This window comes from Selaginella moellendorffii, unplaced genomic scaffold, assembly GCF_000143415.4.
Source record: "Selaginella moellendorffii unplaced genomic scaffold, v1.0 SELMOscaffold_97, whole genome shotgun sequence".
NCBI classification, from domain to species: Eukaryota; Viridiplantae; Streptophyta; class Lycopodiopsida; order Selaginellales; family Selaginellaceae; genus Selaginella; species Selaginella moellendorffii.
In genome coordinates, this window is record NW_003314358.1 from 96,459 (window position 1) to 162,157 (window position 65,699).

The 65,699-nt window shown below is 46.4% G+C and overlaps 10 protein-coding genes and 3 long non-coding RNA genes across 22 annotated transcripts in view; 4 read left to right on the plus strand and 9 right to left on the minus strand.

Moving 5' to 3' along the window:
* Positions 1–19,760: 19,760 nt before the first annotated feature.
* LOC112342021 lies at positions 19,761–23,034 on the minus strand. 2 transcript variants are annotated; one of them, XR_002990804.1, is made up of 9 exons: positions 22,973–23,034; positions 22,749–22,887; positions 21,937–22,358; positions 21,688–21,873; positions 21,416–21,624; positions 20,816–21,343; positions 20,523–20,750; positions 20,326–20,470; positions 19,761–20,224 (listed from the first exon to the last, which is right to left on the minus strand). It is a non-coding gene; the product is annotated as an uncharacterized LOC112342021 (long non-coding RNA). The 2 variants fall into 2 exon arrangements; XR_002990803.1 differs by having other exon boundaries at positions 21,416–21,873.
* A 79-nt stretch (positions 23,035–23,113) lies between these two features.
* Positions 23,114–24,593, plus strand: LOC9650722 (pre-mRNA-splicing factor 38). Its single transcript, XM_002989333.2, has 6 exons — positions 23,114–23,261; positions 23,322–23,481; positions 23,546–23,667; positions 23,737–23,827; positions 23,893–24,013; positions 24,070–24,593. Exons 1-6 carry the CDS (start codon positions 23,132–23,134, stop codon positions 24,478–24,480), a joined length of 1,035 nt encoding a protein of 344 aa, XP_002989379.2. The 5' UTR covers positions 23,114–23,131; the 3' UTR covers positions 24,481–24,593.
* Positions 24,514–26,554, minus strand: LOC9650723 (probable polygalacturonase). 7 transcript variants are annotated; one of them, XM_002989380.2, is made up of 6 exons: positions 26,089–26,554; positions 25,797–25,917; positions 25,556–25,730; positions 25,436–25,506; positions 24,702–25,350; positions 24,514–24,634 (listed from the first exon to the last, which is right to left on the minus strand). In XM_002989380.2, the coding sequence occupies exons 1-6, from the start codon at positions 26,395–26,397 to the stop codon at positions 24,538–24,540; spliced, it is 1,422 nt and encodes a 473-aa protein (XP_002989426.2). In that variant the 5' UTR covers positions 26,398–26,554; the 3' UTR covers positions 24,514–24,537. The 7 variants fall into 7 exon arrangements, with proteins under 7 accessions (XP_002989426.2, XP_024518911.1, XP_024518912.1 ...); XM_024663143.1 differs by having other exon boundaries at positions 24,712–25,506; XM_024663144.1 differs by having other exon boundaries at positions 25,556–25,917.
* A 95-nt stretch (positions 26,555–26,649) lies between these two features.
* On the minus strand, positions 26,650–30,434 carry LOC9651100 (calmodulin-binding transcription activator 3). Its single transcript, XM_002989381.2, has 12 exons — positions 30,319–30,434; positions 30,053–30,178; positions 29,884–29,999; positions 29,738–29,826; positions 29,631–29,676; positions 29,227–29,578; positions 28,916–29,178; positions 28,612–28,860; positions 27,893–28,560; positions 27,250–27,838; positions 26,857–27,156; positions 26,650–26,765 (listed from the first exon to the last, which is right to left on the minus strand). The coding sequence occupies exons 1-12, from the start codon at positions 30,368–30,370 to the stop codon at positions 26,715–26,717; spliced, it is 2,901 nt and encodes a 966-aa protein (XP_002989427.2). The 5' UTR covers positions 30,371–30,434; the 3' UTR covers positions 26,650–26,714.
* A 5,354-nt stretch (positions 30,435–35,788) lies between these two features.
* LOC112342023 lies at positions 35,789–36,838 on the minus strand. The gene is made up of 5 exons (XR_002990806.1): positions 36,793–36,838; positions 36,644–36,740; positions 36,524–36,571; positions 36,177–36,457; positions 35,789–36,115 (listed from the first exon to the last, which is right to left on the minus strand). It is a non-coding gene; the product is annotated as an uncharacterized LOC112342023 (long non-coding RNA).
* Positions 36,839–37,874: 1,036 nt separating this feature from the next.
* Positions 37,875–39,856, plus strand: LOC9651103. The gene is made up of 8 exons (XR_002990805.1): positions 37,875–38,391; positions 38,456–38,479; positions 38,532–38,693; positions 38,760–38,857; positions 38,938–39,061; positions 39,115–39,292; positions 39,365–39,514; positions 39,576–39,856. It is a non-coding gene; the product is annotated as an uncharacterized LOC9651103 (long non-coding RNA).
* Positions 39,857–40,168: 312 nt separating this feature from the next.
* On the plus strand, positions 40,169–40,924 carry LOC9650724. The gene is made up of 4 exons (XM_024663170.1): positions 40,169–40,579; positions 40,642–40,708; positions 40,763–40,847; positions 40,882–40,924. Exons 1-4 carry the CDS (start codon positions 40,169–40,171, stop codon positions 40,922–40,924), a joined length of 606 nt encoding a protein of 201 aa, XP_024518938.1.
* A 2,196-nt stretch (positions 40,925–43,120) lies between these two features.
* LOC9650725 (boron transporter 1) lies at positions 43,121–47,591 on the minus strand. The gene is made up of 14 exons (XM_024663157.1): positions 47,454–47,591; positions 46,815–47,335; positions 46,243–46,713; positions 45,921–46,180; positions 45,776–45,858; positions 45,528–45,720; positions 45,338–45,476; positions 45,121–45,286; positions 44,895–45,061; positions 44,568–44,837; positions 44,377–44,514; positions 43,998–44,320; positions 43,648–43,918; positions 43,121–43,583 (listed from the first exon to the last, which is right to left on the minus strand). Exons 4-14 carry the CDS (start codon positions 46,022–46,024, stop codon positions 43,338–43,340), a joined length of 2,100 nt encoding a protein of 699 aa, XP_024518925.1. The 5' UTR covers positions 46,025–46,180; positions 46,243–46,713; positions 46,815–47,335; positions 47,454–47,591; the 3' UTR covers positions 43,121–43,337.
* A 1,239-nt stretch (positions 47,592–48,830) lies between these two features.
* On the plus strand, positions 48,831–50,862 carry LOC112342027 (pentatricopeptide repeat-containing protein At2g13600-like). Its single transcript, XM_024663171.1, has 4 exons — positions 48,831–48,907; positions 49,078–49,102; positions 49,227–50,794; positions 50,859–50,862. The coding sequence occupies exons 1-4, from the start codon at positions 48,831–48,833 to the stop codon at positions 50,860–50,862; spliced, it is 1,674 nt and encodes a 557-aa protein (XP_024518939.1).
* On the minus strand, positions 50,859–53,063 carry LOC9651104 (pentatricopeptide repeat-containing protein At4g02750). Its single transcript, XM_024663172.1, has one exon. The coding sequence runs from the start codon at positions 53,061–53,063 to the stop codon at positions 50,859–50,861; it is 2,205 nt and encodes a 734-aa protein (XP_024518940.1).
* Positions 53,064–55,106: 2,043 nt separating this feature from the next.
* Positions 55,107–56,786, minus strand: LOC112342028 (pentatricopeptide repeat-containing protein At4g02750-like). The gene has a single exon (XM_024663173.1). The coding sequence runs from the start codon at positions 56,784–56,786 to the stop codon at positions 55,107–55,109; it is 1,680 nt and encodes a 559-aa protein (XP_024518941.1).
* A 2,662-nt stretch (positions 56,787–59,448) lies between these two features.
* LOC112342029 lies at positions 59,449–62,328 on the minus strand. Its single transcript, XM_024663174.1, has 4 exons — positions 62,209–62,328; positions 61,461–61,614; positions 59,928–60,158; positions 59,449–59,858 (listed from the first exon to the last, which is right to left on the minus strand). The coding sequence occupies exons 1-4, from the start codon at positions 62,326–62,328 to the stop codon at positions 59,533–59,535; spliced, it is 831 nt and encodes a 276-aa protein (XP_024518942.1). The 3' UTR covers positions 59,449–59,532.
* Positions 62,329–62,505: 177 nt separating this feature from the next.
* LOC9650726 (ankyrin repeat protein SKIP35) overlaps positions 62,506–65,699 on the minus strand; it is a 3,214-nt gene continuing 20 nt past the window's right edge. The window contains exons 1-5 of one of the 3 annotated variants that reach the window (XM_024663205.1): positions 65,611–65,699; positions 65,451–65,550; positions 64,534–65,360; positions 63,850–64,294; positions 62,506–63,399 (exon numbers count right to left, since the gene is read on the minus strand). The exon at positions 65,611–65,699 is cut by the window's right edge and continues 20 nt beyond it. In XM_024663205.1, the coding sequence (XP_024518973.1) occupies positions 62,563–63,399; positions 63,850–64,294; positions 64,534–65,228 (1,977 nt within the window). In that variant the 5' untranslated portion in view covers positions 65,229–65,360; positions 65,451–65,550; positions 65,611–65,699 and the 3' untranslated portion in view covers positions 62,506–62,562. Of the gene's footprint in view, positions 63,400–63,849; positions 64,295–64,533; positions 65,361–65,450; positions 65,551–65,605 lie in introns of all 3 variants that reach the window. The other 2 variants (XM_002989387.2, XM_024663206.1) reach the window with 2 other exon arrangements.

The following is a 65,699-nucleotide window of genomic DNA, read 5'->3' on the forward strand; positions in this document are numbered from 1 at the left end:
TTGCCATGTTAGTCAAGGTTAGTTATGTTTGCCATGCACCCACTGCAAGCTCCAAATGGATTCTATCTAGGGGACTCAAAAAAAGAATGCAAACAATTTTTGCAGAAAACATGAGTAAGGAACATCCTTCGTGGGGCACAATACACTTCAGTTTAAATGCTTCTACCAGTCCCTTAGGATTATTCCTTGACTCTACTTGAGTCATCCAACTTTTTGGACTTTGCTAATCCAATAACCCATAAGATCCCACTTTTGAGGTGTTAGCTTGCTAGAATACAACCTATTGTATTCATGTTTTACTCATAAGAATCATCTTTGCAAGTGTTACTCCAACACTTAATTATTTTCTGTTTCTTATGAGCTACCTTTGCTTCTTATGACTATTCGTCTATATAATAAGAATACCAACTCATCCTTTAAGCATATCCCCAACTCCTTAGATTTGTTCTAGCATTTATAAAAGATATGCCCTACTACCATTTCAAAGACTTATATCCTCATTCATATTTGACCTTCTACGGTCTTTAATTTTGGTCTTAAATTCATGAATATCAACTTCAACTATATGAGGGTAGTTTTATGACTCCTTTATTGTTTTGGAGTCTCTATTTTCCTCGTGATCCCAACTATAGTTGTTTACCACAACTATCTTAGCCAGTTTGCTAAGTCAAACACTCATCTGGATCACATCCTCAACTCTCCAAAGAAACTCTTATATTGTTCCCAAGATCCCAAAGTCATTCTATTATTGGCTCTTTTCTATCAACCATCTCGCCTACAAGTTCACACATGAATTGTAGTGTAGAGCCATGTCTTCCCGACTTGCTACTCCTCAAGGATAAGCCCACTCCTAGGACCTTTCGATGCCAACACCAATGGTGATATACTTGAGCACTTATAAAAGTCAGACTAAGGAACAGCTCTGATACCAAATTGTAAGCGATTAATTTTTCCATTATACTTTAGTCACTTAACCATACTTCCAACCACTTGGAGGAGTCTCATTCACAACTTCTATAAGTCTAATTCAGGACTTAGGGCTTGCTAGCCCTGAGAATGGCATCCATGCCACTCAACCTTTGCACTTGGTCTAAGTGCTCCACGTGTCCAATCCCATAATCGACACCCCAAAGTACCACCGACATACCAGCCCATTAACCCTGTGATATCCCAATGGGGAAGGTTGTTCCCAATATCCCAATATCCCAAACAGCCCATTAAGTGAAATATCCCAATATCCCAATATCCCAATGGGTGAATGGGCTGGTAAAGCCAAACCTTCCTGGGCCAAATTGGCCTTTCTTGGCCAAACTAGCTCCACTGGAGTCCTCCCCCCTTACTATACTTTTGGAGCTCACCAAACCCCTCAGGGTCTGGGAGACGAACGCTTTGAGCTTTTACCCTCGGACTCGGACTCGGACTTGGACTTGGACTCGAGCTCGGACTCGGACTTGGACTCGAGCTCGAACTCGGACTCAGACTCGGTCTCAGTCTCAGTCTCGGTCTTGGCCTCGGCCTTGGTCTCATTCTCAGTCCCAATCTTGGTCTCAACCTTGGACTCCATCTCAGGTCCTTCTCGGACTCCATCTTGGTCCATCTCAGACTTCATCTCGGGTCCATCTCAGACTCCATCTTGTAAGGAACAAACTCCCCGAGGTGTCGTAGGTTAAAGGATCCCTGAAAGCATGACCAAAATGATTGAGATCGAGTCCAAAACCGACTCGGAGACCGAGTTCGAGATAGAGTCCGAAATCGAGTCCGAGGCCGACTCGGAGACCGAGTTCAAGACCGAGTTCGAGATGGAGTCTGAGATCCGAAATTGGGTCCAAGACCGAGTCCGAGGTCAAGTCCGAGGTCGGGTCCGAGATCGGGTCCGAGATCGAGTCCAAGATCAAGTCTGAGACCGAATCCGAAGTCGGATCCGAGATCGAGTCCGAAATCAAGCCAGAGACTGAGTCCGAGTACTAATACGGGTGAAGGGGTGAAAGCCCAAAGCGTGCATCTCCCGGGGGGGGGGGGGCTGCAGGGGGTTCCAAAAGTATAGTAGGGATAGTGAGGTCCAGGAACCAGTTTTGAAGGAACTCTCCAGTGGGGCTTCCAAACTGACTTGAGGTTGGGACTGAGACCGAAGGGCCTTGGGTGGGAGTGAGCATGGACATGGTTGGTGCCGGAGAGGCCATCCAAGGAAGTGCTCAAGAGCAGCTCCCACTCCCGAAAGGGAAACCGACTATGGTGCTCCTGGCTCATGTGGAGTGGTGCCCCACTTGAGTACCATGCGGCTCATTGGTCCTCGCCCTTCCTAGGGGCTTGGACCTTCCCTTTGGGATGGAAGTGGGGGGGTAGAGGTACCCATACCGGGCCGTTAGGCCATAGTGTTTCGCCCCGGCATCCCGAAGCAAGTGTTGCACCCAAGACTTGGGATTTAAAGGGTCCCATGATCAAGTCTTGTGGTACCAAGGGATGTTAGGAACCTGGAAGCTTGGTGTGCTTGGCTGCTTATGCTTGTGGGGAGTGTAGCCGAACCTTAAGTCTAGTCTAACCCGGGGAGGGGGATTGGGAGAGATTTGGGAATCCGTGGATGGATGGCTAACACTCCGTTGCTCGTGCAGTGAGTAGCTGAAACCAAGTAGGACCAAGTAGGAGCTGGTACCATAGGCGGGAACCTTGGCGAAGGAACTTAGCAAAAGCCAAGGCAGTGTTGGACGGATAGACGAGGTAAGATGGCAAATTGGAAAGGAAAAATTTGTGGTTTACAATTTGGTATCGGAGCTTTTTCCTCAGTTCTAGCAAAGGATAAAGGCAGATTGCTAGGAGATGGCAAAGGCAGGGCGGAAGCGAACTAAGGCGGGGACGGAACCTCCTCCAGAGTTGGAGCCTCCGGTCGAACAAGAGACTATAGATAAGGAATCTTTGCATGAGGAGGACTCCAGTGAGGAAACTTCCAAACAGGAGTTTGGTGGTGAGGTTCGGTCGTCCAAGGCTTGATTGGACGTTCTAGAAGGACAATTGGCATAGACCAATGCCCTGCTGGAGACTCTCGTGCGCAAGCTAAAGTGTGACGAGAAGTGGAAGAAAAGGCAAAAGACTGCGGATGCTAGCAGCGTAGAAGGTGTGGACCCTTCGGCAGGGACTAAGGCAAAACCAGACAAAGTCGAATAGACCGAAGTGGAATCAGTCCCACAAGCAGTGCCCAAGTACAAACCAAAGCCCCCACCGGTCTTCAAGGGAGTGAACGACTATAAGGTGGTGGAAGATTGATTTTATGATATGGAGGACTACTTTTGAGTGTTGCGGTTACTGAGCTCGGAGAAGGTCCCATATGCAAAACCATACTTGGCAGATAATGCCAAGTCTTGGTGGAAAACGACGGAGGCTAACGAAGGACCGGTGGCCACTTGGGACATGATGAAGGCGAGGATCCGCGCAACATACGTTCCTCCGAATGCCACTCTGCATCTAAGAGATGAGCTGAGTAGGCTGAAGCAGACTAGAACCATCCAAGAGTATGTGAATGGGTTCATGGCAAAGAGGATACTTGTCACGGACATGGGGGATATGGATGCGTTCCATGCCTTCATATCAAGTTTGCAAACCTGGGCTCGCGGTGAGGTGATGCGCTGGAACTCGACCCATTACAAGAAAGTGTTGGATGCGGCCATCAAGGTGCATTTCAACGATAACCTGCGAAAGGGGAACGCGATGGGGTCGGGATCCATATTTAGCAAAGGGGCCAAACCAAGGGAAATTGATAGCAAAGGGAAATTCAAGAAGAGTTTCTCTAAGAATGAGTCCTCGAGGTTCCAGAAGGGCAAATCCGGTGGCCAGCGAGCAAGTACATGGGGGAGTCCAGCAAAAAGAGACAAACCCACGGATAAGAAGGTCAAGTCGTTTAGCACCGTGAGAAACAACGTATGCTACAACTGCAGTGAAGCGGGACACTTTTCGAGGGAATGTCCCTACCCGAAGAAGGCCAGAGCCAATATAGCTATTAAGTCGGGTGAAGTCCAAACTGAAGTATGTGATCTAGTCCCTAGCTCAAAGTTACTCATTACACGAACAACTTTGGTAGAGAGTTGTTCGCGACATCTACTAGCCCTCTGAGGGAAGCTCGGGGGTAGCTTTGTTAAGATCCTTATTGACACGGGTGCTTCGGATAATTTTGTGGCTGCAGACATAGTCCGGCAAGCCGGACTAATGGTGTAGCAGCTGGGTGAACCAAGGACTATAGAGTTTGTTCAAGGTAGCCAAATCACCGATGAGGTACTTCGACAAGCGAGAGTCGAAGTAGGGACTTGGATAGTAGACATGAACTTCACCGTATTGGACATGGCGGGATTTGACGTGATCTTCAGGATGGATTGGTTCAATCGGTTCGTGGTAGCCCTACATGGACAAGGTAGGAACCTTGTGGTACTAGCGAATGCCCAAGGAAGAAGATCCAAGGTGGAGGCCTAGGATCTAAAGGTAGGGCAATGCAAGGCCAAAGATTCGTGCCTAAACCTGGTGTCCATGAGAGGACAATTCACTAAAGGGACCAAGGCTGCATTTTTGTGCTTACTCTCGGTGAGAAGTGACAAAAAGACTGGAACGGAAGAAGTACCTTTAGTGATCCAGTGGGTGTTGGACCAATTCCAAGATACCATGCCAGAGGAGCTACCGGCGGGATTACCCCCGCACGACCGATAGAACATAAGATTGAGCTGGTTGAAGGTGCTGAGGTGGTGGTTCATCCCCCCTATCGTTTGAACGAAAAAGAACTTGCGGAGCTCGAAGTGCCAATTAAAGGAGCTGGTGGACAAAGGGTATGTTCGGTTGAGCAAGTCGCCGTATGGGGTGCCGATGTTATTTGTGAAAAAGAAAGATGGATCTATGCACATGTGCATAGACTACTGGTTGCTCAACAAATATACAAAGAAAAACAAGTACCCTTTACCAAGGATTGAAGACCTGTTTGATAGGTTGGGAAAAGCAAAATACTTTTCGAGGATTGACCTAAGGTCAGGATACTACCAGATCAGGGTAGCAGAGGAAGATGTCGAGAAGACAACCTGTCGAACGAGGTATGGGAGCTTCGAGTTTCTGGTGATGCCCTTCAGGCTATGCAATGTGCCGGCAACGTTTTCGGCGTTGATGAACCATATCTTTGTACCCTATTTGGATCACTTTGTGGTCGTCTATATTGACGACATCTTGATCTATAGTGAAACGCTAGAGGAGCATGCCAAACACTTGATGAAAGTGTTTGAGAAATTAAGGGAACACCAACTGTATGCTAAAGAGAGCAAATGTGACTTTGCTCAACAAAAGGTAAAGTTTCTCGGGCATGTGGTGGGCAAGGACGGGCTCAAAGTGGACCTTGAGAAGGTCCAAGCAATCTAGGATTGGGGGCGACCATCAAATGTACACGAGTTAAGGGCATTCCTGGGGCTATGCAACTACTATCGAAAGTTTATCAAACACTATTCGAGAGTAACCCTACCCTTAACGGACCAAACGGGAAAAGGAAAAATGGTATGGACAGCGGAATGCGAGGTGGCATTCGTCCACCTCAAAGGGAAGTTGAGGAAGGCTCCCGTGCTGGTGTTACCAAACTTTGGTAAGGACTTTGAGGTAGAAACGGATGCTTCAAACTTTGTGTTGGGCGCAGTTTTGAAGCAAGACAACCATCCAGTAGCGTTCTTCTCGAAGAAGTTGGACAAGGCTCAATGGAAGTGGCCTGCCCATGAGAAGGAATTGTTTGCGGTGGTCAAGGCACTCAAGGAGTGGCGACACTACCTTGGGAGACACTTCAAGGTTTACACGGACAATGTGGCAACGAAACACTTCTTGTCACAGCCCGACCTAAGGGGAAAACAAGGTCGGTGGGCCAATGCTTTGGCCGAGTTTGATTGCGAGATTCTGTACAAGCCTGGGAAGAGCAACATCATGGCAGATGTGCTAAGTCGAAAAGCGAGCTTGAAGTTGGCGATATCTAGCGCGACAGCAACCTTTTGGGATGATGTGCGGACCGCATATAAGAATGATGGTCTAGCACAAGAAGTGTTGCTGAGGAATCTAGAGGCACAGAAAGCTCACCAAGAACCTCAGGCTACCAAGTGGGATCAGCCGGAAGTTGACTCAAAAATTAAAATGCATGTATTCCTGTAAATGAATTGATCTTGAGTTCCTTAAGTAGGTTCGCGGGGCCTTACGAGATTGAGGCTCGAATCGGTAAAGTGGCTTACCGTCTCCAACTTCCTCGAGAGATGGGGAAGATGCATCCCGTGTTCCACGTGAACTTACTCAAGCCGTATTTTGAGGATCCGTTTCGCAAGGACCAAGTAAGACCTTTACCTGAGGTTATCCAAGGGGAAGAGGAATACGAAGTCAAGGCCATCCTCAATGCGCGCAAAAGCAAGCGACAAGGACGCAAGGTGAGAGAGTACCATGTGAAGTGGAAAGGATTTCTACACTATGAAGCAACATGGGAACCGGAGAAGAACCTAGCGAACGCGCGAGATCTAGTGGAGGAATTTCTGCAAGGCAGAACTCTATGTACTTATGCAAAGTTCAATTAAAAGTATCAATTTGAGAAGTTGAGCAATGGCATATGTTAGGACCCGAAGGCACGCCGAAGGTAAATTAATTAGCATGGGTTAGCTAGGTCGACCAGGCATAGGGAACTACGCTCGACTCCCTGCGGGGATATCGAATCCATAAATGTATTCTACGGAGGTTGGGTTCGAGTCCCAACCCCCTAGTAAAGCAAGGCTGGGTTCAAGTCCCAACCCTATACTAGGGCATGGTGAGGTGAGGAGTATAGGGACACTTATATTCCGTTGTCATGGGCTCTTGGCCGGGGAGGCTAACTTAGGCACACTGCTAAGTGGGGGGATGCCCCCGGAGACATGGTCAACAAGTCATAGGATAAAAAAGAGATGTTCGATGTGGGCATCGAACTTTTTCTATGAGTGGTGGAGTTGTAAGGAACCAACTCCCCGAGGTGTTGTAGGCTAAAGGATCCCCAAAAACATGACCAAAATGATAAAGAGTTCATCGGATGGGACCGAGTCTGAGATCGAGTCCAAGACCGACTCGGAGACCGAGTTCGAGATAGAGTCCGAAATCGAGTCCGAGGCTGACTCGGAGACCGAGTTCGAGACGGAGTCCGAGATCCGAAATCGGGTCCGAGACCGAGTCTGAGGTCGAGTCCGAGGCCGGGTCCGAGATCGGGTCTGAGATCGAGTCCGAGATCGAGTCCAAGACCGAATCCGAAGTCAGAACCGAGATCGAGTCCGAGATCGAGCTAGAGACTGAGTCCGAGTACTAATATGGGTCAAGGGGTGAAAGCCCAAAGCGTGTGTCTCCCAGGGGGGGGGGGGGGCTGCAGGGGGTTCCAAAAGTATAGTAGGGATAGTGAGGTCTAGGAATCAGTTTTGAAGGAACTCTCCAGTGGGGCTTCCAAACTGACTTGAGGTTGGGACTGGGACCGAGGGGCCTTGGGTGGGAGTGAGCATGGATGTGGTTGGTGCCGGAGGGGCCATCCAAGGAAGTGCTCAAGAGCAACTCCCACTCCCGAAAGGGAAACCGACTACGGTGCTCCCGGCTCATGTGGAGTGGTGCCCCACTTGAGTACCATGCGGCTCATTGGTCCTCGCCCTTCCTAGGGGCTTGGACCTTCCCTTCGGGATGGAAGTGGTAGAGGTACCCATACCGGGTCGTTAGGCCACGGTGTTTCACCCCGGCATCCCGAAGCAAGTGTTGCACCCAAGACTTGGGATTTAGAGGGTCCCATGATCAAGTCTTATGGTACCAAGGGATGTTAGGAACCTAGAAGCTTGGTGTGCTTGGCTGCTTATGCTTGTGGGGAGTGTAGCCGAACCTTAAGTCTAGTCTAACCCGGGGAGGGGGATTGGGAGAGATTTGGGACTCCGTGGATGGATGGCTAACACTCCATTGCTCGTGCAGTGAGTAGCTGAAACCAAGTAGGACCAAGTAGGAGCTGGTACCATAGGCGGGAACCTTGGCGAGGGAACTTAGCAAAAGCCAAAGCAGTGTTGGACGGATAGACAAGGTAAGCTGGCAAATTAGAAAGGAAAAATTTATGGCTTACACATCTCAGACTCCATTTCTATCTATCTCAGACTCCATCTAGGACTCCATCTCGGGTCCATCTTGGACTCCATCTCGAACTCCATCTTGGTCCATCTCGGACTCTATCTCAGGTCTATTTCAGACTCCATCTCGGGTCCATGTGTTGATCCTCTTGTGTCCCTTTTCTAGAGACTCTCTTATTGCTCGTTTCATGCTCATTCCTTGAGCACTCCGTTGGGAGTTCCACTCCCACTCTCAACCTTTCAAGTCGGAGCTTTTAGTCCAATAATGTTACGCTTGTTTGGCTTTCGTTTCGGCCACTACCACATGGCACCCTTTCGGCTCCACTTTAGGGCTTAGGGATTTGTGTCTCACACTAGGGTCTGGGAGACAAATGCTTTGGGATTTCACCCTCAGACTCAGAGTCGAACTTGAATTCGGACTCAAACTTAGACTCGAACTCAAACTTAGACTTGGACTCAAACTTGGACTCAGTCTCGGTCTTGGTCTTGGTCTTGGCCTTGATCTTGGACCTGGTCTTGGTTTCCATCTTGGACTCAATTTCGTGCTCCATCTCAGACTCCATTTTGGACTCCCTTTCAGACTCCATCTCGGACTCCTTTTGGACTCCATTTTAGACTCTTTCTTGGACTCTATCTTAGGTCTATATTGGACTCCAACTTGGGCTCCATCTTAGACTCCTTCTTAGACTCCATCTCGGGTCCATCTTAGGTTTATTTTGGATTCCAACTCAGACTCCATCTCAGACTTCTTCTCGAACTCTATCTCAAGTCCATCTTAGGTCCATCTTAGACTCTTTCTCGGACCCTATCTCAAAATATATCTCAAGTCCATCTCGGACTCTAACTCAAACTCCTTCTTAGGCCCATCTTGGACTCAATCCTAACACTTCTATTTGTCATGTGTTGGTCTTCTTGTGTCTTGTTTCTAGAGGCTCACTTATTGATTGCTTTATGCTCATTCCTTGAGCACTTCTGCTTCAGCTACTACCACGTGGCACCCTCTCGACTACACTTTGGGGCTTAGGGATTTGTGTCTTATAAAGGATCCCATGATTAAGTCTTGTTGTATTAAGGGATGTTAGAAATCTAAAAGCTTTGTATATTTGACTACTTATGCGTATAGGGAGTGTAGCCGAACCTTAAGTCTAGTCTAACCCAAGGAGTAGTACTCAAATGGGGCACCACTCTACATAAGTTGGGAGCACCACAATTTGTTTCCCTTCTGGGAGTTAGAGTTACTCTTGAGTACTTCCTTGGGAGGCCTCCCTAGCCTTCCCCGAGTCCATGTTCACTCCCACCCAAGGCCACTAACCCTCAGTTTTAACCTCAACTCAATTTAGAAGCATTGTTGGAGAGGTCTAGAATGTTAGCCATCCATCCACAAATTCCCAAATTCTTTCGCAATCCCCCTTCCCCGGGTTAAACTAGATTTAAAGTTTGGCTATACTCTCTATAGGTATAAGCAACTAAGCACACCACTTCCAGGTTTTTAACATTGCTTGGTACAATAAAATTTGATAATTGGACCCTCTATATCCCAAGGAGCACAAATGAGCCACATGATACTCAAATGGGGCACCACTTCATATGAGTCAGGAGCACCATAATCAGTTTGCCTTTTAGAAGTGGGAGTTACTCTTGAACACTTATTTGGGAGGCTTCTTTAGCACCCCCCAAATCTATACTCACTCCCACCCAAGGCCACTAACCCCCACTCTCAATCTCAACTCATTTTGGAAGCACTATTGGAGAGTTTCGGGAGCACCATCAATTTTCCTTCCGGGAGTGGGAGTTGCTTTTGAGCACTTTCTTAGGAGGCCTCTTTAACACACTCTGAGACCATATTCACTCCCACTTAAGGCCACTAATCCCTAGTCCTAACATCAACTTGATTTGGAAGCACTGTTAATGTAATGCACTTTATCTCTCTCCCCTTCAACCAATTAAAAAATGGGCAATTTCTTGATGAGAAAGCCTTTAGTAGTTATTATCCTCATTTATCCCCTAAAGTCTAAGGATCCACGGTAATATTATATCTTAATTTCATACTATAATCACATATGTTACACTCACTAGTCTTTCAGAAATATCAATAAACTCTCCCCTTCAACCAACTAAAAAAGAGGCAATTGCTTGATGAAAAAACCTTTTGGCTATTTTATCCCCATTTATCCCCTAAAGTTCTAAGGATTTATGATGACAATATATCTAAATCTCATCCTATAATCATATATGTTACATTCATCACTCCTTCAAAGATATCAATGCCCTCATTGGTTATTGACTAACAACCCTTACTAAGCTAAGGGGAATTAACACCTTCATTTCTGGGTTGAATCTATTAGTCCTTCTATTGTGTAGACTAACTATTCCATATGAGTCCTATACCACAGTCCTTTGGTGGATACTTTCGTTTGTGAATACTCCATAAGAGGAAGGATGTACATATGGATACCAATGCATACAATTTTAAATTTACGGGTAGGAATAAATTTTACTCAAATGTATATTATGTTTTAAATAGATTTTAATAAATGGGAATCAAATTGTGCCATTTACTTTGATACCACATGTAACACACTCTATCTTTCTCCCCTTAAGCCAAAAAGTAATTAATTTATGAAAAAGCCCTTAATGGTTATTTTATCCCCATTTATTCCCTAAAATTCCAGGTATGCAAAGCATACATTTGTGAATACATTTGACAAATGCATTCATGAACACATTCAACTTGCACCACCAGCCCTAAAAAAATATAAAAGATAACATAAAAATTTAAAATTTTCTTTTTGTTTACGATTGTGAGTGTGAGCAATAGGGCACTAAAGGGATCATAGTTTAGCATTGTGAGCAATGCCAAACACTAGGAAAGATTGGGCATGGGACTATGTTGATTGTGGAAAGAGTTATGCCTGTGGCAAAGGAGTGTTACAATGGAAATGTAATTTTTATGATAAAAGCTATGAAGGAGGTCCCAAAAAGATTAAAGCTCATCTTGGAGCTATAAAATATGAGGGAATTGAAGCTTGTAAAGGTGTGGTGTTAACTAATATAAAATAGAGAGCTAAGTGTCGCGAATGCAACTTCAGGTATCGAAAGTTACCTATCAACTAGTCCTTTTGGATATCCTTTCCCTATTGCTACGACGGCAAAAGGTTAGTATTGTTGGACCCTTTATCAGTCCCTCTTGTGCTAGTGGAGTTAATTGGGCATTTCGAGTGTACTTAAACCGAATGAGCATAAGAATGGAATTTTTACGTGCTATTACCTAAGCATACTTAGCCCGGTAAAGAATTCCTATCTTGTTATATCTTGCACTAGCTAGTGACAAGAACCCTTGCATATTGATAGTAGTTCCTCAATATCACTAGATGATATTTTACCATGTCTACCAAACACCCTTGCTATCATACCTTTTGTGTTAGTCTCATTCTGGTCCTAAATGCTATTTATGGAAAGTTTCTAGATTTGCTCATTTAGCATATCTACGGAATGTAAAGATTGTCTTACACACAATGGTGTTCATCCTATGTCTAAATTCACAATCTAGAAACGTTCCATATTTAGTAAGTTTCAAACTTGTCCCAGAGACTAACTCTTGGTACTAAAGGAGACTTGGGGTGAAAGCCCAAAACATGGGTAGGGGTTGTAAGGGGTTCCAAATGTATAGTAGGGATAGTGGGTAGGTTGGGTATAGCTGATCAATCTGAGGCATAATCTAGCTCTTATTTGCGTGCCTATCCTTGTTCTACATCTGGCTTGAGTCTAAGCCCAAGTTCCATATCATACTAGCTAATGGAGTATCTATATCCTCACGTTAGGCCACCAATATGCTGAAATAGTGCTAGATTCCATTTGACTCTGTTTTGTATGTTGGGGGATGCTAGATGTTCTAAGATTGTTCCAAGTTGCTCTGTGCTCCTATCCTTTTGCTCCTTGGGTTGTACACTCAAGAGTCACTCCATGCTTTGGTTCCTTTGCTCCTTGGCTCCATTCTTAGGAGTTTGGCTTCATTCTTTCATTCAATCACTCAAGGCTTTGAAACTTGGGTTTTGCACCACTATCTTTAGACATGTGGCACATTGAGGGTTTAGGTTTCACTTCATGATTATCTTATGGTAAATCACCATAGGATAAAGGGTAAAAACTTCATGTGCACTACATAAAAAAACCTTCTCTATACTTGTAATTGTGGATGATAAGGCTCAACTAGTCTCACGGTGATCCTAGTTTTCTTGAGTTTGTATGTGCAAGCAATGCCGAATTTGTAATGTTTTCCCAAAGTGGGAAATTGCAACAAGCATCTACTTCTCATGGCATTTCTATTGGCATAAAAGGATCTACTTCCACTGTAAGGAAGCATTCTCAAAATGGGAGTTTAGAGGAGTTTCTTGTTAAAACTTGTTAGCAGTCTTTTAAAGTCTCTATTACTATGTTCTTTTTCACAAACAATATCTCATTCAATGTTATTTGATCTCTTTATTTCAAGAAAATGTTAAGTGATGGGATATTGGCTGGACAAAGTGGGCTTGTGAGGATGATGGGCTATGAGAAGTTGTGAATAACACAAATTCAAGTGCCAAGCACTAAATGTGGATAAAAGGCTTGCATTTGTGCATAAGTAGTGGAGTGAATATGGTTATACCATTGTCATTGATAGTTGGTCTGATCTCAAGCACCGGTCAATGATTAACTTTATGGTTTCCTTGGTTTAAGTTCTGTATTTATCAAAGCTCTTCATGCCAAAACAAATGAGAAAACTAGAAAATGGCTTTGGTACCAACTTCAGCCAGTGATTGTGGAAGTCGACATGGATAATGTTGTTCAAGTTGTCACTCATAATGCATTGAATTGCATAGCCATAAGAATTGAGATGAGGAAGGAGTTTCCTCAAATTTTACATGGTCAATGTGTTTGTTATGTGCTAGATACATGTTATGTTGAAATTACTCTGTTTCTTTAGGGTTTCTTTAGGTTTTATTTTCTCATAGCCATACGATCTCCACCAATTAATAGGGTACTTTCTTTTGTTATGGCTTTGTGCAAGAGGTTTTGCCATAGCTTTCCCTTATTTACCTTTAAACATGTTAAACTACTCACCAAGTTTACTTTCTAGCTCAAAATCTCCCTTAATGTACAAAGTCATGTATTCTTGCCAATTTGTGTGTGCCTCTCTATCGAAAGGAGTATTTAGAAAAGCTGGATTCAAAGCATATTTTGCACCATGCAAGATACTATACATCATATACTATTGACCTTCGCCTTCAATCTCTTTATTAATAATGAAGTTCATGATCATGTTTACTTTTGTAGCAATCTCTTTTAGTTTTGCTGCCTCCACAAATCCTTCCATCATTCTTTCCATTGCTTTGAAAATCAGGCCAGAAGTAGCTCCCTCCCTATTACGTAGCACCTTTAAGATCAGAGCTGTCATAATTAGAAGCTCCTGACATTCAGTCCAAAAAGTTCCCAACAGAATCAACATAGAAATGTCACTACCTTTACTATATGATGACCATTTTAAAGCTCCCACTCTTAACTTACAACCATCTGTCTCAAGCCTCCCATAACTTCAGCATCTAAAAGTTGGCTCATGACAATAAACATGTAGGCAAAATGAGTTTGAGTTTGTCACAATAGCTCCTTAGGGCTAAACTTTCAATAAATTGCAAGAAGCATTGGCTTTTTCACAATGAAAGTAACAATCTTCTCGCATGAAGACATGAGAGGAGCCACTTAGTGAAGCTTTCCAATATCCTTCAAGAGCAAAAACATATTACACACCAAACTCAAACCACAATCCACTCACACACCACTCAATCTTCTTCCTTTATCACCTCTTCATCATGGTCCTTTTCTTTCTCTTTTCTTCTTCTTCTTCCTCCTCTTCTTTTCTTTCCTCTTCCTTTTCTTCATTGTTATCCTATATTTAGCTTGTCAATCTCCAACATTTTTATCTCATCTTTCTCTAAGCAATTTAGAAGCTTTGTATTTGCCTTGATATGCATAAGCCTCTTTAGATTGGCAGAAAGAAGATGATTTCTTGCCTTGGATTGGATTGAGTTACAAGTACTCCAATTCCTCTCAGAAAAAACATTCAAGCATTCGGAGAAAATTATAAACATTTGTAAACACGTTTGACATTGTTCAGATTCATTATTTAGAATGTTTGGTGACAACCTTGGTGACAGTATATTCAAATCTCATCCCATGATCACATGCATTATAGCTAAAAAGTTCCTTTAAAACTAAGTCTTTAACTTTACTATCCTTACTATACTTTTGGAACCCCCTATAGGCCCCCCTCCCCCCTAGGAGAGGATGGCTTTGGGCTTTTAATTATAACTTATATTATTATTTAGACTCAATCTCATACTTGACCTTGGATCTCAAATTTGATCTCATATGATGAACTCTTTATTGTTCTAGTTGTGATTTTTGGGATCCTTATGACACCGCAAGGAGTCAATTCCTTAAAACTAATGTAAGCTCCTAAATTTAAACTTCCCGAGAGATCAACCAACCAAGTATTATTCAAACCCAAAAACATTTATATCCTTAGACCCTTAATCAATTGGAAAAGGGGGTGCATTCTTATTCATGAGCATTTTCCTTCTATATTTAAACCCCTATAAATCATTTTTTAATTAGTTCTCTTTAGTTACTTACACCTTTTATATTGAGTATAGATAATAACTTTAGTTTTAAAAGCTAATGAATCCTAATTGCACATTTGGATTTGTATGAACTCATAATGTAATGTGTTATATTATTTCTAATCTAGTTTAAATAGCTTAGTGAAGTAAGATGCCTTGCTTTGCTTTATACTTCTGAATTTTGAACTATGGGTAAAAGCACTACTTCATCTAATTCCTGTGCAAGGAAGTGATGGTAAAGAGAATTGGTCACCTTACTAATGTTACTTGCAGCCATGGATATATGCAAACATGTAGAGAGAAGTATTAGGTTTGTGTTCAGCAATTGAAGACGTGGAAAATAGAAGAGAAACATGAGTGGAATTTAAAACAAGTAGCAATGCAACAAATAGAGGTTGTCTTTAACCTAAAAGACTAAAAGTAAAAGAAGTAATAATCCCACAATTCTGCTTCTGCAAGAAGTTAGACACACTTATTTACAAATAATAATATTTTATATTGGTTTAATCTTAGCTTATTATATTGCTTAATAATAAAACTTAGTTAATTCTCTTACATTAAAACAATTTTTTTTACTAGATTAAACTAATAAATTCCTCAAAAACAGTATTTCTAAGTATTTAAATAAAAATACCAAATAAAGTTTTTAAATATTAGATATTTAATATGAATTATTATATATTTCTATTTTCGCTATTCTTGAGCATTAGTACAGTTTTAAACTCTTATACATATAATGGCCCAAATGCCATGGAAATTGATAGTATTGATTTAATTTTATATGCAATGGAATTAATGATTAATAATATCTCTTCAGAACCTTTACCTAAAGGTCAAGGTATGCAATTTGAATATACTATACAAGATAACACTCATGGTCTATTAACTATTACAAATCAACTATGGGTTTACGATTCCAAGGGAAAAAAATTTGATACATGTGCTTTAAGTCCAAATGATTATGAACAAGATCATGGTGATAATGTTAAATATCGTTTAAATTATATATTAAATTTATATCGTTATGATATAAGAAGATTACGTGCAAATTATTTTCGAGCTGTCATTGGTTTTTATTGTGTTGAATATCTTTTAAAGAATTTTCGACAAAATTTACTATATCAATATCAAAATATCAATAAATTAGATACATTGACTGATTGTGAAATAAAAATAACAACACTAATTAGTAATATGCCAGCTAATGCTCTTAGGCCTACCCAATTTTTAACATCACCAAATAAAAAAGCTTTATTATATTTGCATTTTAATTGTATTTTATCATTATATATACAAAATGTTTTAAAATGGTATAAAGGGTTTCAAAGTTATAAAAATTGTTTATTTGTTATAGAAGATGATGGTCATATAGTGTTATATTCTGAAAATAAATATATAGTTTGGTCTCCTAAAATTAATTTTGATGAATCTCATAGTTATTTTATAAGATTTCTTTCACTTCAAGATGACTGTAATTTAGTTCTTTATGAATCTCATCAAAAAGTTTTTTCAAGGCATCCAGTAATTAAACCAAAATGGGATTCACAAACATATTGCTAATATTGTTATTTTCATAGTATATATTAATTTAGTTTTTGAAAAATTATTATAGATTAATATCAATATATATTTTTATTTAATATTTATAATTAATTATAATTAATAATATTCTCTCTGTGAGGTCCAAGTATACGGTATCATAGCCGTACACTTGGACCTCACATTTCTATTATTTCTAAAATAGTCTATGTTATCTTTAAACTTTTCTTTTCAAGTAATTCCATTTGGAGTATAAGTATATTAAATTAACACATTTTATATGTAATTTTTTATAGTATTTTTTATATAATACGAAGTAAGCTAGAATAATATATATTTAATTTTAAAAGTATTTCTAAAATAAATATTTTAATGAATAATTACAAAAAATTGTATTGCAGCAACATTTGGTTTGCCTGATTGTCTACTATTGTATCTAAATTTTCTAGATATTATGTATCTAATTTTTTTTTATATAATTTTAGTTTTAATATTTTTTATCACATTTTGTCTATTATTATTTTCATCAATCTTAAACGTACTATATTTGGTATAGTTTTGAGTATAACTAAAACATGTGCTTTCTTTCTTTTGTGCTTGCTTCTTGCAATGTTGGTGTTGTAGTTTGCACATTTTTTCTCCATGGCCGTATATGGTCAAAACTTGAGTTGTTTCAAGAATATATATAGTGCATGAGCTCTTTCTGAATAATATATCTCATGCCTCTGCTCACTAAAAAGCATCTCTCAAGACAGATTTTGGCAATTGAGGCCTTTAGCCCCAGTCTGCATGATAGTTTCCTGCAAGTAGGCATGAATGAAAAACTTTTGTAAGTTCCACTTCTTGGGACCAAGAAACTCACATCTCGAATTTATTAGAATTTACATGAATGATTCAAGGAAAACAAAGAAGAAAGACTTATCATCTTATCCACAACAAAAATCTTTAGGATCTAATTGTGAATTCTAGCAGCAGGAGCAATAGCAACAGCAATTGTCCTTTGGCTTGGACTCGCCAATCATTTACTAATTGCTGACATGGCAAAGAAGCTATATGAAGATGCATTTCTCAACTCCTACTCAGTGTCTAAAACCATCTTAGATTTCCTACTGCAACATGAATTACATACTGTGTGTGAGAAGGCCAAGCCAGCTTTCTATTTCTTCCAGATTGGCCATGATCTTTAGTCTCTCTGAAACAATTGCCTTTCCAACAAGGCCTCTGATCTTCTCCTATTCATCAAGATGAGTTTTTCACATGCACTTATAAAACAAGTCACTTGCAGATTGAGCAATCAGCTTGTTGAAGATTGCACGGGCTTGTGTGACAGACATGTGGCCAAGAGTAATGACAACTCCAACATGATTAAGTTTCCTTGAACATCCACACCAGAGATTGAAATCCCAGGGAAAAAGTAGCTAGCAAGAAATTATCAACACAAGAAACAATATACAAGATCTATTGATGACACCAAATATCTCGGCCGTGTTCTGGACTTGCTCTTTACCAGGGTGATATCCTGGTCAGTGAACGCTCTTCAGGGTGTGGCCTATTGCCATTTTGCTTTCTAGGGGACACCAACTTGGTTTGGACAACCATGAGGGCTCAACTTCTTACTCGCAGGAGTACCTTGCAGTAGGCAGCATGGCTGATGTATTCTCTCCTAGTGCCACACACCCTTTTGGTTCCTCGTGTGAGTGTAGGTCACTCATCCGTATCCAACTGAAAAGTTGGTTTGTGGTATTTCGAATTCCGGATGCCCAAGTGAATCTAGCCATTTGCTGGGTGCAGAAGCAAGAGCTACCAGATGACAAACAAAAATTCTGAGGGCACGCAGCTTTAAGGATTGTGGGGAGCTCACGAAGAACAGGCGAGATAATTTTCGTAAGAAAGGAAGATCTTGTTTATTTGTTTCTCTTTCACTTCCATTCTCGTATGCTATGCAAGACTTTAGACCCATGCCACCAATCTCTGGACAAGACGGAAAAAGGCAGCGTCCGCGCGGCCGAGGTACCTAACAGAAATATCGACATGAGGAACTGCTTACATAGGGGTTTGCTAATGCCGATTACTTGGTGACAAGGAAAACGGGAAATGTCCCAACTAATGGCTATTACAACTTGTAAAGCTGCTGCTACAAAAGAAGCTCTTTGGCCTAGAAGGCTTCTTGAGGACCTAGGAGAGACATAACAAGCACCAACTCGACTTCTCAACAACAATACAACTTGTGTCCAGCTAGCCCACAATCCAGTTCTCCATGGGACACTTAAGCACATTGACGCTCGCTTCCACATGATCCGGGATCACATTGCAAGGAGACAAGTGTGAAGGCAGGGTAGCAAACATTCTCACCAAGCCCCTAGACAAATAAAAAATGCTAGGCATGGAACCAGGTCAGATTTGAGGAAGAGCTCTCGGCTGAGGGGGAGTGTTGGGACAGCTGAGTCCTTTGAGCAGTCAAGGGGAGGTGAGCAAAGTGATTAAGAGACGTGCATCGGTTATGATCAAGGAGGGGTTAAAGAGCCGTTCTTTCTCTAGATAAATACCCTCGTATCCAGTTTATGCATTCATAAGTTTCTCAAGTTTTGCGTCATATGTCACATGCTCAGTGTGACTTGTGGCATTTGCAACAGAGGAAAGGGGATGAGTATATCAATAGTGTTTGGCCAAGTTCTAAGTGACTATATGAAGGAGGTGGAGAAGGATAGGATTACTTCCTGGACTGTTTACGTAATCTCAACATGTACAAGCTTATAAAGTCTACCCAAGCTTCTGGAGGAATTGTTCACAGATGCTCAAGCACTTGAGGATGATAAGTCACGAGAGCAGTAGCCTAATCACCAAGAAGTGTCAGCACAGCACAATAGGAGTCCTTCCAATCCTGGACAGAGATCCCAGTAAGGTGGCAGACCTCCAGTGAGAATGAGGTAGTAGGCAGCTAGGAAAATTCGGAGACTGAGACGAGCCTCCCGTGTATGGATAGCATCTCAGATCGAAGTGTGAATGAGATTCCCAGCATAGGTCCCGGGTGCATGCGTCACGAAGAGACTTTGGTCGCCATCTTCCCTGAAGAACTGTCACTCAAGGGCGGAGAATCATATGGAGAATCACACTCACATTCTTTCGTAAGAAACTCTTTTCCCAGGAAAAAACTAAAAGCCCCTTCTCGATATCGAACCCAGGACTACTGGAATTTAAATTGGGGCATATTCTATGTCTACCGGGATCAATCGTTTCGGCAGTTGGACGAAGCTATGGCGACCAAGACATGGCCGATTCCGACGCTCCATGGCCGCTGCTACGCCACGATGCCCCCGCCATTGCCTGGTATCGATCCAATCAATCCATTTCTCCCCGCCCTGATCGATTTTCTCTCTCGCTTTTCGCGGGCAAAGCTCTTTGGCGGCGGAGATCGAGAGCAACACATGTCCCATTTGCTTCGAGCTCATGAAATCGCCCACGTACTCGCCCATCCTGCTCTACCCGTGCGGCCACACCTTCTGCGCAAAGGTTTGCACCAATCGGATCATCAATGGCGATCTTCTCGTTCTTCGTCTTGGGCAGTGCCTTGAGATCCACACGGTGACGAACCGCAAGAAGACGTGCCCGTATTGCCGGCAGAGGATCGTCTCGCAGGCGCTCAACCTGTCGCTGCAGAAGCTCATCAATAACTTCGTCGCGCTGCAGAAGAATCCCGCCCCGGCCCACCAAAGTTTTGATCCCGGTGCTCAATCGCAGTATGGCGAGAAGCTGCGGCAAGCTGAGACTCGCAGCAGGATCTTGCAGTGCGCTCTGGCCAACAGCGTCGAAGCCAAGGCCGTGAGACGATGCTTGCTCCAGGGCCTCCGTGCTCTTCCTTTTTGACTCTTCTTTCGCTTTCTTCTCCAGAAGCTCGCCAGAGACATTGCCGACGCGCAGAGAAAGGTGGTGCAGCTGGAAAGCCGAGAGCAAGAGACAAAAGTTCGTCTTGAGAAGGTACTTCGAATGGGAAAAATGAAAAAGATGAAAGGTAAAGATGAGAGTAGTGAAAATACCTCCAGGTGAATCTCGAGTATCACCGGGTGCTGTCTGAGATGCGAGAGAATCAAGACAATCTAGCGACACTCCAGAAATACCAAGACGAGGAGACTGCCAAAGTGAATCTCATCCAGGAAACGCTCAAGAACCTCCGCAAGGTACCTGGAAAGAAAAAAAGAGTGAGAAAACGGAGATCTTTCCATGAAGCAATTACCAGTAAATGATATCCCAACACTCTTTGCGTGTTTGACGATTTCCAGGAATGCGAAAAGCTTAAGCTGTTTATATCAGTGTGACCAGCACCGGCACCGCCAACGTATCAATAGAAATGTCGTGAAGAGAAGAAAAGAATTTTCATTTTTTGCCCCGCATGGCAGCTGCGATGTACAGATCCTTGTCTAAAGTTTTTCTCGATTCAATGCAAGCCTTGCCTTTCGTGTTGCTGATAAAACAAAGACCAAACGAAATAATCAAAACAGAGAAACTAAATCCAAGCTTTCTTAGTACCTGCCATTCAAACCGCGTGACTAGTGATTTCTCCAATGACAAAAGCCACAGTCCCATCCCTTTACCTATTAGGTGAAACTTCTCTATAACAATCAAGACAACGTTAGAACGACAAACTACAGGAAAGGATTCTTCTCTCAGTCTCTCGGTCCAGGAGTATCTCCTCATGGAAGACGCGGTAGCTCCACAAGCACAAGCTTCCCCGCCACTGCCACCACAGGTCTTGGTGTTAATCAAGGAAGAGTCTCTTCACCACGAGAACGAGAGAAGCCCGAAAGAGAGCGCTGAAAGTTCTTCCCCCGTTGTTGTAATTATCACTGTCCAAGAGCAGCAGCCGTCGTGTTCCTACGATTCCTCCAAGCCCCAAGAGATAGCCACAGCAGCAAGCTCGGCCCAGCAGCAGCACAATCACGAACTGGTGTGTAGAGTCTGCCAGTTGGGATCCCCGGAAGTTCGTGGCGAGCTCATGGAGCTGGCTTGCGTGTGCAAAGATGATCTAGCAGTTGCCCATCGTCGGTGCGCGGAGGCCTGGTTTCAAATCCGAGGGAACAGGTTCGTAAACCAAACACGTCTTGATTGAGCAGGAAAAGAAAAACGAACCTGGATGATGCAGGAGGTGTGAGATATGCGGGAAGATCGTCACCAACATCACGGTCAAACGGGGAATGTGGAGCCGCGTGACCCGTATAATTAACCCCGAGGTAGAGCCCAGCCGGCATCCACATTGCAACGTTTTGGTAACGCTCTTCACAATGGCGATCCTGCTACCGCTCTTTGTCCGGCTAGCTATCTATAGATGAAGAGGATTTCTGAAGAAGCAAATAGTCAGTTTCACGAAAACAAAAATGACGAAAGAGAAAGAAGCTCTTCACCTGGAATGCTGACGACTCCACACTGCAAGTATCAGGCAACAGAGAGAAAGGAGAGAGAACAAACTGGGACACTCGCGATGTTATTGAATAGAGAAGCCAGAGGTTCACGAAACATGTAGCTTGATACTATGTCTTCTCCTCGGTCGGTTTCTTTCCCGAAAGCTTATCATGTAACCAATCCCACGGCTGTAAAATACCAGAAGCGAAATATAAGAGAACTTTAAACGGCAAAAAGCAAGCGTTACGAACCTGAATAAGCCAGATTCCAGTCATAACAGTGGTAGCGCTCCATTGCACGGCAGACTTATACTCTTCACCCCTTGCCTTGGCTGTTGGACTAAGCCATTGAAGCGGATTCATGCGGAGGAATTTGGCGGGTTTTTGAGACATCTCCAACGCTGTAAAACAAGCACGAAACCAGGCAAGCACAAGCGTCGGAAGAAAACCAAGAGGTTTTTCACAGGCGCCACCCTTCGCTTACGTGGCAGGAGAAAAACTGCGTATCAAAACTAAACAGGAAAATAAAAACTCAGTCCCATGTTATTCAAGAAAAAAAATTGAAAACGAATGCTTATGGACGAGTTTTGTAGGTAGATGATAGAGTCTTAAGATCCAGCGGCTTGTCCCTCAGCAGGTTGCCTGGAAAATTTCTCCTTCAACCAGTCATACGGCTGCGAATGCGAGAAGCCAAGTTAGCGAGAAGTATTGAAACCAAAAACTCAATCACGAAAGCATGCAATGACTCTTTGATCATCAACAACTTAAGAAAAATAAGAGCAGACAAAAAAGAAAATGTAAAGATAAACCACAAGAATTCGCAATCTCGAAAGCATGCAATGCAGCACAAGAGGATTCTCTGAACAGCTTTAAGAAAAATAACGAAGAAGCGAGTAGAAAAAAGAAAATGTAGAGATACAACTACAATGCGAAACAAATGCTCCAAGAATTCGCAATCACGAAAGCATGCAATGCAGCACAAGAGGTAACCATTCTTTGATCATCAAGCAACTTAAGAAAAACAACGAGCACAAAAAAGAAAGAGAGAAATGTAAAGAACGTACCTGGATCAGCCAAAAGCCAGTGACAAGGAAAGTAGTCCCCCAGCTCATTACCGCTGCGAGCTCCGTTCTACTCATCTTCGCCGTTGGGGACAGCACAGCCGAAACCCGCGGCATCGTCGCAATGCTCCTCGCGAAAACCCTGGAAAACGCTCAAGCGCCTCAGACAAATCCTTCCTCTCATCCGATCTCGTCCAGATCGTCCGCGAAGAATCAAGAGAACGCACCTCTTCTCAACGGCGCCGGCGCCCTCGCCTCCCGAGCACAAAGGGCAAAATAAAAATATGCCCTCGAGATATTCCCTCCAGGTCATGTTTATCTAGCTACGTCACCAGTACACCTCAGCTTAATTTCACCCACGTCGGATTTTAGGGTTTATCGTCGCCATGGCGAACCGCACGGACCCGGCGGCCAAGAGCGTCCACGGCACCAATCCACAGAACCTGGTGGAGAAGATTTTGCGCGAGAAGATCCACCAGAGCTCGTTCTGGAAGGAGCAGTGCTTCGCGCTGACAGGTAAATTCGTAGCTAGAGCTGTGGATTTCGCGAGAACTAGAAATCTTTGGTTGCGCGCAGCCGAAACCCTGGTAGACAAGGCGATGGAGCTGGATCACATTGGAGGAACTTACGGCGGGAACAGGAAGGCGACGCCGTTCATGTGCCTCACTCTCAAGATGCTCCAAATCCAGCCCGAGAAGGAGATCGTCGTGGAGTTTATCAAGAACCAAGACTACAAGTGAGTTCTTCGCCCTCTTTCTATGTTCTTCGCGCTCTTGACGATCCTTTCGTTCGACGCCCAGGTATGTGAGAGTTTTGGGAGCGTTCTACTTGCGACTCGTGGGCAAAGCCACGGACGTGTATCAATACTTGGAGCCTCTCTACAATGACTATCGCAAGATCAGGCAGAGGAGCGCTGATGGAAGTAAGAGCAAACATTTCTTTTCTTTTGTTTGTTCTTCCTCCATGGATTGAACTGTGATCTTTGCTCCAGGTTTCTTCCTCTCCCATGTCGATGAGTTTATCGACCAGCTCTTAACCACGGACTACTGCTGCGATATCACTCTTCCTCGAGTTCCCAAGAGGTAGTGTCTCAACGATTCCTTTATTATTTTCATTCACGTAGTCATACAAGTTTGTCGATTCACAGATCGGTGCTCGAGCAGAACAATCAGCTGGAGCCGCGGAAGAGCGCTCTAGAGGACGACTTTGAGGAAGAAGAGGAGAAGGACGAGGAAGAAGGAGAACTCGAGCTTACAAACGAAGACAAGGTATTAACTTTCTACTCGTCTAGCACTCCAACTGACTATAACTTCGTCCTTTGCAGGCATTGGAAAACGATCGTGAAAGAGAAAGAGAAAGAGACCGTGATCACAGGGATAGGGAGTCCGAGGACCGGGATAGACACAGGGACCGCAGAGATCGAGATAGGGACCGGGACAGAGATTACAGGGACAGGGACCGAGAGCGAGAGCGGGACTTGTATAGAGATTACTACCGAAGGAGGGAGAGGGACGGAGATAGAGACCGGGACAGGGATAGAGATCGCAGACGTAGGAGCCGGAGTAGAAGCAGGGAACGCAGGGAGCGAAGGGACGACAGCTCAAGGCGAAAGGACGAACAGCGGCCACCCGAGAGCGATAAGAAGAAGAAGAAAGACACAAAACCGGAAGAGGACCCCGAGATCGTGGAGGCCAACAAGCTCCGAGCCAAGCTTGGATTGAAACCTCTTCGCTGAAAAGAATGGTATCTAGGAGGTAATGTACCTGTGTTTTTTTTTTTTTTTTCCGCTTTGCTATAACAAAGCGTGCGTGGCAATCGCGAGCAGGAACTCTAGTACGTTTCCCCGGAGAGCGACTTTGCCGCTAGAAGTTGTCAGCACCATGGGATCGCTGCGAGATCAAACGAAGCCCAACAGTTTAGAGAATTTCCGGAACCAAAGAAGTTGGAAGCTCTTACCAGAACGTACCTGGGAGCTGGAACGGGCGGGCATCGGGGGTGTTGTTCTCGGACAGTTGCGAGCATATCTTTGGTGTCACCGAGGACGAGTAGCCCTCCACGTCCGTGCACTTCCAGGCGGTCAGTCCGGTGGTAGCATCCAGCGCTATGTCCTCCAAGCAGATATCTCTGAAAGGCACCTCCGGGATTCCCAGAATTCGTCCGGGCCTGTCCAGTGTGTTGCCCGTGACTCCCCTGACCGTCACCTTTTCTACGACTGGGAAAGCGGTGGCGTTGAAACCGTTGTCCGGGTGCTCGCTGGAGAAGCCGGAGATGGTGATGGCGGTCTGGATGTCGAGCAAGGTGATGCTGGAGAGGACAACGTTTCGGATGTAGGCGCCCCTGCCGACGCCAGTCCGGATGGAAATTCCCGACTTGGTGCTCACTGCGACGAGGTCTTCCACCAGGACGTTCTCTATGCCACCCGAGGTCTCGCTTCCGATGGCTATGGCGGCCCCCCGCTTGGTCTGTCCGGTGACTCGACGGATATGGATGTTGGAGCTGGGCTGGCCGTAAGCGATGCCGTACTCGTCCCAGCCGCTCTTGATGGCGATCATGTCGTCTCCGTTGCTGATGTAGCAGTCCTGGATGCAAACGTTGGAGCTGGAATCTGGAAGAACTCTTGGAAGAGCCACCAAAGTTTTGAGAGAGATCCAGGGAAGAAAGTTTGAGAAACTTTGGAAGGATTTCTTTACCTGGATCGATGCCATCGGTGTTGGGCGAGTCCTGCGGCGCGAGGATTGTCACTCCCTGGATCAGGACGTTGCTGCAAAGAAAGAAACGCTCAAAAATATTGAGAATCCAGGAAAGCTTACGTGCAGTAGACTGGATGGAGCGTCCAGAACGGGGAATTCACAAGCGTAACGTTCGAGATGATGATGTTGGTCGAGCTGACGAACTCCACGAGATGGCCTCTGGTGTGATTGAGAAGCCCGAGCTTGGACCATCGCCACCATTTGGCTCCTTGGCCATCGATGGTTCCATTCTCGCCTAGAACAAAAGAAAGAACAAAGGAAAAAGCCGGTGTGGCCAGCGGAAAAGAGGAAAAGAGCGTACCCGTGATGACGACGTCTTCCAAATTCTCTCCGTGGACGAGGCTGATGTGCCTACCGCCGGGAAGCTCACGCCCTCTTCCATACGATGGCAATGGATCAATAATTGGCCACTGCGATGGATCCTGGCATGCAATCATCCAATCCACCGTTTCTTGGAAGAAATCGGGAAGAAATCTCAAGAAGGGAAGGAATTTCAAGAAAGGAGCGAGGAATGCTCGAGATCCAAGACAAGAATGCAAGAAAGAGAGGCCATAGCTGGGATTTCAAGAAAGAAAGATGTCGATCGGCCATACCTGAGAACCAAGAATCACCGCTCCTCGCTCCAGATAGAGCGTGAAATGGCTGGTGAGGTTGAAGCTGCCAGTGAGCCAGCGGCCTTCCGGGACGTAGAGCATGGCGCCGCCTTTGTCGGTCGCCGTGATGGAGCTGAGGTAGAACATCGCATTCTGGAACGCGAGCGTGTTGAGCGTCACGCCGTCGCCGATGGCCCCAAAATCCACGATCGATGCGCTGTGCGGCCGCGCGCCGATCGGAATTGCGCAAACAAGACAAGATTGCCATGCGATCCACAGCGACAGTAGCAAGAAATCCATGCGCCGCATTGCGATTTGCGATCACCAGATGATCGCCTCCTCCCTCCCTCCTCCACAAGCTCTTCCTCGAAAGGATTGATCCACACGCACGGTCTGGCTGCCTTTCGCCATCGCCCTTCCAAGAATCAGCCCAGTTTCACGCAAAGCTACCAGACTAGAAATCTAATGTCCCCAACAATCCACGTGGCAGGTTTCTGAAGCGCCACGTGTAAATCTCTAACCAAAGCACGACGTTTACCCTAATGACGATATTAAACTGGATTAATAGGCACTCCATTTGTTCTTTTGCATCTATTCTCTTTTGTATACAATGTACAATCCAAAATTCACACACTCGCTAATGGCTTTAGATTTTGGAAGTCATCGTCCTGTTTAGTCTGTGAAAAACAAAACAAAACAAAACAAAAAAAAAACGCTTGAAATCCATGAAGAAAAAGAGAAGAAAAGCTTGAAAGTTTTTTCTAGTACCTGGATTTGCTGAGAGACTGCTCGCATTCTCGCGTACTGTGCTCTCGCCTCTGGATCGTGAACCATGTCCTGGACGCGCTGGACTGCCGATTCGATTACGTGCTCCTTTTGTTTCCTTCCCTCTTGGAGAAACTCATCGTCGGCGGCTACTTCGTCTCCTTCCACCATCTTCTCCTCCGCCTGGAATCCCCGGAGACCGTGACGTCCTCTGTGCCAACGCAACACAACCTTCTCCAAAACTCCCACGGACCACAAGATCTTCCTGTATTGCCGACGAGCCTGGTATCCTCGTACAATAGCCTGCCACCAAAAACAAAGAAAACTTTCAGTTATGAGATCACGGAAAAGGAGATCGAAAAGCAGCGAGCAAGCGAGAAAGCAAGAAAAACTTACCTGGATCTTTATGATTCTCTGGCGCGTTTGCAAGAACTCGTGCCGGCCTTTCCACCCCCGAAACTTGGACTGGATCTTCGTGGCAGCCGAGTTTTGCTTCTTGATCTTGTGGCCACGGTAAGCTTTCTGGATCTTCTCTGCAGCCATGAGGTACTCTACGTTGTCGCTGTTGATGTCTTGCAGTCTAGCTTCTTCTTCCTCTTGCTTCCTACGGAAAGTAAACTCCCGGAACGCCGACTGGATGAGCGCAGCAGCTTGCGTAGCCCGCCGGACTGCCGAGAGCGACTGTTTCAGAAAAGTATCGTCGGTGACACATTGGACGTCTTCTCCGGAAAGCAGACGGCTCGCGGCGCTTTCTCCAGCCAGACTAGCATTTGTATAATGTATCTCGTTCAGGCTCCCGTCCTTTAGCGTCAGTACCGATAGATGGTGTTCCAGAGATGCTTCCGCCAAGTAGCCCGCAATTCCAGGATAGCCACGGCACGAGGCTACATCCGCCGCTGTTTGGCCATTTGGATATGCCGGAGTTGGATCGGTAAGAAGCTCTGGCACTGCTTTGGCTCCAATGAGCGCTAGAATAACATCCTCCCTGCCAAACAGAAGAACCAAGAACCATAAGATGCGAAATCGAAACTACGCTTACCTTCCAAAGTGCGCAGCCCAATGCAAGGCCGTCCAGCCATGCAAGTCCCGAAAGTTTACGAGGACACCCGCTGCTAGCAATGGAGGGATCGCCCAGTCGAAGCCAAGAGCTGAGACGATGTGTATCATTCCCTGTCCTTCTTTGTCACACACGGAAGGCCCCTTTCCATCTTGTCCGGCACGTCTTATAAGCCATTCTTGCAACTTGAGCCGAGAGAAGACGTCGAAAATGCTATCTTTGATCTCGTGAGTTGTCCTGGACTTGTCCTTTATAGCAGCTGCAATGTCATCCCACTGTTCCAAGCCCTTCTTGAAGGAGTTGCGAATTTTGTTGGCGATCGCCTCGTTTACTGCTTGTCTCGGAACCTCGTCGGAGCATAGCATGCGAACGAACTTCAACTGAAGCAGGAGATCCTCCGGCCTCAACTCCTTCTCAGTCGTAGAAGGAGCAGTCTGTGCCTTTCCACGGAACTCGAAGTCCCTGATTTCACTGCATGCTGTTCTATCGTTGCAGGTGATGTAGAATGGAACATTTCCAGCCGGGTGTGGAGGGCACATACAACGGAGGACATTGCTCCCAAGTATTTCTGCCCGCGCTTCAACTTCACCGAACATGCAGCACCAATTATGTTGATGAGGTGACACCAAAAACTGGCCAGTAACAAGAACCTGGAAAATTTACGAGAAAAATAAGAAAACGAGGAATACACAAATTCTCACCTTTGTTTCCGAGTAAGCGTCTGCCCAGTCCGGTGAAAAATCAACAATTTTAAATTTCTGAACCGACATCTGAATGCTCGGCATCGATTGTTCGTAGGAAGAGGAAAAGTCTGTGTCGAGTTCTCCTCCTTTGTCCTCGAAAGTGGATGACAACAATGCGTCGGAATCAGACACGGGATCAACCGCAATCTCGTTCATGACCCACCGTCCGAAACTATCAAGCGAAGATAAGTGATTTAGTTGGGCGGCCTGCAACACAATAAAAGTCAGAAGAGATGGCAGGAACTAAAGCCTGAAGCGTTACATGGTGAGAGTCTCCAACAAAACTCAAAGGGCTGTCGGATTTTGCTGCCATATCCTCTTTGGCCACCCTCGGTTCGGGAATAGCAGGTGGTTCTACCAGCGAGTCCAAGTACTTTTCACTAGTGTCGGGTCCCTTGCTTTGTTCAAACACCTCTTCCCAAGTTGCAAACTTGAGACTACTGTCCCTTGAGTTTTCAGGGTGTTGCTGAATGTCAACCAAGTTGTCCCAGCCAGCCATGTCATAATCTATGTTACCATCGTTGTCTGCAAAAACATGGATCAAATGTTTCCTGCGAGACAACAGTGGCGTACCTGAAATCCCAAGTAATTCATTGATATCAGTTTTGCTCAAAGGTTGTGCGTTCACGGTTTGTGACTGATCTTGTCGGTCCTTTGACTGTCTTAGAGTTCTAGTCACGGTTTGGTTTGTTTGCCGCTTCTGATTTTGATCACTGCTTGACAGCTGATCCATCAAGGAGACTGGCCTTCTCTGTCTGTCCATGTCAATGATTTGGACATCATCAGCCTCATCCCCAGAATTCGCACCATCCGCATCTAATGAGTTCGGAGAATTCCCTTCTGGACTCTGAGAGTTCGCAGCTTGTTTTGCGAGCTGCCGGTCGAGAGATTGGTCGTGCAGCCGAAAGACACTTGACCTGTTTCCCTGAATACAAACACCATCTTAGTCTCCAGTATCGAAGGCAGAGATGAAAAACCTGGAGCGCCTCGAGATAGTGAACGAGGACAATATGTTCGTGTGCTCTGCAGAAAAGATAACACTTTCATTCCTTCTTCTACATTAACAATTCTACGCGAGACATACCCTTCCAGTAGCCAGTAACTACGACGCTGGAAGTTCATGTTCTCTTCCCCGTGAGCATAGTAGCAATGCAAAGCATTGACGCTGCCTACCTGCGACAGGAACACAAAGAAAAATCAAGCACCAAAGACACACGTAGAAGCCACTACCTTTAGACGCTCATGCGCTTCCTTCACAGTTTTCCCATCTTTCTTCTTCCGCCAGTTGTGACCATCCTTTCGAAAGTACCGCAGCGCTTTGCGATCGAACAGGAACAGGCTTCCACCTGACAGACGGAAAACCTTGATGCTCACTGGAAAGAGTCAAGCACGAGCTTACTTGGAGGCTGATAAGGCGGAGCCGGGCTGGTCTTCAAGTTAATCTCAGTATAGCTTCGTAAAACCTCGCAAATTTCCGGAGGGCGCAGCCATCGCGACTGTGCATCGCGGACAATCTGCCTCAAATCTACAACCAGGGAGGAGGAGAATGAGCGATAGAGAAAGCCCCATGCGTTTCAGCTCGAGAGAAGCATTCCAATCGCAGGAATCACTGCCAATCGGAGAATGCGACACACAACAGCACAGCGCTCGATCGATTCGTCTTACCGAGCTGCGGCGGAGGCTGCTGGACAATTTGCGGGCGATCGCCTGCCGCCATAAACCCTAGCTCCTCGTCCTAGCGCAAGCGCAAAAAGGAGAGAGGGGAGAAATGTTTCTGTGCTCTACGGACAATAAGCGGGCGTACGGGCTTTTGATGGTCACTTTTCCATAGGCCCAGGTTTGACTAGAGTCGGAGATTTTCTAGTTTTAGCAGGCTTGATCGAATTTAGCTAGCCAACATTTGCAAATTTCTTGATCGATCATGGGCACATTGCTAAGTGATACCACTAATTGTTAGCCAGAATTCTAATAGGCCCATGGGAAAAGTCAACGGTCGTCATTAGCCCTAAAATTTCAAGCCTTGCATTGGTGTTCCATCAAGTTCCTCTTTCTCTTATCCAGCTTCCACAAGATTCCATCCAGGCTATGATTTTTTGGGATGCAGTTGGCTGCATTGGCTGCGCTGCCTGATCCACGACCTTTGCTCCTTGACATTCTCTGATCTTATAGCCAAATTTCTTCTCCTCCTCACTAGCTCGCGAGCAAGACTCAGATCGGGCCTCAATCGCCAAAGCCATGGATCATCACGATGTGAGATTGGCTGATCAAGAACGAGAAGCGTCGTCCCCCCAAGATGACATGTTTGTCTTGTTTCCAATCCAATGTAGCGTGAGGTGAGGAGGTCTCGGGTTTAGACATGGCAGGCTTCTAAAGAATCAGGATTCTTCCTCTGCTTTCGCCTTCTACTAGCACTGAGGTGAATTCTTGAAAGGGGCGTAATTCTCATTTCTCAGCAATGCTTTTCCTTTTCTTTTCTGGCTGCTCAAATGCATAAGTGAAGTGATCCTTGGCCTTCTTCCGCTTTATGATTTCCTGAACTCTCCTTTTGATTGACAGATTCCCTTGCCTTGCCGGCAATTATGATCAACTATGCCATCGGTTAAAGTTTGATTTGCACAGGGGAGTTTTGAAGCAGAAGAGGGCCAAAGGATCACCCAAGTTGCCAATCTGGATTTCTTGCGTTCTTCATTGCCAGTGTTAGGGATCGGGAGCGCTAGCAAGCTAAGCTATCCTGTGTTCTCCCATTTCCTCTTTCTTCCAGAAGATTCATCCAGGCCATATAAGCCCACATTGTCTCTCACTCGTGGCCCTTTCTTGCGTTGCGAGGAAAGGGCTGACGGTGAGCTCCATGGCAGTGGTGCCGCTGGGGTTTGCCACAAAATGATCGGGAGGATCTTTCGGCTCCCTCCCTTGTGCCTATTCGCCCGTGCTGCGGATCGGGAGCGCAAGCAAGGTCAGAAGACTGCCTGATCACCCTGAGACGATAGACACTTATCTCAATTCCCTTGATCATCACGCTTCTTGCAATTGCGCATGGCTAGAAGCGTAGAGTGTGGCGATCACTCGGTTTGCTGAGGTGACCTCGTTTTCTCGTGTGGCCTCAAGAATCGCTTCATTTTCAGATTCCTGGCCAAGCGTTTACAAGTACACATGGTTCTTCTTCTAAGAAAGGGGCGATCTTATTTCTCCGATGCTGAGCTTGATCCATCACTTCCTTGTCGTAGCAGCAAGACGAAACATCGTTCTTCTAGCAAGAGCTCGGTTGGAGCTGAGAAGCCATGCAAGTGGACATTTCACTGAGCCAGCGATGGTGGCGACGATTACAAGTTTTCACCTTCTTGCGATCTTTAGGCCCGTTTGGCATCTTGCCAATCCGACGGCCTCCATTAAACCAGAATATCTTGTTACCATGATCTTTACCATGTGACTGTCATCAATGTTATAAGCTCATTCTTTGCTCCACAAACTCCTGACTTGCGTTCCGGAAGATTGCGTACTTTACCGCGTAACTCGCCATTTTCAGGGCACTAGGACACCGGATCCATGCGTCCATCTCCTCCATGGCAAGCGAATTGGACAACACTTGTTGAGCAACACCTTGCCTGTGAAAAACAATCAAGAAACAATCATGTGAAAAACAATCACAAGAAACAATCAAGATGGACTAAAGATTTCTCTTTATACTCACAGTCCAAGTCTCGCGATCGTGAGCCACATCCAGGTAAAAAACCAACACAAAGGAAACTTTAACACTCGCTAAGGCAAGAACTGGAATATGGAAGGCTTACGTATCACCACCTCACCATTTTCAACTTGGACGATCTCCTACTCCCCACAGCATGCTGGATTTCTCCCTGGAAATTGGAGGGCCGGCATGGAAGTGGTGGTCGTTGACTGTGTTGCTAGAGCAACAGCGCCAGCAAGCTCAAAAAGACTGCTGCTTGATCCACAATCTGATCTGATTATAGTCAAATTTCCCACACTAGGCGCAGGCAATCGAGCCCCAATCGCCAAAAGCGCTTGAAGCTCATATGTGAGATTGGTTGATCAAGTCGAGAAGCGTCGAGTGTGGCGATCCCACGAGATGATCTCTTTTTCTTGTTTCCACTCCAATATTGCGTGGGAATCGCTGGTCTTTTCCAAGCAAGCATTCTTGAAGAAATAGAATAGATTTATTCTTTGGTGGTCACCTGCAGCTACTGAATAAAATGAAGCTCCAAGATCCATCCCACGCTGGTGAGCGAGCTGCGAGGACCAAGATCCACGCCGCCATCGCCGCCAAGAGACTCTCCACTGTAAATTTCACAAATCCAGTCAATCTCTATGAGCTCGACCTGTGACCAGAAGCTTGCCCTCGATCGCGTCCTCATTGCCTTGCTCGTAACTCGCCACTCAGTGTGCTGTACGCTTTTTGAGCACCACCTTGCAAATCAATGAATGCACATCGTAAAGCCTGGCTGAACTGGGAGTGTCTCACGCCGGAGTCGAGAAAACTCGGAGCTTCTCATGCCTCGTGTGGAAGTCCGGCGTCCTACCTCGAGCAAAACATTCGTTGTCTAAGATTTTCTCTGACAAGCCCGCTCTGCAGGACCAAAGCGAAAGACAAATTTCTCTTTACACAGTCCCGGATCCATGTCTTGCTGAAGTTCGTCTCTTTGGTTTTCGCTAACCAAGATCGATCAAGAGAAGGGAAAATGGGAAAAAAGAATTTTAGCCAGTATGCATTGCTTGTCACTAAGGTTTTTCAAAATATACAGAGAGCTTTCCTCCTCAAACAGTTCCAAGCTTTCCATAAGAAACTCGTGATCAATGTACTGTGGACAACAAACTAAGAGAGCCTGCTTGCCATCTTTATTTCTTGGCTGCTTCGAATTCATCTTAGAAGATCATCGCGAGCTTGTGTAAAGTGGTGACCAAGGACTTCACGACCTTCCAGAGAACTTTCAAGAACAAGGAGAGAAACAGACATGAAACATCACCTTTCTCGAAAACCTCGTTGAAAGAAAGTGGCATATTCTTATTTTGATCTTTCATCTTAACATCTGTTCTTGTTACCGTGGTAACAGGCATAGCCTATGTGAACAGTGGCCAACTGTCGTTTAACACGAAGGATCGCGACCTTAACCTTCATCATATCCAGGTAATAATATTTGATTTATAAAAGACATAAATTATTATAAAATAATTAATATAAAATTAATTATTAATTATTAAAATTTTTTTTATAAATTATTTGATAACACAAAACCTTTATTTAATAACAACTATTGCCCTTAATTGCAGTGTTTCAAAGGGCTTACCTTGCTTGAAGTCATAAGACTTGACTTCACTGCAATTTCAAAGTGGAAGAACATTGGTAATAGATTCATGACGAAAAAAATATTTTTTTATTGTGAAGAAGGTTTCTTTGAAGCATGCAGGAGTATGGCATTTTTGAACAGCCACAAGTTAAATTTTTAAGATTCAAAATTTAAAATTGCTAAGGTATTCAAATGCATTAAACATTTGGGAATCTTGTAAGTACTTTATAAATTGCCCTCTAAGCTCAAAAAAAAGGTAATAATATTTTATTTATAAAAGACATAAATTATTATAAAATAATTAATATAAAATCAATTATTAATTATTAAAATATTATTTTTCTATAAATTATTTGATAACACAAAACCTTTATTTAATAACAACTATCCCCCTAATATTAATGCATCATTAACTGCCAAAGATGGAGGCGTGGATGTGCCATCAGTTGACAATGATGGAAGCTCGGGAGCAAAAGATGGTGGTGTGGGAGGTAAAGAATCACATTCTATTGTGTTTAAGTTATAATAAATTTTCAAAAATTAAATAAAATAAATAAAATTTATTATTTTCTAACTTAATTACTTAAAGAAATGAAATACTTAAAGAAATGAAAACTTCACTATATTATCAACAATAACACTAAAACTCCATTACCAAACATTTTAAATAGACAATAAACTATAAAGGTTATAACATAAAACTATATCATAATACTTAATTAAAAATCTAATTAAAAATACTTGAACATTCCTATATATAAGAAATAAATAATTTACAAATTTTAAGAGTATTAAATTAAACTTTTCTCACAATCATCTTTAGCTTTTAAGTAGAATTTTTTGAGTAGAAGATTTGCAACATTATATTGTGTTTCACAACATGCAATGAAATGCTCAAACTTGATTCTGTCCCAATCACCCATGCTAATGCTAACCCTTTCAACAAAAGAGTGTCTCATCCTTAAAATGATGTTAGTGATATCCATAATAACTTGGAACACAGCCTCCTCATTCACTCATTACTTATTGGTACTAGAATGCTCTCATTTCCTATATTCTAATAGAAAGTGTTCACTACCTTTGGGATACCTAAGAAGTGTTCTATACTAACCATAATGATTGGTCCATAAGTAAGCATCAGCTTTTGATTATAAAAGCCTCTAGCACATATTGCCATCCAAAGAGAAAGTACAGTATATCTAGAAGGGAGTGAGTTCCACCATGCAAATTAACCAAAATGAAATGGTGGTGCAACTGATGCTAGAATTACCACCAATGTCTTTTGATGACTTGTAATGAACAACTTCAAATCAAAAGATACATTCTTTCTTACTTTTTTTGTCATGACATACATTTCAGTGTAACAAAATTTGGTCTAAAAAATCACCACTAGAAATGTCACCACCATTTACTGGTGGTGCTTGTATATTTCCCAAGAATATTTAACTGGGTGTTGAAGCAGCGATGACATCAACAGAAAAATGATGGACCTGAAAATATAGTAACACAGAAATACCACCATTATTACAAGCAGTTTGTGTGCCCAGTGTTTCCAACACTATAAACTTGGCAATGCCTCTGTGTCATACAATCTTACTACTCCACTCCACTCTCATTCAATAAGAATCTATTCAAAAGAAAGAGTGGAAGACACACTCAATTCCAAGTATGATACTTTATAGTTTGCTTCATGAGACAAATGGTTCATTACAACCATCCAAGCCATTTCCTCATTGTTTGTACTCAATTTTTTTCTTATGCTTGCCTGCAGAAAGAAAGAAGTTCCATCCTTTTCCTTCCAACAAAATTAAAGTTCATAGCTCTGACTGTCTATATATTGGCCTCCTCAAAGAACGATTGACTGATGGTAAAAACTGTAGCCTGTGCGATAATACAAGCTAAAAGACATGGAAGTTTGATCTCTTCTCAGGAAGAACACAGTGACTTGATCCTGGAGCCCGCATGGGAGGCAAAATTTGGAAGTATGGAGCGTATGGAGCTCATGCATTTTGCAAGATTCTGCAGGTGTGCCTTCTGGTCGTGACCCAGGGTCCTGGACTTTGCTGCTCAAACGTTGGCCTGCTCGGAAGCTCGACTTGGTCGGTGGTAATGCAGGTTCACAGTCTGAGAGGCGAGACGTCCATGTAATCCTCGAGCGCCAGCTTCAAAAGAAGAATTTAAGGACTTTAGTACTCGAGGCAAGAGCGAGATGGAAGGACTCACTTCACAGCGCGTTCGGGAACGGTAAGATCACCAAGCTGACCATAAAAGCCCAGCTGGGGAGCTGCTGGCTACACAAGCGTGGCAGCCAATGCGTTCTCGGCGAGCGACAGAGAACCATCGTTGTCTGCAGCTCTACAACTTGGACGAGCGCCTTGAGCCCCGTGGTCACGCCACAGCATCATGGAGCTTGTGCTTCACATCCCCGTTGTGAGCGTGAACATCCAGCGGAATGACTAAGGCTGCTTGTACCATCACTGGACTCTTGCCGCGGTTATGAGCTCCTGCAAGAACATCACGAAAACAATTACAACCCCTCTGATCGAATCACTGCTAAGGGGCTGGCGTACCTGCAGTTTTTGCTCAATGAACGAGTTTGAGGAGTTTACTAGCGTGTCCTGGGAGCAATACACACAAGAAGTAGCTCAAAACGCGAATACAAAACACCACAGAACTAGAGAGGGAAGAACCTTATATATGTTCGTCGTGTGCTAGCAATGCAAAGCATTCACGCTGCCTGCTTGCAACAAAAAGAGAAAAAGGTGATCCTGCGGTTTCCTTCACAGCCTGCCCAAGGAAGAGATTTGCACCATGGAACAAACAAATCGAAATATCTTACAAGTGGAGCTTGGAAGCGCCTCGCTTATCTCGAATCCGGCAGTGTATCGCCCTGGGCGCCAAACCCTAGTTTGACGGGCTTGACGGGCTCAACGGTCATGCGTCACCCGTCAGCCATTGACTATATAGTCAACTCTTCCTTTGCCCTTGACAAAAATGTACACGGCGAGGAGGAGGATGATGGCTCTCGACTTGCTCACGGTGGAAGAACAGCGGCAATTCCAATCCTACATCCACGCGCGACTTGTTCTCGAGATCGAGATCGCTGTCGCCAGGGCCGGAGCTGGAGTTCTCGGACACGTACACGCACAGGAGCTGGAACGAGAGCTGGCGGCGATGGAGGTGATAGAAGAACGAGCGCGAGAGGCGGTGCGGATGCGCGCGATGGAGGCGCGGGCGCGACTGGCAGCGGCGGCGATGGAGGTAGCGGCAGCCATCGAGGTGTGGGATCGAGACATGGAGGCGCGGAGGCGGCGACGCGACGAGCTGGCAGCCGAGACGATCGAGCTTGCGGCATTGGAAGCGTGGGAGCGAGACGCGGCACAAAGGCGCGAGCTGGCGGCCATGGAAGCGGCAGCCATCGAGGTGTGGGATCGAGACATGGAGGCGCGGAGGCGGCGGCGCGACGAGCTGGCGGCCGAGACGATCGAGCTTGCGGCATTGGAAGCGTGGGAGCGAGACGCGGGACAAAGGCGCGAGCAGGCGGCCATGGAAGCGGCGGCGCGGGCGGCAATGGAAGCGCCACTGAGCGAGATGGCGGCGGCGATGGAGCGCGAGCTGGGGCCGATGACGTGCGAGCTGGAGCCGATGGCGATGGAGCGCGAGCTGGATCAAGCGCTAGCGCTCGAGGTGGCGAACTTAAGCGGGCTGTCCAAAGCGATGGAAGCGCCTGTCGCAGGAGGAGGAGGGATGGAGCAGCACTGCAATTTGGATTGTTCCATGGAGCTTGGCAGTGTCGATGACTTTATCTCCAATGTCTAGCCTATTCCAAGATTCTTTCAATTCGTATTTGCTTTTCCGCTCATCCTTGCCGCTAGGGTTTGCGCCTTGGCGTCCTTGGCGATCGCAAAGATTTCTTCTTCTTCCTGCCAATGCAGGTCTCGATCGATCGGAGTGTCGCCGGCGCCAGCGATCAGAGATCGCGGAGCGCTGGAGGAGGTCGCGGAGCGCAGGAGGAGATCGGGAGGAGATCGCTGAGCGCCGAGCGCTGGAGGTGTGATATTTCGCCACTGCGGAGCAATCTGGGAAGGATCGCCATGGCTTGTTGGTTAGGGTCGTGGTTCTTGGAATTCCCGGCGGCACGGTCGTCCGGAACGCTTTCTTCCAGCGCCAGCAGCAGCAGCCTGGTCAGGATCGAATGGAAGTCGACGAATGTATTGCCCGAGGTAGGTACTGTGATCACAGGCGGTGGAACGTATTTGTCTTGCAGGAGCTCATAACGCTGTCTCACCGCTCACTCGCGGCTCACTCGCGGTCCCTGTCTGGAAACTCACGCTGGCTGCCGAGTTTAGCGTCTCGTTCGTGCTTCTGTGCCGTGCTATGGCGTGGGAGAAAGCCACCACGTCACGGAGCTTGGAGCCGGAAGAAGTGAGAAGTTGATGTAAGCTTTCAATCCATCCATTCCAGCTCGAGCGAGTGCTAAAGTTTCCTATGTTTTTTCGCAGGTGGATTACGATCGCGAGGGTACTGTGAGTATCTATAGCCATCCCATGAAAGCTTGATTGTTTCTTGGCCAAAAAGTTTTTCACAGGCAAGGTGGTATAGTGTTGTCCGATTCGCTTGCCCTGGAAACCTGTACTGGAAGATTTAACCATGCAGAGGGGGAGGCATGGAAACACTGCCCCTTTATCCCCTACGAGAGCGCGCTCTTCGCCGAGCTGTTGAAGCACCTGAACGCAGCTGGTACTTTTGTTTGTTAGGTCCTGGCGCTATCAGAGCTTTTTCTACCTTCGAATTTATCATCTACAGGCTTAATGCGTGGTTGTGGACTGGCATTTCTTACGCGAATGACGTTGCAGCTGGGACTCCAAGACGTCTAGGCAGTCCGAATGCTTGGTCACATCGTGGTATGGCAAGATCAAGGTTCTTTGTATCTCTTCCGTTCCCAGGAAATCATTTGTTTATACACGTTCATTCCTGATCGCAGTTCTCTTACTTTGATCGGAGTGTTGCTGCTCAACAGAAACTTGCACAAGCGCTCCTCTTGGAATGCCACCTTCAAACGGAGTCATCCTGCAGTCTCGAAGAGCCTAGCAACGATGAAACACCAGGTCAGTCCATGTTCGTCATTCTTGCGAGGCTAACTCAAAACGAATGTTTGCAGATTAACTGTAAAGGCGGCAAAGTCAGTCACCAATAACAACGAAAGCTGGGGCAGCATTACGGTAACTTACAATCAGCGTACAAGGAGATTGGAATCGCCACTTCGGTTTCAGCCAGCATCATCTCGGGTACATGGCCTTTCCAAACTGAAAAACGCTGAGAATGACATACAATTCCAGGTAAGAGACCAGGTATTGAATCAAGCAGAGACTGTAAGAGGTTGCTAGCTCTTTGCTCCTTCTCTTCCACAGGTAGCAAGTATGGACATTCTTTACAGGATCAAAAACACTGGTGTCAAATTTGCCGAAGTGTATCGAGGCTGCGTCGGTGCCATGCCAGTCATCAAGGGAATTAGAGAAGCTTCTGTTTGCCGGCAGTTCGCTCTTTAGCCGAAGATTCAAGTACGTGAAAGCCTTTTGCTCGTTTTCCGTTGTCCGTCCTCACAAACTTTCCTTGCCGCAGGGTTCTGGAGGACGTGCATGCCGCACTCTTCCAGTTCGTCTATCTCCTGGCCTGTGCTCGTGCCGAGCTTTCGACTTGGCGCTCTCTCCTGGGCAGCAGACGGCATTCTATGGAAGTAGTCCCACGCGCGCTGGACTGGGTGAAGGCGCGGATCCTTGTGTCAAGGACACTGTGTTCTTCCACTCCATCGGCTCAACTTCTTAGGCGTATCATGGTGTTTTCAGAAAAGAGATCCTCTCTCAAATAACGAAGGACCGGCTCGACAGTATGCTGATATCAAAGAATTCCATGAGATTCTATCTAGAAAACCTCTATGGCATAGGAGACATTCCCCCGCCTTGGGCATTTGCGGTGAGTATGACATTCCAACACAAGCTGTCCCTTATGGGTAAAGCCTTTGCATGGACGAGCTGGAAGTTCTCGTAGCAGCCAATGCCCATTACAGTTGTGGAGTAAACACTGCGCAGATTGACGCGGCATCGGCATATGCCCGCTCCGGGAATATGCTTGGGACAGTACGGAAAGGGCAAGGACAAGGGATATCCGTACATAGTGGCATATATAAAGCAGGTAGCAATAGGTAGGGAATAGAGATGGTGCGATGGGCAGCTGGGTGGAATCCGGCGGTGGGCGCTCGCCTCACCCATTTCTTCCGCAGCAATCTGGGAAGGCGCGTCATGTCTCTTGTCCGCCTCCTCTTCGATCGCCATGGCTTGGAGGTTGAGGAGGATGGGATCGTGGATCATCCCACAGAGTCGTGGTTCTTGGACGACGCGGGGTGGATCCATGGCGGCACGGTCTCGGAGCTCAAGTGTAGCATCTGGAGCGCGGTCATCTTCCACATATTGCACGCTCCGGTGCCCGATGCCGTCTTGCGTCTCTTCATCGCCAACGCTTATTTCTTCCAGCGCCAGCAGCAGGATCCTCCCACCGATGGGCGCCAGGATTTGCCACTTTGCTCCGAGTTCCTGTGCTGCAACTACGTCTTGTCCAAGCTGGACGAGGTGAGTGAGTGTTTTGGAACTTCATCTTGTTTGATTTCTTTTGCCTTCTACTATCCATCCAGTTGATGGCCGCGGATGCTACGACGACTGAGTGGGAGGATCAAGAGGAGACACTGGCGCGTCTAACACGTAAGTTTTGGAGAGTCGGATTCTTCTTTTCTTGAGAGTTAACCTTTTATCCAGGATCTGCGAGCGTGATGGCTCGTTTTTTTCATGGCAAAACACCCCAAGGCGACTTACTGGATCTTTTGGACGTGACCAAGATCTTGCTGGAGCTTGTCTACTGCTGGGTGCTGCTTCAGCTCGGGCGCAACCGGCAGTCCCTCGTTTGGCTCGCGCTACTAGAGGCCCAAGCTCTGGTCGGCACCGCCACCGCTGGTGGCCAAGGACAACAAGTGGAGAAGCTTTTCTTGTTTCTCCTGGACAACTTCGATTACGAGTCTCGGCCAGATCACGCTAGCTTAGCGAGGCTGAGACAAATCCACGACAGCTTGAGCAGCAGCCTGGTCAGGATCGAATGGAAGTCGACGAATGTATTGCCTGGTGCCCTCCAGATGCTCGAGGTACTGTGAGTCCATCAGAGGTGGTGTCCAAACTCTTTTTTTCTCTGTCCTTGCAGGAGCTCATAGCTGCGCATGATACGATTGGTGATGATCACGTATACGGTAATCATGGTCACTTCGCCCACTGGTTTCGAGACCACTCGCGGTCCTACAATCGCTCCCGCCGGTGGAAGCGAGCCTTCTACCCCGTCGACGCGAGCGAGCTCCTCGGCCGCCTCGTCCACACCTGGATGAGGACCAAGAGAGGTGCCACGGACCACGCGCGGCTCCAGTCCCTGAGTTGCTCCACGAGCAAGGATTTCGTGGAGCACGTCAAGCAGACACTGGAAAGTAACGTCGCGGAGGAGAAGCGCAATCTTCATCACGCGGCTGCCGCGGTTTTTGGCCCCGAGCTTAGCGTCTCGTTCTTGCTGCTGTGCCGTGCGGTGGCGTGGGACGAATCCACCACCTCACAGATGTTGGACGCGGAAGAGCTGGGGAGTATCAATGGTAAGCCGATCGTCCAAGTTGATGAGCGCTCAGTGGATACGGTGGTGAAGTTGATGGTTAACGTAAGTTTTGCATACGTTCCAGGTGTTGACTTTCAGAGCGAGTGCTAAAGTTTTCGTTGTTTTCTCGCAGGTGGTGCTCGGGGATTTCCTGGATGAGGCTCACGATCGCGAGACTTGGATCCGGGACTGTGAGTATCCATATCCATCCCAGGAAAGTTTGATTGAATTCTGGTCTTCTTTCACAGGCAAGGTGCTGCTCAAGAAGCGTTGTCCGCTTCGCTTGCCCTGGAAACCTGCGGCGAGCGTCCATTTTCTGGAAGATGTGACCATGGAGAGGTGGAGGGAGATGGACGCTTGGATCCGATCTCCTGGCACACTGAGTGAGCTGGGAATGGCGAGCTACGAGCAAGCTCTCCAGGCGATGAGGGACGCGATCTTCTGGGACGGAAGTGTTGTGGATAAAGCCAGCCAGGGGTTCGTGACGAGGATTTGCAAGCTGCTGGAAGCAAAGGAAGATCAGGTCTACGAGCTGATAGAGATCTACACTGATGAAAGGTTCCAGAAGGCTAACAGTGAGCCGGCGGCGGCGAGCAAGACGAGAGGCAGGGGATCCATGGCCGAGTTTGCGGTGGTCGCGAATGCTCACCCCGTGGTAATGGGTCTCCTGTCCACGCGGCAGCGCTGTCACATGTTTATGCGGTCGGGGTGCCCGTTGCAAGGGGGACAAGCCATCACCAAGGTGGATTGCATGATGATTGAGTACGCGAGGCTTCGCGCTGAGCAACGGTTTGACACTACTCACATTGGCTATGCTTGTTACCATGATAACAAGAAGAAATCTTGCATATTCTGCTGAAAGTGATTGATCACAATAAGAATGTGCCCCCTCCCCCTTCTCTAAACTTTATCAAAGAGCTCCCAATCCATCCAAGTCCATCAACTTACGGTGCAACCATTATGGACGCTGCTACGAGCTCATTCTATCCAGGAAAGGTGGCGTAAGAAACCTGGGCATATGCTGTGACTGTAGCATACTAACGCACGCTTTCCCTTTGGGGCATATTATCGAGTGGATCTCGTAACTGGGAGTTCTGGAGCATCATACTTGCTTAGTAGGCTGGCTATCAAACACATATTTGGTAATGCTCAAGATGTTGTGGAGTACACTCTGTGGAGCACCACCGGTAATATTCCCGCTCTGGGAATATGCGGACCAGTGGAGTGCCGGATTCGAGATTCTTGGCGCCGTGGAGGCTTTTGGTTTCTTCGTGTGTTCTTCATGGAGATCTTGGAGCAGAACAGCTCGGCATTGCGGTAAATCTCGAGCCTTTGTACTCATCCATCTTGACCACGCCGTACAGGTGGGTTCTCAATCCGTACATATTGTCTTAAACTGGAAACTTTATTCATTTGAAATATTTGCCGACTATTTTACAAAAAGCTTTGAATTTTCTATCAACACAGATTTACTCAATGCATGATCGATCTTGGTTAAAGAGACGAACTTTATCATATTTAGAGATCGTCAGTTGACAATCAAACGTTTCAGATCGAGCATCTGGAGGAGCTGGATCTCTCTTTTAACAACATTTCTGGGACATTTTTTCGGAAGGGTTGTGCTGCTGCTGCACGCCTTATTCGCAGCCAAGGCTAGAAATCTAAATTGCCAGAAGCGAAGCAGGATGCTGGTGATAACTTACAAGCTTAAGAGCCGGGAGAGGAGCTGTCTGGTATCATTCGTAATGGACTGTACTGGTGCTTGAATTCCACACGGCTTCTCGTGGTGACCGCATCCAGGACCTCTGCGTCGCTGGTACCTACACGCTTCGGCGAAGAGCGCGCTCTCACAGGCGATAAAGGTAGCGGTGATCCTCCTCCTTCCATCCGGAGTGGCGATCTCATCACATCCTGCCGTGGTGATCTCAAAACTTCCATCGTGGATTCGGCTTCCTGTACGTCGAAAAACGAAGAAAAAATGTAATTAGCACCAGGAAGATCACGAAGTCAAGCTTACTCTCATTGCGCTGTTGTATGGCATTGCGGGGGCCTCTTCGTACTCGGCGGCGTCCAGCTCTTGCAAGTGGTGTGCCTTGAAGAACTTTGGTAGAACGTATTGGCGAATCGGCACCAGGAGCATGATGAGCAAGGGGAACAGGACACCGGCAATTGGGATCCACGTAATCCCAAAGCAGGCCAGGAGATATACGAACTGGAACAGTGTGAAGATAATTATCGTCTTGAATGGGACTGTCTCCACGAACGCGGCATGCACGTCCTCCAGGACTCTGACAGGGAATGTTTGTGGATGTTAGAATCGCTACGAAAGGAAAAGAAACGAAAAAGAGAGAAAAGGGTTTTACGTACTTGAATCTGCGGCTGGGTGCGGTGAAGAGCAGCAAGATCCTCTCCCAGAACTGGTTTCCTGGCAAGCTCTCTATCGCCATGACGGCAAAGTAGCCCCATAAAACTGAAGTTGGGATTTTCTTGATCAGTGGCATGGCACCGACGCAGCCTCCAACAAGCAAAGACTGTAAAAGGTTGCTAACTCGTTGCTCTTTCACTTCCACGGGGAGCAAGTCATCGACGTCCTTTTCCGGGTCGAAAACGCTAGTGTCAACTGGCAGTCCTGACAATACCGAGTCTGCCGAAGTGTATTGAGAAGTTTCTTCTTTCAGTTCTTTCAATACCTAGAATTAAGAGCTTATGTCATTGGCAACGTTTTCAGTTTGAAAAGGCCACGTACCCGAGATGATGCTGGCTGAAACCGAAGTGGTGACTCCATCTCCTTGTACGCAGATTGTAAGTTACCGTAAAGCTGTCCCAGAGTTTCGTTGTTATTGATGCTCGACTTTGCCGTCTTTACTAGCTTATCGCGGTTAATCTGCAAGCATTCGCTTTGAGTTAGCCTCGCAAGAATGACGAACTTGGGCCGACCTGGTGTTTTAGCGTTGCTAGGCTCTTCGTGTGCATGGGAGACTGCGGAATGACTCCATTCGAAGGTGGTATTCCAAGCAGGCCACAGATAATAACCATTCCACCTAGCAGTAGCAGATCATAGTGGTAAGAAGAGGGCTTGCGCAAGTTGAATTCCTTCTGTTGAGCCAGCTGGGAAGCAACACTGTGATCAAAATAATAGAGCACTGCGATCATGGTTGCTGGAATGAACGCGCCTATGATGTATAAAATAGGAACATCCCGCATTTCCTGGGTACGGAGAATCAGATAAGTAAGCCAGAAAAGTCAAGCAAAACTACAACGAACCTTGATCACTGTCCAATTTGCCATAGCACGATGTGACCAAGGATTCGGACTGTATAGACGTCTTGGAATCCCAGCTGGAGTGTCATTCGCGGCGGCATAAGAAATGCCAGTCCACACGAGAACCATGAGCGGAAGTCCATAGTCAGCTATTAAACCACGCATCCAGCCTGTAAGATGGTAAATCCGAAATTAGAAATGCTGAAGGCTTCATTTTCTAAGAGCGTACCAGCACCATAGCGCCAGGACCTTGCCTTCCTGCTTTTCAATCCTGTAAGCAGCAGACCGAACGAAAGTACCAAGCCAAACATGCCATTTGAAAAGCGCCAGGGCGTGCTGAACTCTTGCAACGAAGGATCGTCTCGCTTGGGTATACGAAACTCCCCGACAATACCCTGTAACACCGAGTTGTTTTTTAGTAGAATACCTCGCTGAAACGTACTTGCCTTGATTGCTTGCTGCATGAAAAGGCCTGCAATGAGCATTCCAAAGAGTTCTCCGGCAATTCTCGTAAACCTGTTGATGATAGAACAAGCCCCCAAGATTGCTAAGAGAAACAGCAAAATTGCAACCCAAACGCAGACCCTGCCAACACGAACTGCATCAGTAAAGCTCAAAAATTCGATATACTCTTACCATCCCGTCCAGGCCAAGAAAAGCTTGGGGCCTAGATCGTCCCTGTTCTTTGCAAAGTCATACATAAACGTATACATAATGACTGTTGGTTCTGCAACTCCAAGGATGAGTAAAGGTTGGCCTCCAATGATCGAGTGTAGGAGCCCACAGAGAGAAGTGGATGCAAGAGTTTGCACGGCAGTTAAGATTCCATCTGAAAGCGTGGCGAAAAGAGGTGTCAAAAGATGTCATGAAATCCAAAAACTAACTTGTATCTCTATCGAGTTGCTCTCCAAAAGATATTACTGGAATGGCCGAAGCGAAAAAGATGTATGTCGTGGGAGCAAATATTCTGGAAAGCAAAAAATTGCGAAACGCTCACATCAATCAACTCAAGACTACAATGGAGCAAACCTGTAGCCAGCATTCCAGCCGCCAATCCAGTCCTGCCTGTAACATTTTATACGCCCCTTGACGTCGTTTAAAATTCCTCGGAAAGGAACGAATGTCTCTTCCATTTTGAAGCAAAAGGTGGTGATGATGGTATCGGGAAGTCAAGAAAATGAAGAAGAAGAGGAGGCTTATCAGATGCAGGCTACGGGCAAAACTGGATTGGTTCTGTTAGCGCCCCCATTCTCTTATTCGTATCTCGGAGAAAATTAAGTTAGAACTCGCTGCACGAAGATCAGGAAAAAAGTGAAAGAACCATTATGAATAAGGAATCAGAACCATGTACCTTGATATTGTGAAGTATATCTTTTGCCCCTTATTCCAAATCTCGACGCAGCGATGCACAGTGCTCCAAAAGGTGGAACTTCGTACATCTTGTTGGTGTCGTTGCAAGAAGCTCTGAAAGCTCGAGCAGCAGCATGGAGCAACAGTAGCAACCCGGTAGGGAGCAACGAAAAGAAGCTTTAGCGATCCATGACTTTGATGGACGATATTATACGCTCCAGAGAAAAATTAGTTCCCCTCTCCATGGTAAACACGTTGAAAAGAAATTGGGATCTGAGCAGCGACTTGGCACTTAGCGCATCATCACCCCCATGTTGATCTCTGGAGCAGCAATCGCGACGACTTTGCTGGTGTGCTTATTTTACGGGATCCGCGATGCCCAGTGAAGCTTCTCCGAGGCTTTTACTTCGCAGGAATTCATATAGTAATTCTGTGGAAGAGTAGCAACGACGCATGGAGCTCTGGCATGGAGCTGGAAGAACAAAAAAAAAAGAAAAGAAAAGAAAAACAGAGAGAAACACGGAGTGATCAAAAAACGAGAAAAAAGACGCGGATGGCAAATCAATAACATACCTGTGATTGATGATCGGTGATCTCTCTCTCTCTTCCTTCTGCCACGGTTTATTCGGAGTGAATGCCTCTCTGTGTTGTAAACAGCTGGCAATGAAAACCAAGTGCTACCAGACCGCTGGTCGAGCCTTTAACTCCCAAAAGCCACTCTTTGGTAGGGGTTTACATACTTACATGGCGGCTTCTTTCTTTCTTCTCGGGAGGACGAAGAACAAATATTATGGCCTCCTCCGGAGTTGATCCAAGCGGAACGCTCGCTAGTCGCTTTTAGCGAGGCATCCTGGAAAGAAAGAAGAAAACCACGGCTTAGCGAGAGATTGCCATTGCCGGACCGAGGACCGAGGACCCCCTCGATACAAATGCGATCTGCGGAGAGAAGCTCTAGCGCTCTAGCGAGGCATCGCGAATGGCATCGACGGTCGCAGAGCTTAGCGCGCGGCCATAATCATCGACGGAGGCATCCGATGGAGCAAGAAAGATCGATGAGAGCTAGCGCGCCATATCCCGTGACGCCAGTCTTGATCCTGCGGGGCAAGAAAGGGACCTAGATCAGGGCGCGATTCGCAATGCCGGGCGATATTTCGAGAATGCCAGCGCTGGACAAGAGATTTGGGAGGGAGTGCGCTGCGATCCAGCAAATACCTCGATCGATCGATCAAACACACTGCCGCTCGCCGCGCAGTCGATCAAGGAGAGAACAAGAAGAAGCAAGGAACACAGAGCGCTCAAGTAGGCGCTACAGGACAAGGTCACGCTAAGCAGTGCTCCTTAACCTCCGGTAAAAGCTAGAAACGGCCATAGAACCCTGAACCTCGCCAGAATATGCTTCAATCCGACAGAATATCCTGCGCACTTGACGGAGAAGAACATTCCGAGCATCGTGGGTTTTCATTAACTAACTGAAAGTGGAGGATAAAAGAATCTTACCATTTTGAGTGCTGTAAAAATCTAAGGTGATAAGACCGTGTAAATAACAGGAATGGGAACAATAGCTGGGATATTTGAATCTGTCTGTCTCATGCTTCTTGGTTGACACTGCTAGACCTTGTAAACAGTATATGAATGAATCATAGCTGAATGAACGATAGCCATGATCGAAGCATAATTTACGTCATATATATTGCAATTAAGATGAGAGTATTTACAATAGCAAAGTCAACTAACACTCTCATGAATGCTCATACCTGATACCAAAGCTTGTGTGTAAATCTTGGACGTGCTAGGCAGCAACTATGTCGTTAGTGCACGAGCCTATGATCCTCTATGATCCTCTTTGCCCCCCAACAACCTATCGTAGTAGCATGCGCGCCCTAATTTCCGCACCCCCTAATTCTCGTAGATGGTTCGCTGGGAGCTCTCTTTCTTAGAGATCCCATGGAGCAAAGCAAGTCCATATTCGTCCGGAAATAAAGAAAATAAGCTAGAAAACAAATACAATATTACATTTTCTAATAGTAAATAATTTACTAACAAAAAGAAATACGTATAGCCTAGATCCCTAGGACAGAAAAGCCGAGAAAAATGGTGGCGAGTTGCAAACAAAAGGACCCTTGCGCCTGTAAGGCTGAATTCCTGACGAGAGACGCAAGCCTAAACAAGGACTAGTCTCGGGAGGCCAACTGGCGGGTGGGGTTAGGGCACGCGCCACGTAAGCATGCACTTGGGAGCGTGGTCGTCATGTTTGCGCCATTCGTGTCTTTCCGCCTCGGGAAATAATGCGCGAAAACACAGTGGCTCTTGTCTTGGAAAGGGGGTGATTGCTCAATAATGGGTCTAGCACTTTAGATCCCCTTTTTTTCTTTCTTTCTTTCCAAATTCCCAAGCTCCAACCAAACTTTCGTCCTTGTCTTTGTGCATCTGAATCTGGGTGGCGGACTACGCGTTCTTTTGCAGTGTGGCCAGCCATGCAAGAACTAGAATATGTATAGGCGCTGGCTCGCAGGAATCGAACCCCCACCCCATTTTAAACGGGAAGATTTTGGCGCGAAAAAAGCCCTAAATTGGTCTTAGGTTGGGGCAATGGCGAGGCGCTGGCGATGGATATTTCGATCGATCCGGGAGGCGCTGGCTAAAATTTCGATCGCTCCTCAATCCAGGTAACTCGGTGGCCTTGATTGGGATGCGCATTTGAGCTGGCCTTCTCTGGCGAGCAAAATCACAGGCGCTACTACTGGAGATTCCAGAACAATAGACAAAGCTGCGCTGGACGTACGCCTTGTTTTTTATTTTCTTCTTCTCTGAGTCGTGAAGTGATGGAACTCGACAGCTTGAGGATTCCGCATTTATCCCAGGTAAGCTGAGCTTGCTTGAAATCTAGAACTAAGACTAATGATCCTAAAACTCTTCCAAATTGTCACAGGGGGGCATTTTTTTTTTCTCGAATGAATGGCTGCTCTAGTCCTGGACAGCCACCAGGTACAATCCTATGCAGCGCTTATCCGCCACTGTAGCGGCCACAGCGTCACGGAAGCCAGGAGAATCCACGGACTTATCTCCGCAGCTGGTTACGACCAGGACAGGTTCCTGAGAAATCTTCTGATAGAGATGTACGGGCGATGCAAGCTTCTCGAAGAGGCGCTGCTCGTGTTCCAAGGAATCCGGTCTCCGAACCAGTTCTCCTACAACTTGCTACTGGCGGCATTCGCCCACAACGGGGAATTGCTCCAGGTACAGAAACTCTTCGACGACTTGCCCGCTCGGGACGTGGTCTCGTGGAATCTGGTGCTCACAGCCTCGGTCCAGCGGCAGCATAACCAGGAAGTTTTCGGCTACTACAGGAAGATGAGGCTCGAAGGATTTCGCTGCGACGAGATCACGTTTGTGACGATCCTCGCGGCCTGTACGAGTGTGGCGTTTCTATCCCAGGGACAGCTTGTCCATGCTCAGATCATCGACGCCGGCCTGGAGCTTCACGTCTTGGTTGCAACAGCGCTGGTTCACATGTACGGGAGATGCTTAGAGGTGGATCGAGCGGTGCGAGTTTTCGAAGGCATGGCCGAGAAGGACTTGGTGTCCTGGACGACGATGGTGGCTGTGTTTGCCGACACTGGGAATGTCCAGGAAGCTTGGAAGACGTTTAACCGGATGCCACAGAGGAACGTAGTATCCTGGACGACAATGCTAGTTGCTTATGCGGAGAACGGACACTTGGAACGGGCAAAGTATCTCTTCGACAGGTTTCCTCAGCGGGACGTGATCGCATGGAACGCAATGGTGACGGCTTACGTTAATGGGGGTGTTCTAGACGGGGCAAGGTCGGTTTTTGATGAGATGGTGGAGAGAAGCAAGGCAACTTGGAACGTCATGCTCACGGGATATGCCCAGGGAGGGCATGCCTTGGAGGCCTGGGAGCTCTTCAGGAAGATGGACTTGGAAGGTTTCCAGCCGGACAAGATAAGCTTCGTGTGTGTGCTCGAGAGCTTGCCCGGGGATTCAGCAGAAGCAGGGATCGTTCACCGTGAAGCGCTGGAAACAGGTGACATTTCGGAGGTTTCAGTAGCGACTGCGCTCGTTCATATGTATGGCAAGTGCGGGAACCTGAGACGAGCGCGGGTGGTGTTTGAGGAGATGAAGAATCGCAGCCTCCTGTCGTGGAACGCCATGCTCACGGCGTATGCCCGCAACGGGCATGTCAGCAGCATGGTTGGATTCCTGAGCGAGATGAGCAACGGTGGCGTGGAGCTCAACGCTGTGACTTTTATCAGCGTTCTTGCGGGCTTTAGCCACAGAGGCCTGCTCAAAGACGGCCACCGCAACTTCATCTCGATCGTTGCCGACTATGGAATCATGCCGATACTGGATCACTACATCTGCATGGTCGATTTGCTCGGAAGAGCTGGACAGGTCGAGGAAGCCAAGGAGCTGATTGAAAACATGCCGTTTGATGCCGACTCCGCTACATGGACTGCTCTCTTGAGCGCTTCCAGGATTCACAAAAACGGATCAAACGACACTGCGGCTGCTGCTCCTGAGAAGCTCATCGAGTGCCATCCTCAAATCTCCGGGCCTTACGTGCTGCTGTCAAACATCTACGAGAGCCCGTCAAAGCTAGCAGCACGAGGCTAGAACATCGTCCGAGTTTGCAGCTTCGACGTTGGTGTTGGACAGCATCACGCATGCCGCGGCTCGAAACTCCGGGCTCATCTCCACGAGCCGCTCGGCTGCTCGCTGGCCGCATTCGGCACTGGCGTTCCTCCGGCAGGCCCCCAGCAAAGTCATCCACGCGATGTCGTCTGGCTCAAACGGCATGGTATTGATGAGCTCCTCCGCTTCCCGGAGCTTCCCACGCCTGCAAAGAGCGTCGACTACGCAGACAAAGTGATCCTTCTTTGGAGCGATCCCAAAGTCCTGCTGCATCGACAAGAAGAAGAACCAAGCCTCGGACGCGGCCGCAGCACTGGCGGTGTGGCTACACGCAGAGAGAACATTGACGAAAGTTATGCTGGTAACGTCCACTCCCTCGAGCTTCATGGCTTGGAACAGCTCCAGTGCCTCTCGGCCATGACCATTCGCAGCGTAAGCTCCGATCATCGAGTTCCAAGTCACTTCGTTCGGCCGGGGCATGGTATCAAACACACTCCGGGCCGTGGGAAGAGCTCCACATTCGCTATACATGGACAGGAGCGCGCTGGCCACCACAGTGTTGCAGCCGAGGCCGGTCTCTACAGCTTCGACGTGGATCCTCTTTCCTTCGGCAAGCAGTGACAGGCTTCCACACGCGTTCAAGGCCGTGGAGAAGGAGCTCTCGTCCGGAAGGAAGCCATCCAAGTCCATCAACTTGAACACCTCCACAGCTTCTCTCTGGCAGCCATTGTGGACGAAGCAAGTAGCCATCATGTTCCACACGACGGCGCTGCGAACCGGGAGGCTGTCAAACATCCGCTTGGTCTGCTCGATCTCGCCTCTCAAGCTGTGAGCCTGCATCACCACCGTGTACACGACCAAGTCGAGTTCCGGCATGGCTTCCAAGACGTCCCGCGACTCCTCGAGCAGTCCCTTTTGAGCGAAGCCGTAAGCCAGAGCTGCCCAAGAGAGAGCATCACAGCCGGGCATCCTCTCCAGCACCGCTCTCGCCAAGTCGAAGAGCTCGGCTCGAGCACAAACCGTGATCAGGCTCGTCCAGCACACGACGTCTCTCCTGGGCATTCGATCGAAGACCATCTTCGCGTCACCGGCCTGGTGCTCGTTCTGCGCGTAGGCCGCGAGCATCACAGTCCAGCAGACACTGTCGTGGCTGGGCATCTTCCAGAACGCATCCTTGACGCTCCGGCCATCGCTCTCCTCGCTCCCTGGAAACGTTTGCAGCAGCAAAGTCCAGGACACTAGATCACGACCAGACGGCATTCGATGGAAGTAGCCTCGCGCGCGCTCCAGATCGCCGGACTGAGTGAAAGCTCGGATCATCGTGTTCCAAGTCACCGTGTTCTTCCCCTCCATCGACTCAAACAGCTTCGCAGCGTCTTGATAATGTCCGTTTTGCGCATAGGCGTTTATCATGGTGTTCCGAGAGAATAGATCCTCGCAAGCCATTCTCTCAAACAAGAGCTTCGCACTGCGAATATCCCCGGACATGGCATATACCGCTACGGCAACATTCCAAGATACCACATCCTTGTCCGGCATCTCATCGAATATATTTTTTACCTGGGAAGTTTTACCGGCTCGACAATATGCTGACATTAAAGAGTTCCACGAGATTCTATCCAGGAGAGGGGTCTTGTAGAAAACTTCTATGGCGTAGGAAACATGCCCGGCCTGGGCATATGCCGTGATTATGGCATTCCAACACACAGAGTCTCTACTGGGCATATCATCGAAAAGAGACCTTGCATCTACCAGCTGGGAGTTCTGGCAGTATCCAAGGATCATCACAGTTGTGGAGTAAACACTGTGAAGCGCCATCTTGTGGAAGATTGACGCCGCGTCGACAATATGCCCACTATGGGCATTTGCTGAAACGAGAAATGACCACGAGTGGAGGTTTTTCTGGCGAATGTGGTCGAATGCGGCAGATGCCAAGGCGATGCTGCCGGTGCTTGCGTACATCTTGACGAGAAAGTTCCCAAGTATAGTGCCGGTGTCGAGATTCTTGGCTCGGATCTCCGCGTGGAGACGCTGGCCGTCGTGGAGGCATTTGGATCGGCAGCAGTCGCGGAGGAGCTGTGAGTAGTGGTGGTGGTCTTCCTTGCTGGACGACGCGAGAGCATCGTTTAGGCGGGCTAGGGATGAATTAGGCGATCTTGGAAAAACCATGCATGATGCAAGGGTTAGAACTTAAAGATATTAACTTTGTGGAAAAATGAATGATCTCGATCGCTCTATCCCAGCACGATCAAGATCAGCAGCACAAGAATGCGCTGGCTTGCAAGAAGGAAGGCAACTCCACGCACAGATTTCATCGCAGGGACCAGCTGTTGCTAAATCTGCTGATGGCAGGATCGATCTGGCTCAGTATATCTTTGAAAGAATGCCGCTGATTCTTGGCATATGCCCAGAACGGGTATTTTCTACGGGCAGAGATTCTCTCCACTCAGGGATGCCGTGTCATGGAATTTGATGATCCAGGCATGAAGGAGTTGAGCCCATTGCAGTGACTTTTAGCAGCGTTTTCATGCCTGCAAGCCTCTTGGACACACACTTCCATTTCGAGGCTCTCGATCGAGGTTGTGTCCAATTCGCTTGTTTTCCTGTGAGAAACCTTGTCTCGTGGAGCTCCATGGTTGCTGTGTGGGTATAGTAGTGAAAGTTTGGCCGTGTTCCAAGCAATGGACTTGGAAGGCATGGCACCAAACGATGAGTATCATATCTGCAGCATGTAGTCACGGGGACTCCTGGTATGTATAGGGATGGATTATTTAGAGTATCACTCCTTGCATTTAAGTGACTTGAGGATCATCCAACACTCAACATATTTGGTGATGCAAGCTTTGTCAAGAGCTTTATGGTATAGAGTACCCAGAAAGATTGGAGGGTGACCAGTCAATAAATGTGATCATGATTTTATCATATGTAACTGTGGAATTACATATAAACTCGTGTTTAAAACAACTGTTATACTCAACTATTTATATTGAACATATTTAGATATAAGGGTGATGTATTTAGTATCTCTAGCCACACATTAAATATTAAGAAGCTCAAAGGGATTGATAATTCGACAATGAATATTTATAAAGATAATATAGAAAATTAACTATAATTAAGGTTTGAGTATTTTCTGTTTAAAAACATTTTAAAAGATTTTATGCATACAAATAATTTTGTCTTCTAAATTTAAAAGGTAAATTAAACTATTTAATTTACCATTTAAATTTTTTTAAATGAAGTTAAAATTATAAGAATAAAATTTATTGAAATTATCAATATTATGAATTTTTGATAAATCACTATTAAATATTTTAAGAGAAATTAAATTTTTACAAAAAACTTTAATGAAAATAATATTTAGGATTAGTATTTATTTAAAGTAATTATGTCTATTTTATATGAAATTTTACATTTTATTGACTAATAATAAAACCAAATAATAATGGACAAATAAAACCATTATAATTAAAAGTATATCACCAGTGAAATAGTAGAATGTAGAATGTGTCCAGCATTGCAATTGTGATTGAGAAATAAAATTATTAACATTTGTAAATTATTTAATACTAGATTATTTATATTCACTAACAAAAGAATTAAAATGTTTAATAATATCATTTATAATATTTTATAATTATTACTCATAATAATATATTTTTTAAGTTAAAATTGAAAAACTATTATTATTCACTATTGCAATTTATGTAATCACTATTAGGGTTATTAATTGCTTCATTGTAATGACAGTGCAATATTGGAAAATATAAAAAATACTTTATATCACATTATAATTTTCAAAGAGGAAATACCATACCACATGTAAATTAAAGTTAATTGAAACCCATAACCAAGCTATAAAAGAGTTTTGAACAATATTATAATACAATATTAATTAAATATGTAGAAAAAATTATTATATTTTACTAGCATAATCAGATAAAAAATAAAATTTATAATACTTATAGTTACATATCACAATTGAAATCATTATTATCAATAAAGTTATGCATTTTTGAAATTGAAGAAAATAATCTTAATTTCTATATGAATGGCTACACTTTGTAAATGTTTTAAGAAATATAATAATAAATCATTTATTTATTTATTTTATAATAATTTATACTTTACAATGATGATGTTTCAAAAAAAATTTGTTTTTATAAGAAACTGTGTTTCAATTATGTTCTTGCAAAAACTCAGAACAGTGTCTCAAGAGTGCTGGATGATCCTCAAGTCACTTAAATCCAAGGAGTAGGACGCAGCTATTTCCTTGGCTTCCTCCACCTTTCCCGTCCTTCCAAGCAAATCTGCCAAGCATGCAAAATGATCCAGCCCTGGCTGAATCCCATAGTCCTGGAACATCCTCACGAAGTAGAGCCTGCCATCTTCCAGCAGTCCCCCGTGACTACACGCTGAGATGATACTCACAAAAGTTACCTCGTTCGGTGCCATGCCTTCCAAGTCCATTTCTTGGAACACGGCCAGACTCTCGCTGCTATACCCACACTGGGCATATCCCGCAACCATGGAGCTCCACGAGACAACGTTCCTCACAGGCATTTTCTTGAAAACACCCGCAACACTCTGGAACGCTCCACAGCTCCGGTACGCGTCCATGAGCGAATTGGACACAACAGTGTCAAGCTCGATCGAGAGCCCGGAAATGGAGCTGTGGATCTTCCTTGTGTCTGAGAGGCTTGCAGCGTCAGCGCAGGCATGAAAAACGCTGCTCAAAGTCACTGTATTGGGTTCCACTCCTTCATGCTGCATTCTCTGGAAGATTTGCAAAGCCGAATTACAATGCCCATTGCGAGCATATGTGGTTATCATTGCCGTCCAGGCAACTACATCTCTATTATCAATGCTATCAAAGACAATCCGTGCTTCCAACACTCCACTGTGTTTGCCATAGCAATCCACCAGCGCTGTTTTCACTTCCATGGCTTGAAATGCCTCGTTGCCTCCCTGGACGGCGCTCTCATGCACACTCCTTACCTCCTCCAAACTCGAGCACGCCTCGATCGCGCTCACGAAGGTGATGGCATCGGCGGAAGAAGTATCGCCTTCCAGATCCATGGCGCACAGCAGGAGAATCGCATGCTTGGATCTGCCACTGCGATTGCATGCCGAGACGATTGCGTTCCAGATCGTAGTGTTTCTATAGGGAGTGCCATGGAAGAGATTTAGAGCTAGTGGTAGATTGCCATTGTCGGCGAGTGCCGTGATCATCGTCGCGGCGGCCACCACATCCCTGGCATCGTCCCGGAGAGAATCGAAGATCTCTTGGGCTTGGCGAGGTCTGCCGAGCCGACCATACATCTTCATCAGCTCGTTCGCCACGTGTTGGCAGCCCACGTCGCTCCCACCGTCGCGGGCAACGGCGTGCATGAGATCCGCCATCGCCAAGCTCGAGCAGCAGCTTAGCACTGGTGCGATGGCGAATCTATCGGGTTTGATGCCGTCGAGATCCATCAGTACGAACAGTTGGAAGGCACGATCACCATTGCCGGCTCTTGCTTGCGCCTGGATCATCGAGTTCCATGACACGGCATCCCTTAACGGCATCTTGTCAAAGAGAACCTCTGCCTTTTCAAGATGCCCATTATGGGCATATGCGACGAACATGATGTTCCAAGAGAAAACGTTCCTCCGCGGCATTTTCTCAAAGATGTATTGAGCCAGATCCATCCTGCCATAGTCGCTGTACATCTTGATCAGGAGATTTAGCAGCAGCTGGTCCCTGCGAAGGATGTGGCACTGTGAAATCTGTGCGTGGAGTTGCCTTCCTTCTTGTAAGCCAGCGCATTCTTGAAGAGCTGCAATTAGGAGCTTCTTTTGCTGCTGCCAATCTTGATCGTGCTGGAAAATCCTGGCTGGGACGACGTGCATGATCTAAAGCGATCGAGATCATTATATCTTGGCTGTGTAAACTATCACCACTACAGTACTACCGACCATCTATAACTGCGATCCATCCATGCGATGCCAGCGGTCACGATAGGGAGGACGTCTACGTGCCAAATTCGCTGATTTACGCCTACGGCCGCCTCCACAGCGCCATCGTGGAGCAGGGAGTCTTCGATCGATGCAAAATCTCGTCTCTGACGATGATCTCGGTGTAGAACGCGATGCTGCTGGAGGCGCTGGCGATCCACCGCGCCATGGACGTGGAGGGCGACGAGATCACGGTGGTGAGCGCGCTGGATGCCTCGTCTACGATGTTCTCGCGGATGACCCAGTGAAACTGCCGTGGGCAAGAGGCGCTGGATCCACACGCTGTTGATCGAGTTGGGGCTGCTGCTCGATCGGTCAAACACCACAACCACCACCACCACCACCACCACCACCCTGTCGTCAACGTAAGGCCTGTGTTGTTGCATGATCGAGAGGACTGACTGCTCTTAAGGCGCTATGATGATGATGATGATGATGATCGTATCTTGCTTCCATCGTCTAATCCGCGAAGTTGTCCTCGGCAAAGATATATGAGATGGCAAGTGGATGTCCGCAGCATTGCCTCCGCATCTGCCTCTATTCGCCAGAAGAGCCTCCACTCGTGGTCATTCCTCGTTGCAGCAAATGCCCAGAGCGGGCATATTTCCGATACTGCGTCAAAGATGGCCCTTCACAGCGTCTACTTTATAACTGTCATGATCCTTGGCTACTGCCAAACTCTCAGCTTGTCCATTCACGGGCTCTTTCTGATCATATGCCCAGTAAAGACAGCGTGTGGTTGAATGCCATAATCTCAGCCTATGCCCGGGTCGGGCATGTTTGCTACAAGCAGCGTGTGGAGCACTGAGATGGTAAAAGTCCGGGACGACACACGCGACTCTGGGGCCGTCTCGATCGATCCGGGACAAGAGCTCCGCGAGTGGATCCTCCATTCGGAAGATGGCCTGGGAGAAGGCGGCCTGTGCGTCGAAGTTCTTCTCATCGAAGCCATTGGAAAGTCACACGTCCATAGAGATGAACTCGAAGCGAATGTCGTGGCCATTATTCACAGGATTGTCCTCGCTCTTCCAGGATTGCTGCAAGGTTTCGTGGATGCTATCAGCGTTGATGACTCCGAGGAGCGCAAGCTTGCGGGCGAGATAGATGATTGGAACGACATGTCCCTGTGCTAGAAGTGGGATAAGAACAACGTGAAGTTTCGAGAGAGAGCCCATGGATGATGATTAGACCAAGAAACAAAAAAGAAACTTTTCAAAGAGGAAGTTTTGAGGGATCGTTTGAGTTACCAGCACTTATGGGCTGAATTGGGCATTGTTGTTTCTTTTACGTCTTGCCTTTCATTATTTCTGATTTGCAATAGGAACCATATAGTCCAGTATTGGGGTAATGTTTAGTGGTGAGAATTCTACGTTGTGGCTTGAACGAAAACTGACTACTCTGAATCAACAATTGAATTTATTACTAGAGCTATAAAGATTTTATTTGATTTAAGATAGATTTGAGTTTATATAATTCCCTTTAAAAACCTTTAAGGTTTTTAAAACCTTTAAGCTCAATTTAGGTAGTCTTTTAGCAAAATTCAATTTGCTTGGTTGCTTCGTTTGTTGAAGATTGTGTAGATCAAATTCCTCGCACTCTGAGTGATGAGTGGAAGTCCTGTCAAAAACTATCAGTTTGCATTGAGGCACTAGCGTTAACGTCCCCTCGATCTTTACATCAAAGTATCTGATGGTCAACTCTCGCGTTTTAGGGTTGGGCTTGTCCTGGTCAAAGTATCCCAGTGGAAACCACCACTGGCAGGGATACTCTATGTTGCCCCACAACTGGAACTTGTAATACCGGAGGTTGGATCGAATAATTGCTTTCGTGACAAGAGTGTCTTTGGAAAGTTGGCCAACTTTAAAAGGTTTTTGATAGTCCACCTTTCGAGGATTGATGTATTTCAACTCAAACTCCTCCACGGGCATTTGGGCATTGTCTTTGCCATAGAAACTCACAATTGTAGACACCTCAAATCCAGAGAGAGGTTTGACAAGGATGAATCTCAGCTTGGTGAGCTTGAATCTTGCTTCTCGACCTGTTTTACCCAAAAACTTCCACTCTCCATCTTGGTCCTCTTTCCCAAATACTTCACACTCTAAATTGTTGGTGTTGGAAGACAATAAAATCTTCTCCACTTTCATTACCCTTGGGAGTTCTACAACTAATTCTTTGCTATGAGCCATGAGAATCCTATCAAACCCTAATTCTTGGAACTCTTATATAGAAGTTCCACAAAAGGTAGCTGCTTTGTGAGAGGTTCCAAAAAAGACGTCAATCTTTCTTTTTAATCCAAAATATAAAAAATTAACTCTTTTTGCAATTTAAACCCTTTATATTGATCCTTTGAGATATACACAATATTAACTCTGGCACCATCTTGAGAGTTTGTAAATATGCTTGCATGAAATGAAAGTCCAGAACTGAAGACAATAAAATGAAAGTTAGACAACTTACTTGGCAAAGCTCTTGAAATGCTTGCCTCTGCCGAAAATAGTCACTCATGCGTGTGAGATGATTTAAAGACTGTAACTATCATCTGGCATCTATCAAGTTACCCTTTTTGGCATAATATTGTATTTAATATCAAAGAGAAGCTTTGGTTTATGCAAATGCCCGTTCTGGGCATATGCTGTGAGCATCACATACAGCAAACGAGATTCTTAGGCAAGGCGCGATCGAAAACCATCTTAGCGGAATCCACGTCGCCCTCTTGGCCATAGGTGACGATCATGATCGTTGCCGCGACAGCGTTTTTTAGCAGCATCCCCGCGAAGAAATCAATTGCCCGAGCGAGATCCCCATTCAGGAACATGATCGTCCAGGAGAAAAGATTGGGCGATTGCGTAGTCGTTACATCTCGTGACTCCCCGACTTTCTGGAAGTCTCTGTCATGCATGAAAAGTGGAATGTCTTGCGATCTTAGCTGCATTCCAGGGATGTAAGAAATCAGCTTGTCAACTCCCTCTGGCAATCACAAGCTTGAGAACTTCCATGTTTTCTTAGCACACACTTCTAGATCGGTCGAAGCTTTACCTTTGACAGGAACCTCTCCCATCTCCAGGAGCTTTGGAACGTGGAATTCGATGGCAGCCCAAGCAGCATTTCCCGGCCAAAAGCCCAATCCTGCGTTCTTTGCAGCGTGTGGAGCACTGAGATGGTAAAAGTCGAGACGACACACGCGACTCTGGGGCCGTCTCGATCGATCCGGGACAAGAGCTCCGCGAGTGGATCCTCCATTCGGAAGATGGCCTGAGAAAAGGCGGCCTGCGCGTCGAAGTTCTTCTCATGGAAGCCATTGGGAACTCGCAAGTCGATAGAGATGGACTCGAGGCGAATCTCGTGCCCATTATTCACAGGATTGTCCTCGGCTCTTCCAGGATTGCTGCAAAGTTTCGTGGTCACAGTGACTCCGAGGAGTGCGATCTTGCGGGCGAGATAGATGATTAGAACTTCCCTGTGCTGGAAGTGGGATTGAAGTGTCGAGAGAGAGCCCATGAACAAAGAAGAAACTTTTCAAAAAGGAAGTTTTGATGGATCGTTTGAGATATCAGCAAGATTTATTTGATTTAAGATAGATTTGAGTTTATAAATGTTTTTAATTCCTTATGAGAACCTTTAAGGCTTTTAAAACCTTTAACCTCAAATGGGGTAGTTTTTTTAGCAAAATCCCATTTGTTTGGTTGTTTATCAAATTCCTTTTGTTAAAAATTATCAGCTTGCATTCTTTGACAAAATATTCTCAAGGAGTTTAAAAAGGATCAATATAAAAAAGTTTATCAGCCTTATGAAGAGTTAGTTTAAAGATTTTGGATTTGTAAAAACGATTGAAGTTTTTTTGGGATTTGTGAATTATTCACAATACAGGGTTATGAATTTAAAGAGACTCTGACTAAGTTATCACTCATTTTAAGTCATGATATAGTATTAAATTCACCCTAGATGCAACAACACTACCTAAATTGGATTGCAATGGAAATAAAAGTAAAATAATCTTTGACATGAATAATATTGTATACTGTCTCACTAATTTATCTTGGTCAAGAAGGTTAGGAAGGATCAATCAGCATATATGTAATACCCTTTATGATGTAAGGAGAATTGATGACTACAAAATCATAGATAATGGTTAGGCATATCACTTGATCTAGTAAAAAAACTTAAGCTCCCTACAGCTCACAATCACAAGTGTAATGAGGCCAAATGCAAATGATCAGCTGAAAGAAGGGTATGGAATTGAAAATTTATATAAGTTTTGGAAAGTTTTTAGTTCTTAGGGAAGATTGGCTTTATAAGAATGTGGCAATTATTAACTTTAGGAATCACATTGTTACTTTTAAGTGTAGTGAATTAAGTTGGTGGCACAGATTTCAATATCCACATGATATATAGGATCCATTATAAATAAATAATAAAAACAGAATAATATTTATCACGATGGAACACTAACACTCCTTTCAACTTCAACAGAGTGGATCTTACAGGCACTCACGAAGCATCCCAGTTGGAAACAAATAGCATTATACTTATGATCTCCTCAGCATCATCCAAGTGTGTATATCCACTTACAGGACGAGCGCCCTCTTGTATTCACCTGCCTGTAGCCAAAGGCAATGAAATTTTCGTCAAACTCGTGGGTGTGCTTATGTGCTCTATCAGGAGACACGCTCTTCAGTTCACTTTCACCATTTTGACCACTCGAGTGTCCAAGCGACTGGAATGGCTTCACGGTACGAAGTTTCGATTTAATCCCGTTTAAACAGAATAATATTTAGCACGATGGAATTGCGAGCAACACTAACCCTCCTTTCAACTTCAACAGTGTGGATCTTGCAGGCACTCACGAAGCATTCCCAGTTGGAAACAAATAGCATTATACTTATGATCTCCTCGGCATCATCCAAGAGCCCACAAAAACACCTATCAAGCAGCATAGTGATCTCACTTGGGACTTAGATCATAGTCAGAAACCATTGGAGCCAAAGCGTCTCTAGCAGGCATTACCAGCCCAAGGTGGCAGCAAGCCATCAAAAGGCCCATGAAACTCTTGAGATTCAAGACTTTAAAGAGCTGAATGGACACAGTAGATTCTGGGCAAACGATACAATAAGAATGGTCCTACTCATGATGTTTGGCTGTAAACAGCATCTAAACAATGCCAAGCATCGTCCAAGTGTCCATTTTGCCCGTACGCTCCGATCATGCAGTTCCTTTAGAACTTCTACAGTGTCAAACAAGCACTTTGCTTCGCATACATGCCCTCGTTCGGCATATGCAGTGATATAGAATCTCGTAGAACTCTTTGATGTCAGCATACTGAAATTTTGACGAGATGCCGGACAAAGATGTGGTATCCTGGAATGTCGCAGTAGCGGTATATGTGCTGTCTGGGCACCAAGCTTTTGTTTGAGAGAATGGCTTGCGCTTGAAACACCATGACGTGTGAGATTTCCCTGATATTGTGAAGACCGAGGCATGGGTCAGGCTTCCCAGGTAAGCTTCCCTCTGGATCTTGGGATAAATATCATAAGTTTAATTCCCAAACTACAGGTTAAATGAATGAAAATGCTAAGAAAATAAGTAGTGCCATATGGATTCGCTATTTTCTACGAGGTAATCTGCATTCTCATGTAAAAAGAATAAGTAATACATGTCAAGCTCAAGCTCCGAATCATCTCCGTACGAATGCCGGTGGCAGCCTCCTCTCAAGCGCTCTAATCAGTGCTCTTTTGCTCCACTTCGCCACCTCCTCCTCCCCTTCCAGACCGCCACCGCCACCGCCACCACTCACCGCCACCTTGAGCCGACTCACAGCCTCCACAAGCTGCCCCCGCAGTCTCTGCGACAGCAACACTCCGGCGCACGACACACACTCCTTGTAGAGCGGCAAATACGCCACCGTCGCCTGGAGCTGGAGCGGCAAGTCCTGGAGGCTGAGCGGCGACGACCCACGCTTGAGCGCGCGCATAAAGTTGACGTGGTGCCGGGCCCCAATTTGCCGCCCCGCGGCAAATGCTGCAAGCGACCACTCCTCAGCCAGGAAATCCCGCAGCTCGAGCGTCACCCCCTCCTCCTCGGCGGCGGTGGCGATGGCGTCGGCCACGCGGTACGTCTCGTCGGGATTGCCCAGGAAATCGGCGTGGAGGAGAAACGCGATGCCCTTGAGCGATCCCGCGCTGCGTTCTCCGGCGGCCTTGAGGATCTCCCCGCTCAGAGTGTCGAGGACGTGGGCTGGGACGTGGTCGAGGAGGTATGCCGCGGCGTCGATCCGGCTGCTGGAGGCGGCGGCCGTGAGAGCGAGGCAGAGCTCCATGTCTTTGCAGCCGCGGGTGACGAACCATTCTACCACCTCGAGGGATCCTCGCTCCGCGGCTCGCATCAAGGGGCCGAGGAAGGAGGTGGCGCTGCCTTCGTGGACGAGGCACTCCATGGTGCCGAGCTTGCAGTAGTGGGAGGCGAATCCCAGGGCCAAGTCCACGTCCAGCTCCACGCTATTTCGCTGGGCTATCTGTGGAAGAACAAGGAAGAAAACCATTGTTTGTCACTTGATCTCCACAAACAAGAGCTAAACAACACACACACACAGATGATCGAATCACGAAGAAAAGAGAGGAGAGCTAAGAACAAGACGATCGATCGAATACGAAGAGAAGAGAGAGAAGAGCTAAAGAACAAGATGATCGATCGATGAGAGAGAGAGAAGAAGAGCTAGAGAACAAGATGAATCACAGAGAGAGAGAGAGAGAGAGGAGCTTGACGATCGATCAGAGGAGAGAGAAGAGCTAAAGAACAAGATGATCGATCAATCAGAGAGAGAGAGAAGAAGAAGAAGAGCTAGAGAACAAGATGAATCACATAGAGAGAGAAGAGCTAGGATGACTATCGATCACGAAGAGGAGAGAGAAGAGCTAAAGAACAAGATGATCGATCAGAGAGAGCTAGAGAGAGAATGGTTTACCTGGAGGAGGATTCGCACGAGCTCCGTGCTCCCAAACCGGGCAGCCTCGAGGAAGCACTGGTTGACGTTATCGGCGCCACCCTCGAGCAGCAGCCCCAGCAGTCCTTGCATGGCGCTGGCGGCGATGCCAGTGGCCCAGCCCGGATCGATGGCGCTCGAGAAGAGCGTCAGTGGGAAGCACGCCGCGTCGAACGCCTCGGTGTAGTCCTTGCCGCTCAGGTTGCCACCCGCGAGGCCCAGGAAGTGCTTGAACGCCATGAGCTGGAGCCGCGACTCGTGCATCGAGTTCTGGATGATCTTGTTGTACTCGGCACCCTGCGTGGCTTTGCCCCGCGAGTGCGAGCCGATGCATCGCAGCGCCCACTCGGTGAATCTCTGCACCTTGGCCGCCGCCTCGGCCTTGAGTTCTTCGTCACCATTACACTCCTGGAGCCTGTCTCGCAATCTACGCACGAAACGAACGTTAAATCACAGGCTAAATGCTAAGAAACTGTCGAGAAGAAGAACACCACCTTGGAGAAGAAAGGAAACTATCAAAAACTATCGAGACCTTGGAGAAGCTCTCGGGAAAAGAAACTATCGAAAAACTATCGAGAAGAAGAACGAGAAGCTCTCGGGAAGAGGAAACTATCGAAAACAATCGAGAAGAAGAACACCACGCTGGAGAAGAGCACGACAGCTTACCTTTGTGCCATAACTGTGACCGTGTCGGCCAAGCTCATCGTCCGGCTCCTACACGCCGAGACGCACGACGCCAGGAACGACGTTCTCAAAGTTGCCCGAGTGTAGTCATTCGCGCCGGCCCGGATGATCTTCTCGATCAGCCGAGTAGCCCCCGAGAGCTCCTCCTGCGTGCTTAGAAACCACACCGAGTCGAGCGCGATGCAAAGCCCATCGTTGAGCCGCTGCGTGTCGGCGCGCTGGATGTAACTCTCGGCCAGATCCCAGCTGTGAGCGCTCACCGCCTGCTGGAAGCTCCGGCCGAGCTCCACGCGCTCGCGCTTGTGGACTCTCCGTCCTCTATCCTGTTCTTCCACAGCCTCTTCTTCTACCTGTTCGTCCTCGTCCTGGTAGAGCTGCGCGCTACACCGGCTGCAAGTCCCTCGATCCTGTCCAGAGCTGCTGCTAGCACTAGAGATCTTCCGCTTCTCGGGGCTTCTCACGAGAGGAAGAACGTCTCCCGCATTCTCTCCTTGCGGGTTTCCTCCGCCATGAAAGACGTGGGAGTGAGAAGCTTGGTGGTGGTGATAGACTTGATGGTGGTGGTGGTGGTGATCGTGGCCAAGTTGGTCGCTGGAACCGGGCTCCAAATCCATGGAGACCACCTCCACCGATTCCAATTCCTCCTGGCTACACCCATCCGAGCCTGCCCTCTTCATCTCCAAGGATGGATTCTTTCACCTTCCACTCTCTGGAAAACTGATACCCTAGCTACTCCTCGATTCGTCCTGTCTACAAACTCACATAGTTCCAGCCGAGTGTGATCTTCGCGAATTCCATGACCCCGAGCTCTGGATTTGGAGACAAAAAGAGAGTGCTCATCAGGAACCAAGAGAAAGTATTTAAGAGAAAAAGAAGGAATGGAAATCGAAGAACACTACCTTTGTAGATAGATCGCTCCTCCAGCCCTCCAGGGAGAGAGTGAGAATGGAGCCCTTTTGTTCGATGGAGAGAGATACGCGACTGTAGCGCGAGCGCTACCTAGGCATTTTGGATTTTCTCAGTTATGGGGATTGAGCTACTTGGACAGCCATACCGTACCGGTACGGCGGGCATAGAATATGTGGGACATATGCCCAGAATGGGCATATGCGCCACCTTTTGGGAGGCTCGCAACTATGGTGTTCTAT

Coding starts and splice junctions, on each gene's coding strand:
- LOC9650725 (XM_024663157.1), bottom strand. CDS start 46,024: ATGGAAGAGACATTCGTTCCTTTCCGAGGAATTTTAAACGACGTCAAG. Junction 45,287..45,337: donor TCATGCAGCAAGCAATCAAG/GCAAGTACGTTT, acceptor TCGGTGTTACAG/GGTATTGTCGGGGAGTTTCG. Junction 44,321..44,376: donor TTCAGCCAGCATCATCTCGG/GTACGTGGCCTT, acceptor TCTTAATTCTAG/GTATTGAAAGAACTGAAAGA.
- LOC9651100 (XM_002989381.2), bottom strand. CDS start 30,370: ATGGCGGCAGGCGATCGCCCGCAAATTGTCCAGCAGCCTCCGCCGCAG. Junction 29,677..29,737: donor AGTTACTGGCTACTGGAAGG/GTATGTCTCGCG, acceptor TCTTTTCTGCAG/AGCACACGAACATATTGTCC. Junction 29,179..29,226: donor TGAATTACTTGGGATTTCAG/GTACGCCACTGT, acceptor ATGTTTTTGCAG/ACAACGATGGTAACATAGAT.
- LOC112342029 (XM_024663174.1), bottom strand. CDS start 62,328: ATGGTGTTTCAAGCGCAAGCCATTCTCTCAAACAAAAGCTTGGTGCCC. Junction 60,159..61,460: donor TACAAGAGGGCGCTCGTCCT/GTAAGTGGATAT, acceptor TTCGACGCGCAG/GCCGCCTTTTCTCAGGCCAT. Junction 59,859..59,927: donor GGGAGAGGTTCCTGTCAAAG/GTAAAGCTTCGA, acceptor TGTGATTGCCAG/AGGGAGTTGACAAGCTGATT.
- LOC9650724 (XM_024663170.1), top strand. CDS start 40,169: ATGGTGCGATGGGCAGCTGGGTGGAATCCGGCGGTGGGCGCTCGCCTC. Junction 40,709..40,762: donor GACACTGGCGCGTCTAACAC/GTAAGTTTTGGA, acceptor CCTTTTATCCAG/GATCTGCGAGCGTGATGGCT. Junction 40,848..40,881: donor TTGGACGTGACCAAGATCTT/GCTGGAGCTTGT, acceptor GTGCTGCTTCAG/CTCGGGCGCAACCGGCAGTC.
- LOC9651104 (XM_024663172.1), bottom strand. CDS start 53,063: ATGGTTTTTCCAAGATCGCCTAATTCATCCCTAGCCCGCCTAAACGAT.
- LOC112342027 (XM_024663171.1), top strand. CDS start 48,831: ATGGCGAGGCGCTGGCGATGGATATTTCGATCGATCCGGGAGGCGCTG. Junction 48,908..49,077: donor TCGATCGCTCCTCAATCCAG/GTAACTCGGTGG, acceptor GGAACTCGACAG/CTTGAGGATTCCGCATTTAT. Junction 49,103..49,226: donor GGATTCCGCATTTATCCCAG/GTAAGCTGAGCT, acceptor GACAGCCACCAG/GTACAATCCTATGCAGCGCT.
- LOC9650722 (XM_002989333.2), top strand. CDS start 23,132: ATGGCGAACCGCACGGACCCGGCGGCCAAGAGCGTCCACGGCACCAAT. Junction 23,262..23,321: donor GCAGTGCTTCGCGCTGACAG/GTAAATTCGTAG, acceptor GGTTGCGCGCAG/CCGAAACCCTGGTAGACAAG. Junction 23,482..23,545: donor ATCAAGAACCAAGACTACAA/GTGAGTTCTTCG, acceptor TTCGACGCCCAG/GTATGTGAGAGTTTTGGGAG.
- LOC112342028 (XM_024663173.1), bottom strand. CDS start 56,786: ATGCACGTCGTCCCAGCCAGGATTTTCCAGCACGATCAAGATTGGCAG.
- LOC9650723 (XM_024663140.1), bottom strand. CDS start 26,397: ATGCGGCGCATGGATTTCTTGCTACTGTCGCTGTGGATCGCATGGCAA. Junction 25,918..26,088: donor CGGTGATTCTTGGTTCTCAG/GTATGGCCGATC, acceptor ATTGCATGCCAG/GATCCATCGCAGTGGCCAAT. Junction 24,635..24,711: donor CCGCCCGTTCCAGCTCCCAG/GTACGTTCTGGT, acceptor TTGATCTCGCAG/CGATCCCATGGTGCTGACAA.